The sequence below is a fragment of the Clarias gariepinus genome, chromosome 12, assembly GCF_024256425.1.
Source record: "Clarias gariepinus isolate MV-2021 ecotype Netherlands chromosome 12, CGAR_prim_01v2, whole genome shotgun sequence".
Classification (NCBI taxonomy): Eukaryota; Metazoa; Chordata; class Actinopteri; order Siluriformes; family Clariidae; genus Clarias; species Clarias gariepinus.
Genome location: NC_071111.1, coordinates 32882343 through 32945000, shown reverse-complemented (window position 1 = coordinate 32945000; position 62658 = coordinate 32882343). Strand labels below are relative to the sequence as shown.

Here is a 62658-nt window from a genome sequence, read left to right as displayed (position 1 = left end):
ACATACTGGTGGGTAAACCGAATTTAAAAACTTAATTTGTAAAAATATATTTTACATTTTTAGCCCCTCTTATCAGGGAGGGCGGTGCCCCAGCGCCCCCTATGGGCCGGCCGCCACTGTCCTCCATCTACTGTCCTCCTGGCCCTCTAGGAAACTTTCTGGATAAAATGGATGTGCTTCTTAACTCCTTCTCTTTAACTCTAAACAGTTGACCTTGTTTCTCTTGACCTCGTTTTCTGCCGCCCTTCCCCAGTCACAGATATCACTACTATTACTCTTCATAAATCTGATTATTACCTGGTATCCTTCACCATCACCCCTCCCAAACTGTCTAAAGCTAAACACCATCATTTCTCTTTTACCCTTCCTCTGTGTCTTCATGCACCCTATCATCCCTCCCAGATCCAGAGTCCTTTTCCTCTCTACCACTAGAGACTGCGACTGAAACTTTCCTCTCCTCTCTCCTCATCCATGGATCTCCTCTGCCCTCTGTCCTTTAAAACAATGAAGACTACTTCTTCTGCGCCTTGGCTATTTAATGTATTACACAACAACAGGAGAGAGCTAAGAACTGCAGAGGGAAAATGGAAGAAATCGCAACTTGATGCAGATCTTCTCTTACCGGACTCTTCTCTCCAAATTCTCATGTGACGTGACTTCTGCCAAAAATGCCTTCTACAGGGAAAAGCTGTAAGCCTCTGCACATGATCCTGGCAAACTCCACAACCTCTTCTCCTCACTACTCAACCCACCGGCTCCTCCTGCCCCTTGCTCTCCTACACCAGAACTTCAGGACCTCCCCTTCCCTCCCTCAGCAGAATTCTCCAATCTGTAGAACAGTGTGACAATGGTTTGCTCCTTACCTAGAAGATAAGTTGTATGAGGTGACATGGAGTAGATAACATACCATTGTTACGCAGATGACACAGAACTTATTCTCTCCTCTCCTCCTTTAGACACTCAGATTTCCACCCACATCTCAGCAAGTCTGGCAGACATCTCATCCTCAGCTGAAGCTCAATCTGAGGAAAATCAATCTGCTGTTCATCCCTGGCAATTCATCCCCAGGTCAGGACCTTGTGCTCTATCTGGACAACACTCAGATCACTCCTTCAGCCACCGGCCGCAATGTTGGAGTACCTCTGGATGAACATCCGTCACTTCTTTACAACATTAGAAGAATCTGCCGATTTCTTTCTTCACTGGCTACTCACGTGCTTGTTGAATTGTGCCTGAATTGACTGTTTTATTTTTTGTGATCTATTTTTCCATTTGAAATTAAAGATAATTGTATTTATTTCCTTATTATTAATTATTAATATTAACATATAAAGATGGCATCAGGTAAACAAAGCGAGACAAACCATCTGCTTTAGAAAGGAGTTCTCTTCCAAATACAGACAAAGCTCTTTGTAGACAATGATTACACACATTACACACTTTTTCCAGTCTGTGGGAAAAGTTTAGTTGTTGTCTCTCAGCCACATCTTCAGATATTGAGATGCCCAAATATTTAAAAATAATTTTAATAGGTATATATGCGATTGTGGTTTCATTACAAGTGTGATGGGGCATAATTTCACATTTACCAACATTAAGAGATAATCCAGAGGCTGTAGAGAACTGGTTAATCACAGATAAAGCATATGGTACTTGAGATTTATCCTATAAACAAATAGTTGTCATCTGATAACTGTGAAATTTTAATTTCTCTACCAAAAACCATGATGCCTTTAAAAATAGGATCATTCTGAATATCACGAGAGAGCGTCTCCACCACTGATAGAAAAGGGAGGGGGACACTGGACAGTCCAGTCTGAGTGCTCGTTCTAAACTCAACTTCCAGAGGTACCAGACTGTAGTAAAACACAGGTCATTATAGAATAAGCTGAATATGTTATTAACTGTATCACAGAAACCAACCAATAAAAACTGTGTTTGATTGTGTTAAATGCTTTGAAAAAAATCTAAAAAAAAAAAAAAAAAAACCCAATAATGGAGTCAACATTAAATAAGTGTGCATAGTCCAAAAGATACGAGCTAGAATGAGCCTAATGTTCTTACTGATGTGACGTCCTTTCATAAAGGTCTTCCAATCACAGAATTAAGTACTTTTTTAAATCTATTGGCAAAAACCAAAGCTAGAAATTTATAGTCATATAAAATGTATTTTTATTTTTAATTCAGACTATATTTTATAGTCAACATTTAAAAGGGTGATTGGACGCCAAGAGTAAGAGATCCTTGTCTGGCTTAGGGATTAAACAAATGACACCCAGCTTCATCGATGCAATTATCTCTTTATCATTGATACACTCATTAAACATTAAAAATAAATTTAGAGAGATATAGTGGAATCTAGGTATAAGAATACGCTATATAATCATAATCATTACGGCACTCCGGTCCTCCCAGAATATCCCAGGCCGTGTTATGCAAATTAGTCTTTGGTGCTTCTGTGTATGTTTTAAATCTTTTATTATTTTATTTATCCAGGGGGGTATTCCAGAAAGCTTGGTTAACTTACCATTTGGTAAATAATAACCTCTGGGTTGATTAAGCCCAAACCCGCATACCGTGAGTATGTCAATTCCGAAACCACTAAGAAGAGTAATTTTAATCACCTCCTACTGGTTACCCAGAGTTAGTGCGCGTGCACGGTGCATTCATAAAGACATTTACAACGGATCGTCGATTTCACGAGTCAAAAGTGGGGAAAAAAAAGAGTGGCATACTTCACAGGGGTTTTAATGCACACATATGAGGAATACAAGCCAATAATAATAATAATAAAAAAGCAATACGGCTGCATCGGCAAAAGAAAGAGAGCCAGCTTGGCAAAGATTAAAGGACATTTTTGCGAATTTAACATCGCCTCCCCTTTTATTATAATGCTAAATAATTAAACACCCCTTCCGCATCCTTTTGACTGTTAAATTTACATTTACTTTTCCTGCCATTCATTTCTTTAGGTTTAAATACCAATGTATACTGACTAGGAATTTATGGTTTCTTATTTAATAAGGTGTAATCCTTCTGGAGGCAGAAGCCAAGTGAAAATAAAACACTAAAATGTTTTGCCAAAAGGTAATGTAAAGTTTTTCTAAAGTTACGTAGTAGAAGAGGCGAGTTGCTCGGTCTGTCCGCTGTGCTTCGATAAGCTTTTCTGGCGCCGGGAGAAAAGCCCCCTTTTGAGGTGTCTTCAGGACATGTGTTACTCCACTAGCCCCTCGGTGCGGGCTAGGAGATCTTGTGAAGTAGTGGTCGATTATCTCAACAGTCAGAGTCGTCTGCGGTGCTTTCTTCACACGGCTGGCGTGAATCCACTGTGGCTGTGAATCTGTGAGAACAGCTGTCTGAGTTACTGCAATTACAGTTGTAGGTGTACTGTAGGCAGCGTCCCCCACCTTCCTGGGATTCAAACTTTTCACCAGCACTGTATCACCTGGGATGAAAGAATTAGTAGGCTTGTCTGTAGGCCTGGAAGAGCTATATGGCCGGTCTCATCCCGAATTAGCATATCGCTGCCAGGTGAACACTTACGGGAGGACCAAAAATGTAGATCTTCGGGTGATGAATGGGTTTGCAAGAAGGCTATGTCAATGTCAGATGACAAACTTGGGACGGAGACATGGGACGTCAGAGAGAATACTGTATCCCTACAAACCTGTGGGGACAAAGGTGCTTCTTTAGCGGCCCATTTGGCAACTTCATTAGCTAAACAATTACCCAAAACCTCTTCAGAGTCCTTAGATGCATGACCTTTGACCTTCACTATAGCCAATTGTGAGGGAAGCAAACTAGCCTGTAAAAGATAAGAAACAAGATTAGCATGTGATAATGTCAGCATTGTGAAATGAACCTTCTCCTGGATAATGGCTCCACTGAGAAGAACCCTCCGTCCATCCAGGTAAATTGTTAGTGGAAGGTTGAACAAAAATTCCAAATCCTTAATTATACATCCAATTATTAGGAGTAAGAGACTGTTTGAAACGATCATTACCCATTTGGTAGTAAGTTACAGTTAGTGAACAAACCAAGCTTATCGAAGTTAAGCGGACACTTTAAGCTTTTTTTTTTTTTTTTTTTTTTTTTACTTACAGGTGGTGTGACGTTCAAACAAAAGGTATAGGTATATGTTTAAATTATTGAAGAATACTGTAATGTATAGGTGTATTATAAAAAGTGTGCAATATCTCCGCGTTCCTGATAACACTACCAGGAATATGGATTCTATTTCAAATCTCACGTGCCTCTACACCTTTGGAGATTATCCACACATTTATCAAATACCAATATAGTGAATTAATAAGGCATTCGGCCAATCTACCCTGTTTCTGAGAACACTCTCAGCAAAATGAACCTCAGGTGCGCCGGGCTGAGTCCACACGCCTCTACGTCAGGGAGACAATAAAACTCATGCACCTCCCACGTGTATAACTGCAACTGCACGCCGCTCCCTGTTCCAAAGAACACTCTAAGGAATATGGCTATAACCAATTAATTTATTTATTTTCTAACCACGCGCCTCTACGCCAGGGCCAGCTTATACACCAAGTGCACGCTACAAATGCCTCACTAAATTACTAATATTGTAATGCATAAATTACGTCAACAACTTGAAGTTAGTAACCATAGAACTTTTGATGAGGTAGCTACTCGCGACGACAGCGCTGTGTATGTTTTTAGCTTATTTCTAACAACACCGGTTCAGTTAAACACCTAGTTTTATATATATCTTTCAATTAACCACAATCGCTACAGCCGCTGTAATTTTAATCAATAAGTCAATGCGAGTAATGCCAAAAACAACGCAAGCCAAAAACAAATTAACACGCATAAAGTTTCTCATTCCAAAATATACCCGAAATATACGCCAATTTACTACGTAAATGAACTATTGGAAGGAGACAGAGGGGGAGAGAGACATAAAGAGAGAATGGGAAGAGCAGATCCAAGAGGAGACAGGAAGATAGCAGCAGGAAAGATTTAACACGTTAATATCAGATCTATGAGGAATCGAGCAAGAGAGTAGAAATAACTCCTTTATATATAAAATAATTCTAACAGGTAATATTTGATTACATGATCACTGAACTATTTAATGAACATGATTTAGTATATTCTTTCTGTCATGTAGATAATATAAAGAAGGTTGAAGCCCGTCACCACCCACCTCCCCCCCATCTGAGGAGCGGCTCTGTCCCTTAATAAAGGGCCACCAGTAACACTAACATGGTGAAATGTAAGTTTACCACTATGATTTATTTTTCATTATACGCCTTAATAAATGACTATCTCTGTCACTTAAAGGCTTTTAAACATGCTTTACGTTTTTATGCAGGCTTACTGTATTTAACAGCATATGATGTTTAGGCTACTGTGATCTTAGTTGTATTACTTTGACATGTTTTTTCCTGCATTATAGTTTTTTTCTTTATAATATTGAGAATTCTATAGGTTGTATTTTCTTATAAATACTGATAGAGGGATTGTATTATTGGACCCTGCAGAAAGAACACAGTCTGTCACAGTTGTAAGTGTTTTTTTGTCAGGTACCTTTAGTTGCTTTGAGATATTTATTTTTTCTTTTTGTCAGATAACGTATACTTGCATATTTCCACTGAAGGATGAAGATGATGATGATGAAGAGACCACATCTGCTGTGACAGGAGTGGAAAATGCTGGTAGATCCAGCAGGTATGGTGCTTTTTACATTAGAGTAACAAACTGTCATTGTTCTTTCACAGTACATACCTGGGGATTTACCCTCGGATGAAGGTCTTTTAACCTCAATGCACGATCTAATCAATGTAAGAATTTGTGTGCAGTTGTCCATATTTAAATTTTATTGTCTGACAGAATCTCATTTATTTATTTATTTTTGCCTTCCTTGTTGCCAGCAAATGAGCTGTATAAGGTCCATCTTCAAAAACAAATAAGAAAAAGTGACACGGAGATGGACCTTAAATGTAAAAGAAAAGGCTATCCATTAAAAAAGCAACACTAGAAATTGAATTGAATTACTGGAGCGTCACCTTAAGGTGAGAACTTGTGCGTTTATTAATCTGTTGCATGTTAAAAGTGTTGTGTATATAAAGCAATGTCATTTAGAAAAACACATTTTATTTCATTTTACTTTCATTGTTATTTTAGGAAATAAAGAAATGAACTACACAGCAGACCAGTGCAAACTATTTAGTAAAAGTAATTTTGACAAATCCTGTCACTCAAATGTCTTCCATCTCTGTTGTGTGCAAAAATCTGTAGAGGTTCCTCTGGGCCATCTTCTTCAATATAAGGAGGGCGGCTCTCTCCTCTTATAGTGGCAATGTGGTGAAGCACAGCACAAGCCACTATGATGTTGCATGCGTGTTCGGCTGTGAGCCAGGTTAAAGCGTGTCTGTGGTCCAGGATCAGGTTCAGGGTAGGGGGTCATTAAATAGGGCAGACAAGGGTGTCCTCTGTCCCCCAGGAAATAACCATTGTACTGTCCTGTAATGATTCAAGTGTACAATACTAATATATAAATAATAATAAAAAAAAACATTAAATAGAGCAAAACATACCCTGCTGAAATGTCTGGCATAATGATGACTTGTGGAGAATTCTGGCATCATGCACAGATCCTGGCCATTTTGCATCATCATTAGTAATGATGTGGGTTACTTCACATATATGGGTCAATGACGTGACGCCCCCTTTTTCTGTCCGGGTTAATTTTATTTTGCAGAAAAAACTAAAAAATACATAAAGATTTCTCATCTACTTGTTATACCTTCTTTACTGTACCTACTAAACCACTCTAACTTCTCCAAATTTTTAAGTTTTTCATCATTTTTCTGCTATCCGAAGTGCCAAAACACCATATGGGGCGACCGTCCGGCCTTGACTTTAGTTAGGACAACTGGTTTAAAAACACTTTAAATCAACTTAAATATATCCCTTTTTCTAGTTGGCATAATTTTAAACATGTTTTACACTCATTGACAAAACTATAAAGCATTTGCTCATATATTTTTATCATGATATACAAACGAATGTTGTCCGAATTATGTTGATTCTATCCATTTCATCCGGGGCGACCATCAACAAACCACAATTTTGGGACCTTTATTTTAAAAAACATCTCAAGGATGGGATACTGCATCCGCCAGACACAAGTGAAGACCCCCTGGAAACAACTGTATAGTAAATCAGTCTCTCTCATATAGTAAGAAAAAGCTGTTTTTTAACGGCTGTGATGTCGTAGTCACTTTTGGTCATCATGTGGGGCGACCAGCCCAAAACTGTGAATTATAATTTTTTTCCCACAAATCTATATTTTGATGATAAATTTGATAGTGCTTTGTCACTAGAAGAAGCTAGTTTGGTTTCTGAGGCTAACCGTTAGCCTGTTATACTTGAGTAAACTTGAAAACATCATATGGGGCGACCGAGTATCATGTGGTGCGACCACTGCTAAATGTTTTGTTATATGTCCTATATTTGTAGTTTTCATATTCTATACATCAATTATATACATAGAGTTAATTGTTTAAGTATAATTATTTGTATATTTTATCTTTTTTTTCTAAATTCAGCCATTTTCCATTCCTTTTATAGGGATAAACATTTATTTTAACTGGATAATGAAGGAGACTCTGATATTATAGAATAAACTTGTGAAATAATGGTTTTCATAAAATGAAAGGGCACTAAAGTTTATCTTTCTTCATCAGTTTATCTACTTACTGATATGAGTTCAACTAGTCTTAATGATACATAAAAATGTGAATTCTAAAAATGTTTTATTAACTTAAGTGTAAAAACACTAAAATGACAATTTTTTTTTACTTTTCTTTATAAAGGCATGTGTACACTACATTCCAAATGTTTAGAAAATGGCCAAACATATCCATATTTTTGGTATTTTAAAATTGGCCTATTAAAAAGTCTTATCCGTCAATGACCCATATATTACCTTCAGTTAGTGGAAAAAAGTAATGAGTTTAATGCTGAAATAAAATGATTTAAACTTCCTTTAAAGTAAACTAGGAAGCTGTCATAAGTAGACTGGTCAGGTTCATGTCTTAAAGCAGGGCCCTAGGAGGTACTGTTTATGCTCCACACCTTCACTTCGACCAGTAGCAAGCGCAGGCAAATGGTACGCGTGCGCAGGAACCGGTTGGTTCTTGGTTCTCTTCTGGCGCTTTTCCACTGCGTGGTACGACTCGGCTCGGCACGGCTCGGCACGACACCGCACGGCTCAGTTTGACTCAGTTTGCGTTTCCACTGCAGTTTAGTACCGCTTTAGAGTGGCCGGGATTATTCATGTGTCGTCATAGTTCCGCCGCCTCTACTGCCGTGACATCATCTAAACGCGCCACAACAAACACACAACAATGGAGCATATGGACGGAATGGTGTTCTTCATTCTCGGCATGTGGATGTTTTTAACAGCAAGACGAAGGAGTTTGTTTCAAAAGAGGCTGATGGCAGCCAAAGAAAACACAGCTTAAAAAGACAAGAGAGTTTTGGGAACTTTTACAACAACACGAAGACACCGACAACTTGTTATCTCGGCGACGCACAAGTGTAAGCATCTAAAAAAAAGCTCATCACTAGCTAACTTTTATCACTGTTGCTAAGGATATAATAAACTTAACTGCCAGTGTTACATTTAAATGCAGATTCTGTATATTACAGGTCGTGCTTCAGAGTGGTGGGATGTGATTGTTCCCGGTTTTACAAACACTCAGTGGCTGGAGAACTTTAGAATGTCTGAAGAAACATTCATCCACTTATGCAACAAACTGCGTCCAGCGATGGAGAGACGGGACACAAACTTCCGCGTGTGTGTACCTTTAAAGAAAAGAATAGCCATCGCACTGTGGAAGCTTGCGGTGCTGAGTACAGAAGTGTTGGACATCTTTCTGGTGTAAGCATAACAACTGTGTGTCGGTGTGTTCAGGAGTTCTGTGCAGCAGCAGAAACCCTGTTGGTCCCAGAGCTAACTCGTTATCCAGATCAGGAAAAGTTTAAAGAAATGGCTGCCTACATTGAGAACAGGTGGGGGCTCCCACACTGTATTGGTGCTATTGATGGATCACACATCCACATCATAGCACCAGAGGAATATCACTGTGACTATTTCAATTGTAAAGGCTGGCACTCCATCATCCTTCAAGGTGTTGTGGATGGAAAGAGACTTTTATGGAATATTTTCACAGGACTGCCTGGAAGCCTGCATGATGCTCGGGTTTTGAGACTGTCAACACTGTGGGAGTTGGCAAGCCGTGGAAACCACATACCAGCTAACACCAGAAACATACAGTAGGTGGGGTGACTGCTGGCTACTACATTCTAGGAGACTCTGCCTATCCCCTGCAGAACTGGCTTTTTTAAAACCATTCACTGACACTGGACACCTGACAGCAAAACAGCAGGTCTACAACATGAAAATCTGCAGAGTACGCATAGTTGTTGAAAATGCCTTTGGTCGAGTAAAGGGAAGATGGCGATGCATTACGAAAAGAAATGACTGTGCTGTTAACCTTGTGAAGTCCATGGTGCTGACATGTGCTCTACATAACCTTTGTGAGAGTCATGGTGAGGCCTATGAGAATGCTTGGGATTTACCCCCAGGCAGCTGTGGCAGTGCCACAGGCTGTAGAGGAGGAGGGCAGGGATGTCCGTGCAGGACTGATGCGTTACTTGAGTAGCTAACTATTCACGTAGCATGTTCTGTAAAGGGTATTATCAATAAATTTTTAAAAACCATTTCAAACTTTACAATGTATTTCTTTTTTTTTTTTTTTGGTTTGTATCGTGGCGGCATTAACCATTTGTCTTTATCAGGAGATACTTTACCTGCTCATACAATAATAAATCTTTAATATAGTCTTGGGCTACACGTATTTGATCAGATTTTTATTGAAGCACAACACAATTTTACAGGTAAAAATATGACCAGAAAACACTAAAAATCTACAAGGTGCAAAAAGTAAAAATATAAGTAGTGAAAATATAAACTGTAAACTTTAAACAGTGTGCACATGCACGTAGTGCACAACGGACATACAACAGACAAGTAGAACAAAATAAATTTTAACGTTAACAGAAGAAACTGTTAAGTGTGCAGACATGTAGTGCAAACATTATCAAAAAAAAAAAAAAAAAACACACACAAAAACAAACACCTATGGCATTAGTCAGCAAGAGAGTTCTCTTCCCGTCGGCCGCTCATTGCCTGGACAAGCATCCCCATAACATTGAGGAATGCTTGATTGAAAGCAGCCGTCTGAGAGTGTTCCTCTGCCCTCAAGGCCGCTTCCTGCTCCCTCGCTTGTTTGGCCTCTTCCAGTGCCATCTGCAAGTGGCGCTCCCTCTGGGCACGGTTCAGCTCCTGCTGCTCAATGTCTGCCACCTGCATCTCTCTTAATGCAGCAAGATGTTCCTGATGGTGCAGGCTCCGTTTCCTCTTGCCTGGAACAGAGCGTAGAAAATTGGAGTGAAAATGAGAGAAATTATTTTTGAAATTCATTTGATTTTACTCAATCACATTTACAGTATCTATGGTATTGTATAATATTATTTATGGTATTACACTATTTATGGTAAGCAACAGTAGTTCATGAGACACGGTATATAAGGATATATATCCTATATTGTGATATCCTATTTGTACATATTATGATATATGAAGTATCAAATGAGTATTGTACCCGTTAACACACGCTGCGGTGTCGCCGTGCAGCTGGAGGGTGATGGTGTTGGCGGGCGTGGTGGAGACGCTGCTAGCACCGCTTGGGAAGAGGGGTCGTCGTCCTTGCATGTAGAAAGTACAAGTGAATCGATCGTGGACAAACGCAAAGTTTGTATAATCAGTTGGGAATGCACAAATTACTGCAACACAACAAAAAAAACATGAACATCATGAACAATAGCACTACCACTGATACATGTTAGCTACTAGGAGTTCGTGCTTCATTAAGGCCATGATTTTACAGTCAAATTGCGATATAAAATAAGAATCGACGGTCAATTAAACCAGTAAAGTTACGATTTCAAGCGTTATAAAAAACACAACGTACCATCCTCGATCGTGTTCTCCAACAACAATGGCATGGCCGAGTCCAGGGCACCCTCCCTTCCATTGCTCGTTGGTCTGCCTCCGTAGATTGCATCCATTTGGTCGAACCACTTCCTCGACCGCCTGTTTAAACCACTCCGGCTGTTGTGGTCCTTTATACTTCTGTAGTCGCTCTTCATTTTTTTTAACTTGTCCCTACACTGTTTGTAAGTCCGATGGTAGCTGTGTGTATGGCAAGCCGTTTTAACATTTAATGGCAAGTCTGGATATGTATTACAGATATCCGTAATTCAGTTTTTCCTAGGCAAAATGAAAATTTCTGATATCCACAATAGCATTCCTCCTATCAACAACGACCATTCCAGATATCCACAACGTGGTTCTTCCTAGGACGAATGACGTCACTTTTACCGTTTATGTCTATGGAGCTTTCCTTAACAGATATCTTTAACTCAGTTGTAGATATTCACATTGTGAAATGTGGATATCTACAAGTAAATTATGACTATCCATAATTCCTGTTAGAGATATCTACAATTTAATTCTGACTAGTCACAATTCCAATTCAAGATATCATCAACTCCCCTCAATTAAAGATATTTATAATGTACTTTTTAGATATCTTGAAATCTACTTTAACTAGTCAAAACTGGATTATACATATCTTGAACTGGTATTGTCACTAGTCAGAATAAAATTGTAGATATCTTTAACAGGAATTGTGAATAGACATAATTTAGAATCAGATATCTGTTATCAAATTATAGATATCTTTAAATGAATTTTGATTAGAGATATCTCAAATGAAAGATATCTTTGACTTTCATTCTGCCTAGTCAAATTGTAATTACAGATATCTTGAATATAGAGCTTTGACTAGGCAAAATAACGTTGCAGATATCTGTAATTGTGTCACAAGTTACGGCAAATAGGAGGACGGGACGGGTTTGATATTGGCGGGAGCGGCTTACTGTTTAAATACGACGTAAATTTTTCCCACAACTAAGCTCTTGTTCCCCACAGATTCCTTGATTGTATATGAGTTCTATGGCATGGCATTTTTTAATTATTTTGTCTACAACAGCGGCCGCCATTTCTTCTCCTAACTGTTCAAATAATTTGTCTGCTGGGCAAATATCCAATGGGAAGTCTTTCAGGAGCAACGTCGGACACAACAATGCTGACGTTTACGATATCTTTAACTTTAATTCTGCCTAAGCAAAACTCAGTTATAGATATCTGTTATTGTAATTTAGAATGTCTGACAAGTCGAATATCAGTTTCAGTGACGTCATTGCAGATATCCATAATTCAGTTTTGACTCTTAAAAACTTAATTGCAGATATCCCTAACTTTCATTGTGACTATCCAAACCTGAATTACAAATATCTCTAACTGTCATTTTGAGTTGTCAGAATGCAATTACAACTTGTCTAAAATATGTTGTTGATATCTGTAAGGTTTATTCCAGATAGTAAAATTTTGCCATTAAATGTTAAAACGGCTTGCCATATGTGTGCGGCCAAGAGCTTAGCGACCTCCTGAAAAACTTTTTCATTCCGCGTCGCCCCATCAAGCTCTCGCTGGATCCGCTACCAATGAGAGGAACGTCTGTACTTCCTCAATAGACCATGAAACAGCCATTTTTTTTAGTTAATACAGTACAAAAAGGTGCGTCCGATCCTTCGCTGGCTCTGCTAATAATACTAGCGGTTCTGTTGTGTCTCGTGTCGCAAGTTCAGTGACGCAGTAATGACGATTTTTTTTTCGGCCAATCAGTGACCAGCAGAGTTTACACGTCACGTTTTGGTAACGGTTCGGCGGGCTTGGAACCTCGGCTGAGGTGGTACTAAAAAAAGGACCAGGTACCAGGTACTGTTCCCAGTGGAAAACCCCCCAAAAGTGAGCTGAACTGAACCGTGCCGTGCCGTACTATGCAGTGGAAAAGCGCCATTTTTTTAGCCCCACCCCCCCCTGTACTGTAGCGCGTGAACATGCGGGCGAGGCTTTTCCTAAATAAGCGTTCCCTGGGACGTTTTCACGGAAGTGGGGCTAAAAAACGCATTCTGATGGGTGGGCCGTACTGCGAAACAACACACACACCCCCTTTAAAGCCCCTGTCGGTGTGTGTCAGTGTGGAATTCTCAGGTCTGTGATGAGCGGTGGTGATCCTAATAAAGGTTAGTCTACAGTTTGCATTTATAATATGATCAGCACTACACATGTCACTTTTACCCAGTTAGTGGTACCTGTGTGTGTGTGTGTGTGTGTGTGTGTGTGCTCCCCCAGTCTGTTTGAGTTATACTGTATAATAAGACTGTTTCAGTAATAAACTCCTCTGTGTCTCTCACTGCAGCGCGTTACTCACATGTAGTGTGTGTGTGTGTGTGTGTGTGTCCGCCCCGGCAGGTAGTCCGTTATGCCGTTATATTCCTGCCACAATTCTGAGCGCGAGGTTTGACACTTTGAGAGCAGACAAAGCACTCTACGCGCGTGCAGTGTCTCCACTGCGCGCTCAACAGTTTTGTAACACTGGACAAAGTTGAGTGAGCGTGCAGGCAGAGTCGCTCGTGCGTGGAGAACATGTTGAGCGCGCAGTGGAGAGACTGCACGCGCAGAATCGAGCTGTTGAGCGTGAAGTGGAGACCTCCAAACTCCCCAGATCCCAATCTGATCAACCCACAGGAGATGCACTCGATTCTCTCCAGCCAGCAGCCCACAGCACCCAAGGATCCTCATTCAGGATGAATGAGAGCAGTTGGTCAAACTGGTTATTTATAGATAAAAAAAATTCCCTTTATAATGACTCACAGCGGCGCGTGCAGAGGCAGGTCCAATTAAAGTCACTGCGAGAGTCATGTGACCAATGACGTAACTACAGTGTACACCACAGATACTACAGCTACACCAGAAGGGCAGAATGAGTCAGTTACGTCATTGGTCAGATGACTCTCGCAGTGACTTTAATTGAACCTGCCTCTGCACGCGCCTGAGTGAGAGTGTACAGAGTGAGCGGAGCTGAGTGGAGCTAAGTGGAGCTAAGTGGAGCTGAGCGGAGCTGTGTGGAGCTGTAGGGATTTTGATAAAGGTAAGATAAACACCACTTAGAGTCATGAGTGTGTAGTGTTGTAACTGTGTGTGTGTGTGTGTGTGTGTTCTCCAACAGAACCCAGGCTTCCCCAGTCTGTTATACTGTATAATAAGACTGTAACGGTTGTGTTTCAGTAATAAACTCCTCCGTGCTTCTGACGTGAGCATGTCCAAAGGGGTGGAGAATTTTCAAAAGAGGGCATCAGGTTTGACGTTTTTGGAGCCTGGGTGGTAAGACAATGTGAAATTTAATCTGGAGAAGAATAGTGACCAGTGTGCCTGACCCAATGTTGTAGTTGTCCTAACCCTTCATTTATGAGGACCTGGAACACTGCCAGGGCATTGGTTAAGCGACCTCCAGGAATTCGTAATGGTCGGTGGTGGTGTTAAAGGCCGTTTCAATTCATCACCTTCTCTGATCCTGAGGTCATTTGCTGAACACCTGCGTGAGGTCATGGTATTCGACCAAGACCTTGGAAAGACTAGGGATCTCTTCTTGTGAGGTGATTAGTTTGTTCTTGAGGGAGGCAGAACAGAGACAGGAAGACAGGCAGGTGGGTCTCCATTAGAGAACGCTCTTTTTTTCCCAATCAATCAGGGAATTGTGCATCTTGAGCCATGGGAGACACAGAACAACTGGTGCGTGGTTGCTTTTAATGATTGGGAGCAGTGTTGCCAACTTGGCGACTTTGTCGCTATATTTAGCGACTTTTCAAATCCCTCTAGCGACAATTTTTTTAAAAAGCGACTAGCGACAAATCTGGCGCCTTTTTCTTGTGTTACTGGAGACTTTTGGAGACTCTGATGTGTCTGTACTGACTCTTCTCAACTTGCCACAGCAGCTGCCGCCGCCGGCCCCTCCCCCATCCCAAAGCACTCACAGACAGGCCTGTCCTCTCGCAGGAGTCCCCCCCCAGCTGCAGTTACAGCAGGAGATGCTCACTCCTACGAGTCTCAACTGCAAATGAATTGCCCATGCGCGAATCCGCCGTTAAGTGACCCCGCCCTGGCTTGTAAGGGATGTAAATTAAAAATATCCTGTTCCGATGCATATTAAAAAATGTTCTTTGTCTAAAATAAATTGCTGCATTCAGTGTTGCCAACTTAGCGACTTGTCGGATTCCCTTGACGACTTTTTTTCAAAAATCCAACAACTTTTGGACAAGTTTCCAAATGTCGCCAGTACTGTCCTGTAAGCACGAGGTCTTGCTTTCCCGGTACAGTTACTCATCTCCCTGTGTCTGCTCTGATCAGTGAGCGCTAGCTCCGGCTGAAAGGAGCAGCATATTCCCGTGACTGCACAGCAGCTAACATGGATGTGAATGAGCTGCACATGTGAAAACGGTGTTGCAACGGACCTATCACTTACCTGCTTCTCCTTTGCTTGAAATAAAACTATTTAATTTGACCATTTTCTTTTTTTTCTTTTTTTTTCTTATTTATTTATTTTTTCTTCCGATGCACTTATATTACTCACTGTTACAAAGCTTAAGTTCATAATTATATTGGACACATGAGGAAGGATTAGGGAAACACGCAAAATGCGAATACGACGTAATTACGTCATCAATATGCAAAAATACGCATGACGTCATCTAGCGACATTTGGCGACTTTTCGAGCAGACTTTAGCTACTTTTCTTTGAAAATAGTTGGCAACACTGATTGGGAGGGAGATAGTTTCAGCATGCTTTCCAGAGAGTTGCAGTGGTGGGTGATTCGAGGGAGTTTGCTGCCATCTAGTGCCTGGACTTGAAAAAGTTGCCTGAGTGGGTGAGACGGAATCTTGCGATGGTTGATTGTGGAGGATCCTATTAGGTTTCTGCTCCAGAATCTATGAGGGTGTTTATGACATGAGACCGATTATTATAAGTCAAAGTCACAAGAAACAATGGTTAAAGATCTGGAAGAGGGTTGAGTGTGCTCCCCTCCTGTACTTCCAGAATTACCTGTGAGCCCGGGCTTTTAATGGGCAGGCTTGTACTAGATGACCTGAGGATCCCATAAGGATATTCCCCATTCCCTTGTTCTGCCAGGAAGGAGTGTAATGATGTATTGATGCAATCCATGGGAAAGGATGACGTTTGTAATTGTAGGATGAGAGAGAGCACTGTGATAGAAGCTGAGTGGATCGGTTACTTGACCATTTCTGTGAGAGAGACCAGAGTCTCGGTGACGGTGTGGAGTGTGGTCATAATTAGCTGAATGTCCTGTTGGTGAGATCCTAGAAGAGCACCTTGGCTCTGCAACGTGGCCTCCAGCTGTGCAACCTCTGCTGGATCCATAAATGGCCAGATCATACTGTCTCGATTTGAGCAGGCATGCTGGATCCAAACGCAGAGTGTGTGTTGGAAAATGCGCTGGTCGCTGGAGGTGCAGTGTGAGTTCCGTGGAGAAAAAAGGCGAAAGTGAAATATTAGTGTGTGGGTAATGTTAGGGTAAGCAAAGCATGGGTCGAGATCTGTAAAATAAGTCAGGTAAAGTCACTGGAGAACTGGGCATGAAGGTACACAATAATCTGACAAGGAGTGGTTGTTTGTGAGAGAGGTATATAGAGTGGAGTGATGAATGAGAGGAGGAACAGATGTGCTCGAACCAGTGAATGAGGCAGCAAAACAGAAGCAGTGAACTGCAGTAAGGACTCGCGGGTGATCATGATGTATTGGTTAGCCAGATGGGCATGACCTGGCGGGCCGTGACATAGAGCAGGTATCGACATTACCCATTTCAGTTTTATTTATTAATTTATTTACATGCAGTAATATTCATCTCAGTTATTAACTTAATATCCAGGCTCTGTTATTTACACTTGTATTATAAATAGTCTAAAATATTTATTTCCTTTATTTTGTATAAAACTTTAACATGTCTACATGAGGATGTGGGTAACGGCAAACTGTATAGAAATTTTATTTATCAGAGACATTGTTGGTGAGGTGTAATTCTATAGTAGATGCCAGTCATTCAAACTACACAAGTCTGTGTTCGTATCAGATTTAGTTTAAAGCCTCTTGCTAGAACTGATAAAAGATTTTCCGCATTTAGTATCTGAAATCATCAAGTATTAGCTCTGTGTCTTGTTTACTCTGACTAAAATCAGCCTCGATTTCTGAGATCTTTCATCCTCTAAATGTTATTTTCATGACACCTTAATTAATTTTATCATATTTAACTCTTTAACTGCAGGGAAGGAAAGAGTAACGCTACAAGATACATGGGAAGAGTTTTTGATAAAGAACCACATGTGGGTTTGGTGGCCAGGGGTGCACATACTTTTGGCTGCATAGCGTAACATTCTTCTGTGTTTCCACAGGCATGAAGATCTTCAGCATCCTTGTGTTTCTGGTGCTGGTTTTAAAAGGTGTTTATTTTCTTTATCATTGGTGTTAGTACTAGAACACACACACACACACACACACACACACACACACACACACACACACACAGGCATTCATTGTGTGTTTTTACTCTGTTTTCCTGCAGCAGTTGCTTCTGTGCCAGCTGGTTATACGATGGCCAAGCTGAACCAGTCCGTTACACTCCTCTGTACTGGGAGATGTTCTGGAGTGATGAAATGGATCCAGCCCCGGAATAAAGGCGTGTGTGTGGCTGGGTGTGATCAGACATCCTGCTGGTCAGAGGTGGGCTATGAACTCTCTCATGATCAGTACGTGAGGGGGAACCTGTCTCTCACCATCACTGCAGCTGAGTACAGTAAGAGAACCTGGTACACGTGTCGATGTGACGGCAGAGATGTGTGTGATGTGATTCTCCGCATCGAGCGTAAGTGTCAACTCTTTGTCTCTCCTTTATCCTTAGAAATTATGATGTCACAAAATATTAAAATTACAGTGGGTATAGAAAAGAATCACTCACTTTAAAATAATCACATTCTGTTTATCCAGTTATATTTATTTAGTGCAAATTTTAACATTCAATTGAAAGAAATAACACCAACATCTCAGAAAAAAATAACACCGAGACAGATATGGTGGAAAAAAACTTTCCCTCCCCGATTAAAAAAAAATAATAATAAATAGAATCACTGATTCGGAAAAGGATCACCCCCCTCTTTAAAAGGATGTAACTCATCAGTTGAAGCTGATCACCTTCTCAATCGCACACAAAGCCATTTGACTGTCAGTTGTGATCAGCTCTGGTCATTTTGATTAGCTCAGCATGAAAAGCTGGAGCATTTCAGTCCCTGGTAGTGCGACTGAAGCAAACGGTCATCTATGGGTGTCAAAGCACTGTCAAAAGATCTCTAGGATAAAGTTACGCACTGTCAGGAGATGGATTTGTTTTTTAAGGCTTTATCACCACCTAGAAGCACAGTGACGTCTCTTATTGAGAAGTAGAAGGTATTCGGTACAGCACAGACTCTTCCTGGATCGGGACTACAATATTACAAATTTTACACAAATGTGGCTTGTGTGGGAGGGTTGCAAGAAAAAGTCACTTTTCAACAGAGGTGTCAAATCCAGGTGCCATGAGTAAAAGTCCTCCCCAGTATTTTGTTTCAATCACCTGGAAATCTAGCAAATCCTAGCAAATCTAAGTGATTAAAACTAAATACTGGGAAGGACTTTTACTCATGGCACCTGGATTTAAAACCTCTGCTGTTCAAGAAAGGCTACATGCATGTGTCACGTCTGAGCAGGCGGTCAGGTGAGACTAAAACTTAATTATTTGGACACAATACAAAACCATATGTCTTGATGAAATCCTATACACTCGCCATCCAAATAACACTATTCCTACAGTAAAGCATGGAAGAAGTAATATCCTGTCATGGGGTGTTTTTCTGCAGTCGGCACCGGAGCACTTGTCAGGATAGAAAAAAAAAGATGAGGAAAAATACCGTCAAATTCTTGAAAAAATCTGCCGTCCTCTGCCAGAAAGTTGTCAATGGAAAGAAGGTTAACCTTTCAACCTTCAATTTTTAATGTAATTTAAACAGTTCTACAAGGAAGTGTGGGCAAATATTGCGAAATCTTCTTTTAGCTTCAACTGATTGAGTTTACAAATAGTTTTTAGGAGGGGGTGATCCTTTTCCAAATCAGTGATTCTGTTTTTCTAATTTAAGTGATTATTTTCTAGACCCACTGTATGTGTGTGCTCCTTTTCCCTCAGCTCTTGAGGTCACCAGACATATGAAGCATGGAGAAGCTCTTCATCTGGACCTGCCCATCACAGAGAACGTTGAGGTGACCTTTAAGCAGTCAGCTGATGATGGCTCTATCGGAGTGTGTACAGTCGATGGGCGTAAACTTGAGTGTGACTCAGGATATAAGAGCAGAGCATCGCTGAAGTCGTCTCTGACTCTGAGTGAAGTGAAGGACTCTGACTGCGGTGTGTACACTGTGCAGGACACCGAGAATAAAGAGGTCATCGCTTCCTATACTGTCACAGGTGAGACTGTCTAATCCTAGCTCCTGGTTCCTACATAAAACCTGGTTTTGGGTTGACAGTACACTCGGGGTGGGAGGTACACACTGGTACCTTACTGAGGTCATAACTATAACACATCCTGAACTCTGGAAGTAGAGATGTCTCTGTGCCCTGGTGTATGATCATGCAGTTACCTCTGATGACTTTAACAGATAGACAGAGGTACACAGAGGTCAGGGCTTTGTGTTTGGGCCGTCGAGATCTTCCACACCGAATTCGTCAAACTGTGTCTTTATAGTTCTTACTTTGTGCACTGGGACATAGCCTTGTCCAAGATGCTTGGGTCGGCTGGTAAGTGGACAGGACTTGCAGGCAGTTGCCCGTAGGATGGAAGCTGGAGGCAGGTGGGTGGCCAGTCAGAGGAGAAAGGGACTTGCGGGAGGGTGAGCAGACAAGGGACGGACATGCTGGCAGGAGGACGGACGGGCGGTCGGAAGAGGACAGGAAGTCATGATGCTTTAATGTGGATAAATTGATGCCATAAACGTGCTTTATATTGTGTATATCAGTGTGTGAGGTACTGCAGAGTGATGGTGTTGTGATGTGTTTTAGGGTGTAAAGCAGCAGATCAGGGTGCTGGGGCAGTCCCCGTGTCTCAGACTCACAATCTCAGACGCCGCAGTGTTTCCTCCGGTACGTCTGTGTTCATGAGTTTAGACGTCTACATGGCTGTATGTTCAGTCCTCAGATATGTTCATTAACACGCAGCAGTGATACTCGATTACACACTAAACTACAGAGAGTGGGGTATGAAGGGCAAAAGTGTAGAAAACAGCACCATCTGCTGACAAACAATGAAATGACATAATGTTTGCTGTTAAGATAAAACCCTGATATAAAGTAAATGTGTGTGTGTGTGTGTGTGTTGCAGAGGAGAAACCATGTCCAGAGCAGGAGAGTCGTATGCCAGCGTGGGGGATCGCACTGATGGTGGTGATGTTTCTGGTCATAATTGTGCTGACGGGAGTGATCGTTCGTCTGCAGTCCTCAGGCCCACATTAACACTGTATTTCGAATATGTCATGTATCCCATACTGACTGTGCCATGTTATCTCCCGCGCTAGTGCTCCAGGCTTTGTAGTAATCAATTTAACTCTGTTTTATTTCTATAGCGTAAATTTTATTTTTATTTCTATAGCGCTTTTAACAATGTTCTTTATTGAGCAAGCAGCTTTACAGAAGTAAAATAATCACTGAAATGAGTATGAAAAGTGTAAGGAAATGTGTATGAACTTAACAGATTGTCCCTGATGAGGCCGACCGTGGTGAGGAGGAACTGCCTAAGATTGAAATAGGAAAAAAAAAGGGTCAAGGTCAAAGAAAGGTTTTACGTCTGAGATTAATTCTAAAGAGCTTCCTTCATGTTTGATGTGTATTTTAAAGAAATGTTAATTCCACACATCAGTAAGGAGAAGTACTGGTTAGTGATGGACGCATCCCTGTGTGTGCTGTAGGTGTTGAGCTCTAAGAGTCTCGTTTATAACGACTTCTGATTCATTCATCACTTAGTTTGTACACTTCAGCCTGTTCAGGGTCGCGTATTATTTTAAACACCGCTGGTGCCTCCTACACTGATGATGTGCACTGAAACACCAGGGCCTGTGTTCACTAAGTGTCTCAGAGTAGGAAATCACGGCCAACAATTCTCAGAATGACACCATTTTAGTCCTACTTTTAGGAGTAGGAATAAGAGCTAGTTTAAAATTCTTAAAATAGAAAATCACTCCTACCTCCACCAAAATGTAATAGAGCTCCGAAGGTGTCTTAAGTGGTTAGGAGTAGTGAGGAAGAGACGTTTTAGTAACATTGTGTTTAACCGGCCCTATAATGAACATGTGGTATGCTATCTCCGCAGGTGATGACTGAAACTCTTACAGCACCTGCGCAGATTCGTACATTTCCTAACCACATGTAGGCATCATCCGTGGTACACACATTAAAATAATTATATTAATATATACATTTTAAATACTTTATTGATTTGAGATCCTCCGTTATAAGCAGCACTTCATTAACAGGGCGTGCCCCGTGTTTCACACCCCTTAAGGGGTTCGTGCTGCAGACTGACAGGTGGCACTGATGATTATACAAATTGTCTCTATTCACTTTTTATCTTTAAATGTCGCCATCTAGTGCGACAATGGGAGTAAATTCACACATATGGGTCAGTGTACGGAGATGAAGTGAGGCAGGTGAGCCGTAGCCATTAGACACGCCCACTCAGGTGTACATGCTGGTGTTTAACTTAAGATATTTAATGTTCTTTTGTTGTTTTTTTCTTGTTGTTTTTCACTGTATTTTCATTTTACTGTTATTTAAGATACAGCACAGTAAACAGATTTATATTGTAGTGTTTTTAAAAATACATCAACCTGTATTTTATCGTAAAAATAAATTATTTGTGCTTTTGTAAGCGGTACGGTGTGATGATGTCAGTGATAACTCCATGAAGTTTTAGAATCAGCTGAAATCTGTTAGTCCTGCATTCAGGAAGGACCTTTAACCCCAGTCTGTGCTGTCTCACTGCTCCACTGCTCTTTAACTGGATCATGATGTTACATTTAGATGTGTTCCATTACCCATCTTAAGTTCTCCCATCTTCACTGAACAGACACGCCAACTTTAAAGTTTTATTATATGAATAGATTTACATAATGTTAAATAAGTCATTATAATTGTTTTATTGAATAAGCTAGACCTGGGCCTGTATTTATCTCAGAATCAATCATTTAGGACTAATAATATTCCTAGCTCAGAGTAGGACATAAAAGTTATTTACTGTATGAAGCTTCCTACCCTTTGAGCAGTGGGACTGCGCCGAGGAAAGCGTATGACATCATTGTTTTATGAGAAGGGTACACGGTATAGTGTGTGTTGTAGTTGTGTGAAACTTCATACACTCAGACATGAATTGATCTGCAGCAGGTGTACAGATCTCTATAAAAGCAGACGTTTTGTCAGTTTGCCGGTCTGGAGCATTCAGGTGTGTGTTAACGCAAGGCTGAGGCAACTGGTACTGCACATCTCCTGGGTTTGGTTTTGACCTTGAGGTGAATGTGCTAAGACGTCCACTCCTGGGCAGACTGGCAACTTGAATGATTTCCACCTGCCAATAACATTTCTCAATGAAGGATGGAATTAAAAGGGGGGTAGTGACTACAGACTACAGAGTGTGCAGGGTCATGTTTTATTGTGTGTGTGTGTGTGTGTGTGTGTTCTGCTGACCTCTAGTTGTCAAAATTGTGAAGTGCAGCTCCTGATGGCTCTGATGGCGCGCATGTGTGTGTGTGTGAGGACATGCCATTGTATCCTCTACAGGGACTGTAGGTGTCATTATTTTGTTAACTTCAGTTATCAGATGCTAATAGAGAGAACATTGTAGCTAAACATGTCCTGTACAGCCCAGGTATTGCTTATTTAATAAAACCACCGTAAATACGTATTTAACATCATTAATTACTCTCGATATTATACAACAGTTGGTTCTGACCGAGTAATCCGAGTGCTGATAACAGACCGTAACAGCACTGTGTATCTACAGTTGTGTTCAAAATATTAGCAGTGTGTTGAAAAAAGTGAGTAAAGCTCCATATCCATATAATAACTTTTAATTTAAATCACATAAATGCATTGGACTCCCTGCACATTCTACTCTGAATCACAACATGAAGAAAAATGTGCTAAATGTATTATTAGCTTAAAATAAGTGAAGAAAAACAAATATTAGTCTGTTCAAAATAATAGCAGTGTCATCACTCATCTTTATAAAGTGATGAATTCACCATTTAAACAAAATGTTGAAGTTTAATCTTTCTTGTGCGTCTCTGAACTAATATTTAGTTGTATAACCTGCTGTCTGAGAACTGCTTCACATCTGTGACAATCGTACTACACGCCACAATTCCTCTGCATTTCTTGGTTTTGCCTCAGAAAAAAAGCATTTTTAATGTCAGGCCACAACTTTTCTATTGGATTAGGGTCTGGGGATCGGGCTGGACACTCCATAACGTCAATCTTGTTGGTCTGGAACCAAGATGCTGCTGGCTTACTGGTGTGTTTGGGGTCGTTGTCTTGTTGAAACACTAATTTTAAGGGCATTTCTTCTTCGGCGTAAGGCAACATGACCTCTTAAAGTATTCTGATGGACTCAAATTGATTCATGATCCCTGATGTGATAAATAGACCCAACACCATAGTACGAGAAGCTTCCCCATATCATGATGCTTGTGTCTCCATGCTTCACCGTCTTCACAGTGTACTGTGGCTTAAATTCAGTGTTTGGGGGCCTGACAAACTGTCTGCGGCCTCGAGACCCAAAAAGGACAATCTTGCTTTCATCAGTCCACAAAATATTGTCCCATTTCTCTTTAGGCCAGTCAATGTGTTCTTTGGTGAACTGTAACCTCTTCAGCACGTCTTTTTTCCCACAATGGGACTTCTTGCTGGTAGCTTGGCTTCACATAGCCGTCTCTAATAGTAAGAGCACTCACAGGTAACTTTGGATGTTCTTTAAGGCCAATGTTGTTATTCTTTGATCCGTTTGAATGGTAGTTTTCCATTTTCCTCCACATCTTTGTGGTTTTAATCTCCATTTTAAAGCATTTAATATTATTTAAGGAGAGCAGTCTATCATTTACTGCACTTCTTTGTATGTTTTTTTCCATCTCTAATCAACTTTTGAATCAAAGTACGCTGTTGTTCTGAACAATGTCTGGACGACCCGTTTTACTCTGATTTTCAGAGGGGAATGCACAGGACAACCCTAATCTCCTAATCGAATCCACACTGATATTATTTTGAATATTTGTTTTTCTTCACTTATATTAAGCTAATAATACATTTAGCACACTTTTCTTCATGTTGTGATTTAGAACAGAATGTACAGGGAGTCCAATGCATTAATGTGATTTAAATTAAAAGTTATTATATGGATATGGAGCTTTACTCACTTTTTTCAACACACTGCTATTATTTTGAACACCGCTGTATGAGTGGGCGTGTCCCAGGTGTTGAGTGGGCGTATGAGTGGGCGTGTCCCAGGTGTTGTCCAGTGGTTAATGACACTAACTGTGTGTCTCAGCGTGGGTGAGAGTAGGTCTGTACGGTCCGCAGTACTGAGGAGAGAGCAGCTGTCTGACTAAACCCACATTCACACCCAGTCACAGAAGCACTTTCAGTAAGAACACACGTCTGATAACGTTATGGCGTCTTAAACAACACGCCGTCTCTGCAGGAATGCTGTTGTACTGAATATCAGCACAGCTATGATACCTTCAGTACTTATGGGTGTCTTCAATATGGGATCATTTTTAAAATTGTAAACTATCAAGTGTCACTTGTACTGTCTCTAATGGTGGGGTGTAAAAGGAGTCAGGGTGTGGGAGGGACGAGAGAGTGCAGGAAGACACAGAGGAAGGGGCGAGAGAGAGAGAGAGAGAGTTCTGAGATAATCTAATCTATTCCATCAAATGCTGCAACATGCTTCTTTCCTTACACATCAGGTTCGAGTGTAAAAAATGTTTAAGATTAGCTTCAGTAATTTTATTTATATATTTATCAAATAATGACTATTTTAATTCTCTAGATCTTTAAAAAATAAAACTGTTTCTCTGTTTGGTTACTACAGAAAGAACACACACACACACACACACACACACACACAGCAGTACCATCAGGGTACACACCTAAACACTCACACACTTTGATCTGACTGAGTAAAATTAAAGATGTGAGGAGTGAAAACGGTGAACTTTCTGATCTCAAAGTTACAAACAGAGAGAAACATCATGATCCAGTTAATGAGCAATGGAGCGGGGGATGCTGGGAGATGTCAATGGAGTAGGACGTATTTAGCTTGGGCTCTTGCTGAACCCCTGTTTTATAAAATTAATAAGTGCCTTATTTTACATACCAGCACGAGAAATCTGTTTGAAATCTGTGTGAATGTGTTCCTAAATCCGGAAAATAGTTGATGTACGAACTAATGGCTGAAAAACTGCGTAAATACAAATTCGACACATCATCGGCTGCTAGGCCCAGCGCCGCACCGGCCTCGAGTTCCACCGTTACTAGATCGCGAACGAATCCGCCCCCGCTGGACAGCCCAGAAAAGATGGAGGTGGCAGATTTGAAAGCAGAGATACTTCGCTCCCTCAGAACAGACATTTCGGAGGTGATTAAATCTGAGTTAAAAAATGCGCTTGCGGACGATTTCAACTACCTTAAAAACGAAATGCAGGCAGTTAAGGCCGAAATTATGAACAATACAGCGACGATTCACTCCGAGATAGATCAAATGAAAACCTCGATCAAAGAGGTGGAAAGTGGACAGTTAACATGGTCAGACGAAGTAAATAGTCTACAGACTGTGGTAACAGACTTGAAAGCCGAGGTGACCGCTCTGAAAGGAAAATGCGATGACCTGGAGGGAAGGATGAGACGGTGTAACATTAGGATACTTGGAGTAGCTGAGACGGATGGGTCAAGTTCCACCGTGTCGGTGGCTAGGCTGCTGAAGGAATCGCTGCACTTGGAAAAAGATGTACTTGTGGATCGTTCCCATAGAAGCTTGGTGCCAAGGAGATCGGATGGAAAGCCGCGGGCCATCGTAGCTAAACTTCATTACTATCAGGATGTGGCAGAAGTTCTGAAGCGCGCGCGCACCCGAGCTCCGCTAAGTTACAACGGGGAATCAATCGCCATCTTCCCGGATTATACGGCAAACGTTGCTAAAGCCCGGGCTGCGTTCACGGAGGTCCGGAAATTATTGCACAATCGTCAAGGCGTCCGTTTTGGTATTTTGTTCCCAGCCCGGCTACGTATCTCACATGACGGTAAAGAAAAAGAATTCACAGATGCGGAGGAAGCGAAGAGGTATGTCAAGAAGAACATCATTCCCCCTGAGAAGGACTGAGACTGAACTTTACTGATGTATACGGTACTCCAAGTGCTACGCAGGTACAAGAATGTGAAGGTTTAATTGACCTGAATTGCTATTTGTTTTTGTTCCCTTTGGTTAATAACTTGGTTCACCTATTAAGGAATCGTGATGATCAGCCATGTTTCACTGAAAGATTTTAATGTTCGTGTTGCGTATGGCACTGTTCAAAGTGGAATCTGATTTAATAACAGTGCACGCTGCTTAAAGGGTTTTTGATTGAGGGGTTTGTCGAGAGCCTGGGGGGGGGGTTGTGTTGTTGTTTGTTTTTTTGTTGTTGTTGTTGTTGTTGTTGTTGATCTTATAGCATCCCCAACATGCACAAACACTCGATGTTAGGATTTGTTTTGGAAGGGTATAGGGTTCACCCTGTTCTTGTTGGTGATAAAGGGGTGGGTGGGGTTAGCTCAAGTGCCAGACTTATTTTGACAGATGCCCATTGTATCTTGCGTTCTTTATTACAGTGTAGCATTCCTAATTTTCATGTATCCAATTATATCCCCATAATATGACCGATACTAATAAAGCTAGAAGAATGGAGGGCTGCCGAGTCAATTTTATGACTTGGAATGTTAAATCGCTTAATCACCCAGTGAAACGCAAAAAGGTATTTGCACATTTAAAGCAACATAATGTGGATATTGCCTACCTTCAGGAGACCCATTTGCGCACTATGGATCTTTTTCGACTTAAAAGCAGTTGGTCGGGACAGATATATCACTCTAATTTTAACTCAAAGGCTAGAGGGGCTGCCATACTTATTAATAAAAATATACCATTTACAATGACTAAAACAGAAATTGATCTATTCGGGCGTTATGTTGTTGTTGTGGGACAGCTGTTCACATTTCCAGTTATCTTGGCCAACATTTATGCACCAAACTGGGATAATCCTGCATTTTTTTCAAAATTTTTTTTCCTTTTACCAAATCTGACAACACACCATCTTATTCTTGGTGGCGATACAAATTGTGTACTTTCCCTTGTTTTAGATCGTAGTTCGCCCAAAAGGGTATCACTGTCCAGGTCGGCTTGCTCAATTAAACTCTTTCTTAAAAACTATGAAGTGGCTGACTTATGGCGGTTTCGTAATCCTACCTCAAGAGAATACTCATTTTTTTCCCCAGTTCATAATACCTATTCCCGTATAGACAATTTCTTTCTGGATAATAGACTTCTTCCCCTCGTTACTAACTGTGGTTATGAAAGCATAGTCATTTCAGATCACGGTCCCTTAGCCATGACAATGTGTATTCCTGATACACAGACCAGCTATCGCCCTTGGAGACTCAATCCTCTGCTTCTGTCAGAAAATTATTTTATTAAATTTATTTCTTCTGAGATTGCATCATTCCTCGAGATAAATCAAACGCCAGGGATGTCCTCTTTAACTGTTTGGGAGGCGCTAAAAGCGTACTTAAGAGGCCAGATAATATCATATTGTGCAAATAAAAATAAAATTAACACTATGCGCCTCAAAGAGCTGACAGATGAAATACAGAGGATAGATATGCTTAACAGTCATACGCCCTCTGTGGATATGATGAAAAAGCGTATATTATTACAAACTGAATTTGATCTTCTATCAACGCGGCAGGTAGAATATCTCATTTGTAAATCACGGCATACATGTTATGAGCACGGGGGAAAAGGCTGGGCGATTACTTGCTCATCAGTTGAAGCAAAGAACTGCCAATCAGACAATCTCTGCAATTAATGATGAGCAGGGCTGCAAGAATACTGATAGCTTAAAAATTAATGCATGTTTTGAGAACTACTACCAGTCATTATACACCTCTGAGGCTTATGAGGACCCTCCTTCCTTGGAGGACTTTTCTGGAAAAATTCACATTTCCTCCGTCAATCCAGAGCTGGTTGCTGGGTTGGAAAAAGACCTTACCGTCGAAGAGATTAGTTTAGCCATTAGATCTATGCAAAGTGGCAAATCACCGGGACCGGATGGATTCCCAACAGATTTCTTTAAAAATTTTTCGGATCAGCTCTCTCCTTTATTGCTTTCTGTTTATGAAGAATCGCTCCTACTGAAATCCCTGCCACTAACTACGCGGCAAGCAGTTATCTCTTTAATTCTTAAAAAGGATAGGAATCCCCTAGAGTGCAACTCATACCGACCGATTTCCCTTTTAAATACTGATGCCAAAGTGCTGGCTAAGGTCCTTGCTCGACGTTTGGAAGGGGTTTTACCATCTATTATATCCCCAGACCAAAACGGGGTTTATTCTTTCTCTAATGTCAGGCGACTTTTAAACATTGTTCATAGCCCCTCCCCACCCGGCGTGCTGGAGATAGTTCTTTCACTAGATGCTGAAAAAGCATTTGATCGGGTGGAATGGGACTATCTTTTTGATATTTTGGGGAAATTTGGTTTTGGGCACAGATTTATTGCTTGGATCAGACTCCTTTATACAACTCCGCTAGCTGCTGTCCGGACTAACAATAATATATCTGCTTACTTTGAGCTCCATCGTGGCACGCGACAGGGCTGTCCTCTGTCCCCACTCTTGTTTGCAGTAGCAATGGAACCGTTGGCCCTAGCCCTGAGGCAAAGGGCTGATATCGAGGGCATTCAGCGGGCAGGGCTGGAGCATAAAGTCTCATTATATGCAGATGATATGTTGCTGTATCTATCAAACCCCAGCTCAAGTCTTCCTAAATTGTTGAATTTACTTACCGAATTTAGTGAAATATCTGGATATAAAATTAATGTTCAAAAAAGTGAATTAATGTCTATTGGTGATAAAATAAATTTGTCTTGTTTAGACTCAGTCCCTTTCAAAATTAGTCATAATAAATTGAAATATTTGGGTGTTTGGATTACACGCAGATATAAAGACTTATATATAGCCAATTATTAGCCCCTTTTATCTAATTTGAAATATGATTTTGAACGTTGGGACAATCTGCCTCTTTCACTGGGTGGACGAATTAATACAGTAAAGATGGCCATACTGCCAAAGTTTTTATATATTTTTCAGTGCCTTCCATTTTTTCTAACTAAATCTTTCTTTTCTAAATTGAATAATCAAATATCATCATTCATTTGGAATAAAAAAACCCGCCAAGAATCAAACAAAGTATATTACAGAGACCACGTTCAATGGGAGGGATCGCACTCCCGAATTTCATGTACTACTATTGGGCAGCCAACATAAGACCAATGTTCTACTGGGTAACTGAGGATGACTCATCCCATGCTTGGCCCGCTTTAGAGGCGGCGGCAGTTAGACCTACTTCGTTAATAGCTTTATTGTGTTCTAAACTACCATTTACACAGCCCATATCTAGCCTAACCTCTAACCCAATAGTTATACACTCAGTTAAGATCTGGAACCAAATCAGACGGTCCTTTGCACTTAAAGATCTATTACAGGCTGCTCCAGTTGCAAAGAACTTCATGTTTACCCCATCAATGATGGATGAAGCTTTTGATGTTTGGGCTAAAAAGGGTGTGGTTTCATTATCTGATCTTTATATCGAAGGGAATTTTGCTAGCTTTGAGCAGTTGGTACAGAAATATGACATCCCTAATTCGCATTTTTATAGATATCTGCAGCTTCGGAGCTTTGTAGCGTTGAACTCTAATTGCTTTCCATCATTGCCTCCTGCTTCTCTATTAGACTCAATTTTTGAATATAAATCAATCGGAAAACAAACTGTAAGTAGGATATATGAATTACTTAATAGGCATAATCTAGAGTCACTTAATTTGCTTAAAAATAAATGGGAAACAGATTTGGAGGAACCTATTTCAGAAGAAATTTGGCACAATATAATAAAAGGAATTTTTTCGTCATCCATCTGTCTTAGGCATGCTGTGATACAGTTTAAAATTGTTCATCGCTTGCATTGGTCCAAGACCCGACTCTCTAAAATTATGCCTGATATAGACCCCATATGTGATCGATGCAGACAGTATCTTGCCACCCTGCTGCACATGTTTTGGACGTGCCCGAAGCTTTACACATATTGGGTTAACATCTTTGAGACCTTCTCCAAGACGTTTGGAGAGAGGATAGAACCATCTCCATTTATTGCGTTGTTTGGTGTGGCCCCAGAAAACATAATTATTAACAAAAGGATGAACACTGTGCTGGCCTTCGGATCTCTCCTAGCTAGGAGGCTGATTCTCTTTAAATGGAAGGACTCTGTTCCACCGACACACACCCACTGGATAAGAGAGAGTATGGGTCAACTTAAGCTGGAAAAAATTAGACATACCATTAAAGGGTCTACTGAGAAATTTTATGATATTTGGCAGCCTTTCTTAACTGTCATAGTAGATATGGATGCAGATAAGGCGGTAATGTGACAAAGAAAAAGTAACAGAACGGGGAATCTTCATTAGGATATGCTACCCTAGGCTTATAATACACTGTTTGTTTCCATCCTTTTTTTGGGCTTCTGTATGTATGCATTGTATATATATGTCTGGCGATTGGGGAGTTGGGATGTTTGACCTTAGTTTGGTAATTTTGTATTTCTGTGTTTGTTTCTGTACTTTTATGCTTGGATTTCTATGTATGTGTTATATGCTGCGGAAACTAATAAAAAAACTTTGAACAAAAAAAAAAGAGCAGTGGAGCAGTGAGACAGCACAGACTGGGGTTAAAGGTCAGCGTCTCTTCCTGCTGCGGTGTGTCTCTCAGACCTGTCTCTCTCTCTCTCTCTCTCTCTCTGTGACTTGTGTTTCTCCTGAGGTTTAAACCATAAAGAGGACCAGAGACAGTAATGATAAAGAAGTGAAGGAAGTATAGACATGTGAAGAGTGTATAGAGACGGGAGAATCGTGTGTGTGTGTGTGTGTGTGTGTGTGTGTGTTAAATTCAGGACTAACAGATTTCATCTGATTCTAAAACTTCATGGAGTTATCACTGACATCATCACACTGTACCGCTTACAGAAGCACAAAGGGTTTATATTTACAATTGAAAAATAGAGGTTGATTTATTTATAAAACATTTCAATATAAATCTGATGATTAAAAATGACAGTAAAATGAAAATACAGTAAAAAACAACAAAAGAACACTAAATCTTTTACATTAAACACTTTAGTTAAACACCAGCATGTACACCTGAGTGGGCGTGTCTAATGGCTACGGCTCACCTGCTTCACTTCATCTCCGTACACTGACCCATATGTGTGAATTTACTCCCACTAGATGGCGCTCTTGGTACTCATGACTCATTTGAAAATCTATCACTGTTAAAAGTTTACATTCACACTAAACTATAACTATAACAGTCGCTCACAGTTCACTTTAAGGCACCTGTGGGAGACGAGGACGGGGAGACGGGGAACGCAGATTCACTTCACCCTGGAGGACGTGTCACACAAAGTTTGAGGATGCCGTAGGACGGATCAACACCGTGTGGGATTGGGTGGCGACTGACCCCATGCTGTCGAGATGCAGAAGGTTCAGACGACTGTAACTGTTCAGAGGAACTTGGTGGAGTTGTTTAACAGTGACATTGAGGACGGGCAGTTGGACAGCTTCAGAGATTGCTAGTTTTTTATAATCAAACCTTTACTTCAATAACTAACGGTTCCCATTATGAGCCTTTCTCAATTAATTGGTCTCTGATGAAATACATTTTAAAAAAAGAATAAAAAGAAATGTGACTTGCACAACAAAGTGGCTGATGTACGTTTTCATTCAACAACAGTGTTTTTGCTAATAGCAACTAACATTCTGGGGCGACTTATAGTCCAGAAGAAATGGTAATAATGGAGGACCAGATGTTTCAGTGCACATCATTATTGTAGGAGACACCAGCGGTGTTTAAAATAAAAACACAACCCTGAGCAGTCTGTAGTTTACAGGTAAGTTATTGTAATGAATCAGAAGTCATTATGAATGAGACTTTTAGAGCTCAACACCTCCCGCACACATGGGGACATGTCCATCACATTCTGCTTACTGATGTGTGGAAAGCTCTTGAGAAAAATTAATTTCAGATATATAACCTTGACCCGGTAAGGATTGATTATATCTATTCAGGTCACCTGCTAGTTACAGCCTGGACCACTGGCTCATGAGATATTAGGCTGAAAACATATACTGTACTGACCACATCACAAAAAATATGACATGGTCAGTACAGTTCACTCAGGGGGAGCTCCGAAATACAGTGCTACAAATTCAAATTTAAGTCACGTACACAGTCATACACAGTACAACAGGCAGTGAAATGCTTGTACAACCGCTCTGTCTCTGTTGAGCAAGCCGATGGCGACAGTGGCAAGGAAAAACTCCCTGAGATGGTAATAGGAAGAAACCTTGAGAGGAACCAGACTCAACAGGGAACCCATCCTCATCTGGGTGATAACGGATAGCAGGGATTGATCTGCACTCATACTGTGTGTTAGGAGGCTGGAAGTTCAGTATAACAGGAGATGTAGAGAAGTTCATATGGAGTCCAGTCCAGTTCGGCACCAAGATGAGTCGACAGGTGTAGAGGGGGTTCTGGATCACTGGGAGCAATGTGTGTATCTCCAAACCATCACGAAGCGGAATCCAGCTGGAGGTGGTCCTTCTCTGGATGCCTCAGGATCCACGCAGGGTTGGCCCCTGTCTACTGGAGCTGGCACAATCACCAGATGCCTCGGGATGGTAGAAAAGAAAGAACAGGTGGTAAAGAATTAGCATTGCTTCTGATAGTAGTGATATTAGCAGCACTAGATGATAGTGTGCGTTTAAATGTACTGGAGTATGAGGTTATGGGATGAGTTATGTGTATGCCAGGCTAATGAGATGTGTCTTTTTAAACTGGGAGACTGAACACAGTCAGGAAGGCTATTCCAAAGCTTAGAAATAGCTCTTTTGTGGACTTTGATATTCTGGGAACTACCAGAAATCCAGAGTTTTGTGATCATCCAGAGTTTTGTGATGATGTTGAGGGGAACCAGACTCAACAGGGAACCCATCCTCATCTAGGTGATAACGGATAGCAGGGATCGATCTGCACTCATACTGTGTTAGGGGGCTGGAAGTTCAATATAACAGGAGATGTGTTTAGGTTCATTATTGGAGGAGCTGTCGAGCGACTGCAGTCACAAATCCTCAGAGAACAGCTGTCTACATCAGCCAAGGCCAGGTTAACTTTTTATCACAGAGCAAAATAAACTTCAGCATATGACTTCCAGCATTTGTGGTGTCAGTGATTGTTAGCAAACACTAATGAACTTGCCGTCTCCATTAGAGTGAGGTGGTGTGTGTCTGAAGACTACTTTTTCTGATGAACAATCACTCCCATCAGCACAGCTATGACCAGAAACATCACCACCATCAGTGCGATCCCCCACGCTGGCATTCGACTCTCCTGCTCTGGACATGATTTCCCCTCTGCAACACACACAACATTTTTTTGGTTTGTCACACTTTTGTACACTTTTGCCCTTCATACCCCACTCTCTGTAGTTTAGTGTGTAATTGAGTATCACTGCTGCGTGTTAATAAAAATATCTGAGGACTGAACATACAGCCTTGTAGACGTCTAAACTCATAAACACAGACGTACCGGAGGAAACACTGCGGCGTCTGAGATTGTGAGTCTGAGACACAGGGACTGCCCCAGCACCCTGATCTGCTGCTTTACACCCTAAAACACATTACAACACCATCACTCTGTAGTACCTCACACACTGATATACACAATATAAAGCACGTTTATGGCATCAATTTATCCACATTAAAGCATCATGATGTAAAAACAGCCTCCAAACAAAACCAGAGGGTAACCTTCCTTTTTACAGTTACAGTTCTTACAGTTTCTAACACAGCTCTGTGTTTTACTTTCCTGCAGAAATCAGAAGGAAAATCTCCAGAGGAATGTGGAAATGAATCATGACTTCTGTACACTACTGAGGGTCCTGCAGAATGATGTAGTGATGGAACCTAACCTCCTCCCTGCTTCATCAGCTGTACTGTAAGCTGTGAGGTGTAACTCTGTGTATGAGTGGGCGTGTCCCAGGTGTTGTCCAGTGGTTAATGAGACTAACTGTGTGTCTCAGCGTGGGTGAGAGTAGGTCTGTACGGTCCGCAGTACTGAGGAGAGAGCAGCTGTCTGACTAAACCCACATTCACACCCAGTCACAGAAGCACTTTCAGTAAGAACACACATCTGATAACGTTATGGCATCTTAAACAACACGCCGTCTCTGCACTCATCACTTCTAAGTCGCTCTTAATCGCCTCTGAACTGTTCGTGTCGTTCTGTTCACGGCTAATGCTTAGCTACAGAGCTAACTATCTTTTAACACGAGGCTGAATCCCAAATCCCTCTCAAACCCCTGATCAAGGGCACTACTTGGTGTGTGGAACAAGGGATTGTACACCATGTAGTGCACTAGCTTTCTATTTAATGCTATTTGGGATTCGACCCAGAACCGAGAAGCTAACGGAGCTAACGGAGTTACTGTTGTTGAGGAGAACTCAAGCCCCCATCCTCCTCCAAATGACCCGCCCAACCGCAAGTTCTGTCCTCCCTCGAATGCATACAAGTCTGTCTGCCTATGACTGCCTGCCCTCCCGCCCGCAGGTCCCGTTCTCCTCCGCCCATCCGCAAGTCCTGGCCTGATCTCAAACGCTCTAGATCAGAATGAAAGGACATGAATTCCCACAGAAACACTCCAAAATCTTGTGGACAGCCTTCCAAGATGAGTGGGATGCTGCAAAAGGAGGACCGACTCCATAGTGAAATGTATGTGTATAAAATGTCATTGCAGGTTTATATGCTGGTTATAAAGATAATTCAACATAAATCCTAAAAAACAATCAAACTATGCGTTAATGACATATTATGATAAAAAAAGAGAGAATATTACCTCCTTCACCACCTAGTGACAAGAAAGCAACATTTCACATGCACTACACACACCTCAATTTAATGCACACTAGTTTTATCTTTATGAGTGCTCGTTGTAAGGGAGTGGTAATGCTGGTATCATGATCACAGCACAACTGGAGACAGTAGATAAACAGTGTCCCATTGCTAAGTCAGAGTGAAATCCCAGGGACGCCTCAGGGAAGGTCCTCAGAGGGAACTGCATGATCATACACCAGGGCCCAGAGGCATCTCTACTTCCACAGTTCAGGATGTGTTATAGTTATGACCTCAGTAAGGTACCAGTGTGTACCTCCCACCCCCAGTGTACTGTCAACCCAAAACCAGGTTTTATGTAGGAACCAGGAGCTAGGATTAGACAGTCTCACCTGTGACAGTATAGGAAGCGATGACCTCTTTATTCTCGGTGTCCTGCACAGTGTACACACCGCAGTCAGAGTCCTTCACTTCACTCAGAGTCAGAGACGACTTCAGCGATGCTCTGCTCTTATATCCTGAGTCACACTCAAGTTTACGCCCATCGACTGTACACACTCCGATAGAGCCATCATCAGCTGACTGCTTAAAGGTCACCTCAACGTTCTCTGTGATGGGCAGGTCCAGATGAAGAGCTTCTCCATGCTTCATCTGTCTGGTGACCTCAAGAGCTGAGGGAAAAGGAGCACACACATACAGTGGGTCTAGAAAATAATCACTTAAATTAGAAAAACAGAATCACTGATTTGGAAAAGGATCACCCCCTCCTAAAAAGTATTTGTAAACTCAATCAGTTGAAGCTAAAAGAAGATTTCGCAATATTTGCCCACACTTCCTTGTAGAACTGTTTAAATTACATTAAAAATTGAAGGTTGAAAGGTTAACCTTCTTTCCATTGACAACTTTCTGGCAGAGGACGGCAGATTTTTTCAAGAATTTGACGGTATTTTTCCCGCTGCAAAAAAACCCCCAGGACAGGATATTACTTCTTCCATGCTTTACTGTAGGAATAGTGTCATTTGGATGGCGAGTGTATAGGATTTCCTCCAGACATACGGTTTTGTATTGTGGCCAAATAATTAAGTTTTAGTCTCACCTGACCGCCTGCTCAGACGTGACACATGCATGTAGCCTTTCTTGAACAGCAGAGGTTTTAAATCCAGGTGCCATGAGTAAAAGTCCTCCCCAGTATTTTGTTTTAATCACTTAGATTTGCTAGGATTTGCTAGATTTCCAGGTGATTGAAACAAAATACTGGGGAGGACTTTTACTCATGGCACCTGGATTTAAAACCTCTGTTGAAAAGTGATAAAGCCTTAAAAAAAAAATCCATCTCCTGACAGTGCGTAACTTTATCCTAGAGATCTTTTGACAGTGCTTTGACACCCATAGATGACCGTTTGCTTTAGTTGCACTACCAGGGACTGAAATGCTCCATCTTTTCATGTTGAGCTAATCAAAATGACCAGAGCTACGCCCCCGAGTGGCGCAGCGGTAAAGCGCTCGCCCTATCATCCGGAGATCGGTGGTCGAACCCCGGGTGATGCTGTTTTTCTCTCACAGCCGGAGGCACAGAGAGAGCTGATTGGCCGAGCTCTTTCAGGGGGGAGGAATGAGAGGTACTTGTGCTCCCACATTAATCACGGCTCTACAGCCAATCAGGGGCGTCTGTGAGCTCGCGCATGCGGAAGGAGCGGATAGCGCTTTACTCCGAGTGTGTTACTCCGCCCCTTATGGTGCGTGAGCAAGCAGTTGGAAAAGATGCGGTCGGCTCGCGTCACGTGGTTCGGAGGAAACACGGGATAGCTTTCGTCCTCCCGACTGAGTGGTTGTAGTGGCCTTGATGTGTGTGGGAGCCTCCTAGCGACGGGGAGTAATCAGCCACGACTAGATTGAGGAGAAAATCGGGGGAAAAAGAATTGGACAGGACTAAATTTATTTAAAAAAATGAAAAAATAAAAAAAATGCCCAGAGCTGATCACAATTGACAGTCAAATGGCTTTGTGTACGATTGAGAAGGTGATCAGCTTCACCTGATGAGTTACATCCTTTTAAAGAGGGGGGTGATCCTTTTCCAAATCAGTGATTCTATTTTTTTTTTTTTTGGTTATTGGTGTTATTTCTTTCAATTGGATGTTAAAATTTGCACTAAATAAATATAACTGAATAAAACAAAAACTGTGTCTGTCTTTATTTTAGACTGCAATGCAACAGAATGTGATTATTTTAAAGTGAGTGATTCTTTTCTATATCCACTGTAATTTTAATATTTTGTGACATCATAATTTCTAAGGATAAAGGAGAGACAAAGAGTTGACACTTACGCTCGATGCGGAGAATCACATCACACACATCTCTGCCGTCACATCGACACGTGTACCAGGTTCTCTTACTGTACTCAGCTGCAGTGATGGTGAGAGACAGGTTCCCCCTCACGTACTGATCATAAGAGAGTTCATAGCCCACCTCTGACCAGCAGGATGTCTGATCACACCCAGCCACACACACGCCTTTATTCCGGGGCTGGATCCATTTCATCACTCCAGAACATCTCCCAGTACAGAGGAGTGTAACGGACTGGTTCAGCTTGGCCATCGTATAACCAGCTGGCACAGAAGCAACTGCTGCAGGAAAACAGAGTAAAAACACACAATGAATGCCTGTGTGTGTGTGTGTGTGTGTGTGTGTGTGTGTGTGTGTGTGTGTTCTAGTACTAAAACCAGTGATAAAGAAAATAAACACACCTTTTAAAACCAGCACCAGAAACACAAGGATGCTGAAGATCTTCATGCCTGTGGAAACACAGAAGAATGTTACGCTATGCAGCCAAAAGTATGTGCACCCCTGGCCACCAAACCCACATGTGGTTCTTTCCCAAACTCTTCCTATGTATCTTGTAGCGTTACTCTTTCCTTTCCTGCAGTTAAAGAGTTAAATATGATGAAATTAATTAAGGTGTCATGAAAATAACATTTAGAGGATGAAAGATCTCAGAAATCGAGGCTGATTTTAGTCAGAGTAAACAAGACACAGAGCGAATACTTGATGATTTCAGATACTAAGTGCGGAAAATCTTTTATCAGTTCTAGCCAGAGGCTTTAAACTAAATCTGATCTGAACACAGACTTCTGTCATTTGAATGACTGGCATCTACTATAGAATTACACCTCACCAACAATGTCTCTGATAAATAAAATTTCTATACAGTTTGCCGTTACCCACATCCTCATGTAGACATGTTAAAGTTTTATACAAAATAAAGGAAATAAATATTTTAGACTATTTATAATACAAGTGTAAATAACAGAGCCTGGATATTAAGTTAATAACTGAGATGAATATTACTGCATGTAAATAAATTAATAAATAAAACTGAAATGGGTAATGTCGATACCTGCTCTATGTCACGGCCCGCCAGGTCATGCCCATCTGGCTAACCAATACATCATGATCACCCGCGAGTCCACACTGCAGTTCACTGCTTCTGTTTTGCTGCCTCATTCACTGGTTCGAGCACATCTGTTCCTCCTCTCATTCATCACTCCACTCTATATACCTCTCTCACAAACAACCACTCCTTGACAGATTATTGTGTACCTTCATGCCCAGTTCTCCAGTGACTTTACCTGACTTATTTTACAGATCTCGACCCATGCTTTGCTTACCCTAACATTACCCACACACTAATATTTCACTTTCGCCTTTTTTCTCCACGGAACTCACACTGCACCTCCAGCGACCAGCGCATTTTCCAACACACACTCTGCGTTTGGATCCAGCATGCCTGCTTAGATCGAGACAGTATGATCTGGCCATTTATGAATCCAGCAGAGGTTGCACAGCTGGAGGCCACGTTGCAGAGCCAAGGTGCTCTTCTAGGATCTCACCAACAGGACATTCAGCTAATTATGACCACACTCCACACCGTCACCGAGACTCTGGTCTCTCTCACAGAAATGGTCAAGTAACCGATCCACTCAGCTTCTATCACAGTGCTCTCTCTCATCCTACAATTACAAACGTCATCCTTTTCCATGGATTGCTTCAATACATCATTACACTCCTTCCTGGCAGAGCAAGGGAACGGGGAATATCCTTATGGGATACTTAGGTCATCTAGTACAAGCCTGCCCATTAAAAGCCCGGGCTCACAGGTAATTCTGGAAGTACAGGAGGGGAGCACACTCAATCCTCTTCCAGATCTTTAACTATTGTTTCTGGTGACTTTGACTTATAATAATCTGTCTCATGTCATAAACACCCTCGTAGATTCTGGAGCAGAAACCTAATAGGATCCTCCACAATCAACCATCGCAAGATTCCGTCTCACCCACTCAGGCAACTTTTTCAAGTCCAGGCACTAGATGGCAGCAAACTCCCTCGAATCACCCACCACTGCAACTCTCTGGAAAGCATGCTGAAACTATCTCCCTCCCAATCATTAAAAGCAACCATGCACCAGTTGTTCTGTGTCTCCCATGGCTCAAAATGCACAATTCCCTGATTGATTGGGAAAAAAAAGAGCGTTCTCTAATGGAGACCCACCTGCCTGTCTTCCTGTCTCTGTTCTGCCTCCCTCAAGAACAAACTAATCACCTCACAAGAAGAGATCCCTAGTCTTTCCAAGGTCTTGGTCGAATACCATGACCTCACGCAGGTGTTCAGCAAATGACCTCAGGATCAGAGAAGGTGATGAATTGAAACGGCCTTTAACACCACCACCGACCATTACGAATATCTGGAGGTCGCTTAACCAATGCCCTGGCAGTGTTCCAGGTCCTCATAAATGAGGGGTTAGGACAACTACAACATTGGGAATCGTGAACTTTTAGCAGTTAAGCTTGCCTTAGAGGAATGGAGACACCATAGGAGGTGAACACCCATTTTTCGTATGGACAGACCATAGAAACCTGGAATGTTAAGTCGGCCAAAGACTTAATTCACGTCAGGCACACTGGTCACTATTCTTCTCCAGATTAAATTTCACATTGTCTTACCACCCAGGCTCCAAAAACGTCAAACCTGATGCCCTCTTTTGACAATTCTCCACCCCTTTGGACATGCTCACGTCAGAAACCATCGTACCACCCTAATGTCTCATGGCCGCCACTCAACTGAAAGTGGAGAACAAGGTCTTGCAGTCACTTGAATGTGAGCTGAGTCCTAGGAACATCCCTCCCGGACTGCTGTTTGTCCCCCAATCCATTCTCTGGTACTAGATTGGGGTTAGAGTGCCACCTAGATTACCTTCCTCCAATAATAACACTTGCATATTAACTGTTGTCGACCATTTTTCAAAATCTAATCACTTCATCCAAGCTTACTTCTGCCAAAGAAACCGCTGAAACTTCATAATAAACTACATCTTTCATCTCCACAGCCTCCCTGTAGACAGGGGCCAGGGGTAGCTCAGTGGTTAAGGCATTAGACTACGGTTCGGAAGATCCCAGGTTCAAACCCCACAACCACCAAGTTGCCACTGTTGGGCCCTTGAGCAAGGCCTTAACTCAACTGCTCAGATGTGTAATGAGATAAAAATGTAAGTCACTCTGGATAAGAGTGTCTGCCCAACAACTAAATGTAAATGTAGACAGTCCCAGACAGGAGACCTCAGTTCTCTTCACAAATCTGGGCAGTCTTTTGCAGCCTCATTAGTGCAGCACCTAGCCTTTCATCTGGGTTTCACCCCCAGAGCAATGGTCAGATCCAACACATCAATCAGGAGCTCAAAAAGACCCTCACATGTATGACCTCGAGAGACAAAGCTTCTTGGAGCCACTTGCTCCTTTAATTGGAGTATGCGTATAATTCACTCACCACTTCTGCCATCGGTATGTCGTTGGTACAATGCTGTCTAAGTTACCAACCACCATTATTCCCCACTCAGAAAGAACTGCAGTCTCTTCAGCCCAAGTGTTCATCCGCTACTGCAGAAACTCATGGCGACAGGCCCGTGCTCAGCTGATACTCACTGTGAGCACGTTCCAGCGAGGACGTACTGTATTGTTTAAAGAGTCATGCTCTCCAATTGCAATCTGCCACTCAAGACCATGTCCATTAGGTCCAATTACCATGTTGATCACATCATCATTCCTTTCTCCATCAGACTAGCTCTTTCTGTCTTCATGTGCAGAGTCCATTGCACATTCCATGTGTCACCATCACATACATATATATATATATATAGTCTTCCAAATAGTGTTCGGGACTCAGACACAGTCTCAGTGTTTAAGTCCAGTCTAAAAACCTATTTATTTAGCCAAGCATTTTTATAAATAGATTTGCCATAGGTAAAGGAGCAGATCTGGGGGACTCATGGACGTAGAGTATTATGGTGAACTGGTATGTTTGGATGCTGTCTTCCTCACACTCATTGATCACTCAGGTTTGCTGACGGTGAGGTGATTGTTTGCTTTACATCTCAGTTCCCCCTCATGTTTGTGTTTCATTCTGGCTCTCCCTTTTAGTTATGATGTCATAGTTAGTCCTGCCGGAGTCTCTGCTTGCACTCTACAGTTAATATACATTCACATTATACATTGTGTGACTGTGACCATATCTAACTGCCATCTCTCCTCTTCTTCTGTCCCCCCCCCTCTTTCTCTTTCTCTCTCCTCCTGTCTCCCCCTTTCACTCTTTCTCTCTCTCTCTGTCGAGCTACACATGTCGTTCCTGAGCTGCCAGTAATCCAGACTCCCTCTGCCCTCCGGACCTGTCTGACCCATCCTGGTGCCCCGCTTCTGGCTGAAGATCTCGTCACATGGATGCCCCGTGTGTCTCTCTGGGATACGTCTGGTGTCTGGGGATGATTCTCTCTACCTAGAAAATGGTTCTGGCCTTGACTGGTGATGGCAACTGTTTCTCTTGGGACTCGACAGTTCGATAGTTCATGACTGGAACTTCTTACAAGTCTATCTGGGTCTTCAATAACTACCTGGACTCCATATTAACATCAATTAACATCAGCTATTATAGCTGAACTGCCTCCCACCCTACACACTGTATAAATGCAGATCATTTACTGCTTTCTGTTTCACCCAAATGAGGATGGGTTCCCTGTTGAGTCTGGTTCCTCTCAAGGTTTCTTCCTATTACCATCTCAGGGAGTTTTTCCTTGCCACTGTCGCCCTCGGCTTGTTCATCAGGGACAAACTGACCATTTTGATTCATACAAATTCACATTTCATACAAACCTAAATAATTATTTTGACTGTGTAAAGCTGCTTTGCGGCAATGAAAATTGCTAAAAGCACTATACAAATAAAATTGAATTAAATTGAATATATATATGTGTGTGTTTATCAAACTGTAAAATCGATTTTCATTTTTTAACATCAACATGAACTATAAATTTGGTAAAACACCGCAAGCTTCCGTAGTTCTCTGACGCCCCCTCTGTGACTCACACGTGGGAAATACGAGATACAACATGGCAGCGTGCTCTGATAAAACCAATGAGCTTGTTTCCAACAGAGGCGCGGTTTCTTTGGAAATTGTTTGGGTTCGCAACTTTACACATTGAACACGCCAAAGCCTGCTTTAAAATTTGTTCGAAGATTGTGCCAACTGAAGCAAGCAGAACGACTAAATTACTCGAGCACCTCGAACAGAAACACGTTGATCAGAGTTGGCTCTGCGAGCTAAACAAGACAAGAGTAACGCAAAAACACTGGCTACAAGCCAGGTGAAAACAGCGCCCACTTTCCCCCACTCTATCCCATATGATAAGAGGAGCCTTATTTAAAAGATAGAACTGATGTTTTGGCGTGTTATATCGCTAAAGACATTATGCCCATATACACAGTTAAAAAAATAGGCAGCTGTTTGATTTTATTTAGCATGTAAGTTGCATGTGGTTTAGTCCAAATAAGCAGTTCATGTTCGGTTATATTGTTTTGCTTAAATAACTAAATTAATTAATTAAAAAAAACCTACACCGTCTGTTTTTTTATTTTGTTCATTTTAGGGAAAATAATTATTTTAAAATCAAAAATCGAATTTAGTCTAAAAATATTGGAGATTAAATTTATGGGACATATCTCCCAGCTCTAATTACAGGTATGATTTAACAGAAATAAATGATTATAAAAATTATAAAAAATGTGAAACTTAAAACTCATGGTTATAAAAAGCTGAAAATTAAAATACTTAAAATTTGATTATATGATTTAACATGAAACTTGCATGACAGCTCCCTACACGGCTCACTCCTCACGGGAGAGACATAGAGCACGAAGGAGTTTATTACTGAAACACAACCGTTACAGTCTTATTATACAGTATAACTCAAACAGACTGGGAAAGCCTGGGTTCTGTTGGAGAACACACACACACACACACAGTTACAACACTACACACTCATGACTCTAAGTGGTGTTTATCTTACCTTTATCAAAATCCCTACAGCTCCACTCAGCTCCGCTCAGCTCAGCTCCACACAGCTCCACTCAGCTCCACTTAGCTCCGCTCAGCTCCGCTCAGCTCCACACAGCTCCGCTCAGCTCCACACAGCTCCACTCAGCTCCGCTCAGCTCTGCTCAGCTCTGCTCACTCTGTACACTCTCACTCCTGCTGTCACTTATCACTCCGTGTCACTGAAGCAGTGCAGAGGCAGGTCCAATTAAAGTCACTGCGAGAGTCACGTGACCAATGACGTAACTGACTCATTCTGCCCTTCTGGTGTAGCTGTAGTATCTGTAGTGTAGTCGCTCCGCTGTGAGTCATTATAAAGGGAATTTTTTTTAAATCTATAAATAACGATTCAGGAGAACTAAACCTTCTTGTTTGCGTTTCATAATTCCCTTTAGTTCTAATATTAAATAAAATGATGAAACTGTTGGCTGGGAGCCTCGACACCTACACCAGGCTTCATCTCACCATCACTGGACTGGATAAAAACTGTATAGAGACCAGTTTGACATTGGCAGTGGATCCTTGGGTGCTGTGGGCTGCTGGCTGGGGAAAATCGAGTGCATCTCCTGTGGGTTGATCAGATTGGGATCTGGGGAGTTTGGAGGCCGGGTCAGGGGCCATGGGCTCTCTGCTCTCTGGGTGGTGGGCTAGAGTGCACTGGGTGTTTTGGTGCCTTTGTGTCGCCGCGGGCATGGGTGAGCCTCGGATGCCCCTGACCCTTTCACCAGTTTACTGGGGTATCATTTTTGGGGTCTAACAGCTGATCAGTGTATAGTGACACAGTGATGTTTCAGAATTCAATCGTACCCAGTATAAGGACGATATATGTTGATAATTCTCATATTTTCCAGCCTCCTTTATATATATAACATGTTTAGTATACAGAGTGTCTCTGTATCTCAGTGAACATCACCAGTGTCGCTGTAGTGTGTTAGAGATCCTCTGAACATCGTGGGATTTATTACCTAAAGACCCTGAATGTCTACCGCACTGAACACCTCCACACACTCGGCTTGTAGAGACTCACACTGAGCTGGAGAGGATTCACACAAACATTACACACTACACACTAAACACGGTTCCTCCTGGGGTTCCTTCTGTTAGTTTACACTTGTACAGACAATTAATTAAACAGAAAGTGTGTGTGTGTGTGTGTGTGTGTGTGTGTGTGTGTGTGTGTGTGTGGGAGTGTGTGGTTCAGCAGAGACACACTCCTTGGCAGTGACAGACATGTAGAGTAAATGACATCACACACACACACACACACACACACACACACACACACACAGAGTGTACAGACATGTCCTAACAGTGCAGTGACGCTCATCCTTATGTGATCCTGTTAGAGGAATAAACCACGCGTGCGCATCATGACGTTACCGATACTGAGTGAAAGTGTTTATATAAACCCGTAGGTGAGTGTGTGATTGCGTAAGTGCTTGGAGATTCCTGACAACACGTCACAAACACACTGTAAATCTCAGAACAGGATAAAGACAGTGAAGCTAACAGCAGGATAAATATCATTAGCCTCTATGCTAATACACCCTGTAGCAGTAAAACCGCTTCTCGTTAACACTTGAGCGGGTGTTTTTTACCTCTTTTACTCAATGCATGTGTGTGTGTATGTGTTTAAGAGAAAGACAGATAGATAGAGAGAGAGACCCTGTGTAGGAAATGTTTAAACACCACTGTGGATAACATCCGGCTTCAACACCAGCTAAAACACACGCAGCAGTGATCAATACCCCCACCACTATTGCGCAGGCTTCAGCTCGCTAGTTTTCGTGAAACACACACACACACACACACACACACACACACACACACACACACACACACACACACACACACACCATATAGTAGCTGCCAACTTTTCAAAACAGCTTGGAGTGCGATTTTGAATTTAAGGGCATTGGTTCTGTGCGTACACACACGACGCCTCATTGCACGCGCCCGGCCATTTTTTTCTATATATTTTACATAAATATATATATTTATCTCTTAAGGGCACCAAATCTATCAGTCACTTTTCCCAGCGGTGTCAAGCACATCCTTCTTAACTGGCATCATAGCCAGGTACTAGAGTCTGATTTGACTCATTGTCCTCCAAGCCAGGAGTGGAGCTGACGTAATGTACCAGAAGACCGCTCATGCCTGACCTCTCACAACTGCTAACTGGTATGGTCAAGGCCAGCTGAATTATTTCTTCCATAAAGAGGGACATGTCAGTCTGCGCCAGCCTGTGGGGTCGTGAGGCGCTGGGCGAGATAATGAAAACTGGGCCCACTGGTGTAAATAACCGTCATAGCAATTGCACAAGTTAGGCGAAAGCACATACAATGGCAATATTTAAGCGTCTAAATGTGCATTACGTATAAAATATTCATATATATTCAATATATAAATAATATAAATATAAATGAATAGTACAAGTACTAATACTATAGCAATAAATCATGTATTATGTCTAGCAGAACACGTGTTTGGTTTGTACTTGCTTTTCTTCTTCTGCTTTTCTCCTTTTCCTTTTTTCAGCATCAGAAAGATACTGTTTGGTTGCCATGTTATTCTTAATTAAAAAAAGGAACAATGTGCATCGCATAGATTAATAAATGCACTGTATAAATGAGACAGACGATGATGTAAGAGCCAATGTACACCGGATAAATCAATATTACCATAAAGATTCAAATATTAGGACCTTTATTTTTGACAGCACATTTTCTGTCATGCAACTTTCTAATAAGCAATGAAACATTGATAAAGGGTGAGGGCAGATCTAAAATAGGACACTTTAAGACATTTTTGACTTTCTATCAAATGTGAGCAAGTTGAAGAGGTATGGTGGGATCTTTGTGCACGAATACTATTATCATTACGGCACTCCAGCTCTCTCAGTATATCGCAGGCAGTGGGATGTAAATCAGTATGTGCTGCTTTCGTGTAGGTTTTAATTTTTTTTACGCTTTTGTTTTGTATTTATTATTGTTTTTAGAAATTTCTCATGTATTAATTATACAAAGCTTTCCTTGTGATTTAATATGGTGGGTAATGTTTTTACTCACTGTTGTTGTGAATTGTATCCTGTTTAACAGGTCCATGTGTTAAAGATACGTTTATGTATTCACATGGAGAAGCAAATGCTTTTAATAATGTTCTAGGCAACCGCCTGTATTGCCTGTTGGACAGGCCAGCCTCTCTTATGTGCTTCAGAAGGTTTTGGCATCCATCTATCAGCCCCACAAGTTGACAACAACAACAAATCCATCCATTTGTTTGCCTTTCGCCTCCGTCCAGATGTGGAATCACTGTGTTTCTCCATAAGGAAGTCACTTACTGCATCTTTATATTAAATTAAATAGATTTTTTTTTGTAAAGTGCTTTAACCAATTGTCATTGTTGCAAAGTAGTTTTAAAAAATAAAAGAAAATTACGGAATGTGTGTGAATCAGAATGATCAGATCGTCCCTGATGAACGAGCCGAGTGTGACGGTGCTGAGGGAAAAACTCCCTGAGATGGTAATAGGGAGAAACCTTGAGAGGAACCAGACTCAACAGGGAACCCATCCTCATCTGGGTGATAACGGATAGCAGGGATTGATCTGCACTCATACTGTGTGTTAGGAAGCTGGAAGGACCCCATGCAAAAAGAACTTGGTATGAGCAGTGAAGGGTTAATGTGACTAGAATATGGTAAAATTCCATAAGACCCTAAATACATGATAAAGCGGTATATAAGATGAGTGAGTGAGTACATGAGGGACACAATGTGTTTTTATTGAGCACTGCAGCTAGTTGGTCATGACTGCAGATGTGCAGGACCATTTTATTAACCATGACATGTGGGGCTTTGCTTATGCAACTAACTGGTTCTTTAGTTCTTTAATGTTCTTCTTTTCTGTACCTCTTATTGTTATTGTTTAGTCTGTACCTCTTTAACGTCAGCTTACAATATGAAGTGATGGTAACTAACCACAAAGCAAAACTGATGATTATGGCTTGTACTGTAATAGTGCTTCCTGTGTAGAAAAATAATCTCCTGACCATGGTCACTGTGCAAAAGCAGCTTAACAGAATTTATAATGATCAGTTTATTCCTGATGAGCAAGTTGAGGGCGACGGTGGCAAGAAACAACTCCCTGAGAGTTATGGATAATTTATTGGTTTATGTATAGGATCATAAGTCCAGGGGACACATGCTGATTAAAACATTCAAGTTGGACATGCAGGGCACTACAGCTACACATCTATGACAAAGGTTGGTCCTAAAGGAATCATGTAAATTAAATGTTAAAGTTAAACATCTTATTTTCTGTTAATTTTTAAGGAATCTCTATTTTTTAAATATTAATTTCTTGTATAAGGGATTTTGTTTATTAAAAGGAGTCATAAGCACTTCTAGTTATTGATTTAAGTTGGGTTACAGGCTCCTATAGAAGTACTGGCTAGAAGAAAACTGTTCTTTTTTCAATTTGCTATAAACTCAGGCTCAGATCCTAATACTTACATCCTGATGTGTTAAACAACTCCCAAAAAATGGCACATGTTTTACCCACCCCAATTTTTCAATTCATGTTCATTTGAAACATGTGACTGACGAGTATCGTTATTTTTTGCCCAGGTGTACCCTGTTAGACTAATTGGTTAATTAATTAGTAGTACTAAAAGGCTACTGTTGGTTGTGCCCTGGGTTTCCCTCTGATGATTGCAAAAATCAATGTGAATGCCAGAGAACTGTTTATGTGAGAAAAGTCATGGAAGCTGAAGAATAGGGATATTAGTTTAAAGCCAGTACAAATAAGTCAGGTATAACAATTACAACAATTTGCAATGTCCTGAAGCAGAAAGAAACAACTAGTGTCCTAATAAACAGACATCAATCAGATGAGCCAAAGTAACCATGAGCAGTCATCATAATCATCTAAAAAACCTCCTCAGGGCCGGGATGAAGGTCTCACTATCCACCACCCAGAAGGATTCTGAGAGCAGAAATATAGAGCTAATAATATCACAAGCTGCAAACTTTTCATCAGCTGTAAGAATCAGAAGGTCAGGAATGAATCGAATGATGATGGAGATCATGATGGAGCTGCAGCTAAATTCAGAATCTATAAAAACAATTTACAGAGCAATGCATCCAATCGAACTGGGAGGAGATTCATCAAAACAAGAACCCACAACATCACAGACTGAAAAATGCCAAATGACTTCATTCGGGAAAAGTGAAAGGTTTTAAAAGTCCATCAGCTAAAGTTTTTCATTAAAATTTTGTTTTTTAAAAAAGGGTTTATTCTTCACAATACATTGTCCTTGTGGTGGCCCTATAATCCCAGTGTTAGTATTTCCCTTATTTTCCACATTTTCTACATTTATTTTTATATTTTAAGCTATGGCCACATAGACTTTTGTTTTTATTCACTATATATTTTATTTTGGCAGATTTGTTTCCTAATTTGAGAGCTTTCTGTCTCATGCTGTTGATTGAATTATTATTCTTTTTTTCATGTGACCTGGTGAATCCTGGTGAGAAGATGAGATGGTATACTTGTTGAGAACGATTTGATGGGAAAGCAGCAGGAAGTGAAAGAGCTCAACTGGGGCACCCAGGAGGAGAGTCTACCAAGTCTGATTGCGGTTAAAAGTTATAAGTTGTTAATTTATTTATTTTCTTGTTTATTCGTTCAATTTTGTTTGTAAATACTTAAAAAAAAACCTCTTCATAATAAATGAGTATGTTGTGTTAGGCTAATTATGTAGTTCCCTGTCTATTTAGTAAGGCTAGCCTGTGTCTATATAACCTCACTTGTGTTTTTTTTTTTTTTTCCCTTAGTTGCTGTATGTTGTAGGCTGCACAAACTTGTGAGAGTGAGCTGGCTGTTTTTGATGCCAGTATAGAGGTAGGACAATGTAAACCTCGTAAAGCTTGCAGGTAGAGGTGGGGGAAAGTTTCAGCACATGTTCCCTGTTAAAGCCAACAAGATATTAGTTTTTAAGATTTCTGAAAACATAAGCCAGTTGCAACAGCAGCACCCAGGCCTACAGTAGCAGAACACCCAAGTAAAGTTAAAAGAGGGGTCGGGGAATGATGCATTTAATGCAGAGGACTATAATAAGGCAATGAGACAGTTAATTGTGCTACAAGTGGCCAGAGTTGAATTCTATTCCCTGGGCAGGCCAACTGGGGAAATTAAACTGCAGCATGGATCCAACACTGTTTTCACAGGCCTGCTGTATATAAAGATGTGAGTTGCCCTCAGTGCTAACAAACATCATCTTAGTTTCCCACCTGAGTTCTTTCTAAAGCTTTGGGACTCCAGCGAACCACAGTGAGAGCCATTATCCACAAACCCTAACCCTAACTTTCTCCAAGATGTGCTTCCATGAAGCAGAAAGAGGATTCACCAACCTTAAAAAAAGGTTTACATCAGCCCGCATCATCCCCAAACCTTCTTATCAGTTCGTAGTAGAGGTCGACACCTCCACCATTGGCATTGGAGGCCTCCTTTTTCAGAGATCACAACGGGATAACAAGCTGCATCCTTGCTCATTATCTATCGACTATAGAGAGAATCCACAACAGAGAGCTTCTGGCTATTAAGCTAGCCCTGGAACAGTGGGGACTACCGGTCTCATTGTGTAGTTGTAGCTGCTGAACTGGACATTGAGACAAAAGTAAAGTGGGCCCTAGTTTATGAACCTTGATCCAGTAATGTTCTCTCTAAATGTCTCTTTGTTCCACTTCCAATACACTTGCAGGTCCTAAAATAGGGCCATGGATCAAGATCTGGGTTCCATTCCCAATCCAATGGATAGACAGAGAGAAAGAATTAGGGACTTAAGATCACTCTCTGATGCATGACTATTTGAGACGCCACCAACATTTGTTGAGTATGCTCATAACTTCCAGGCATGTGCATCCATTGTACTGTATGTCTCCATTCCAATGCTGTTTGGGCTACCAGCCACCACTGTTCTCAGCACAGAAGGAAGATGTAGACATCCCATCTGCTCCACACTTTGGACAGTGGACAACAGATGTGGTCACAAGTACTAGAACTCTACTACAGTCCACCACAACTTATAAAAGACAGGCTGATCACCATGGTGCTTAAGCCTCTAAATATTGCGTAGGTCAGAGTCATGCTTCCTATAAGAGACATCCCTTTGAGGACATTCTCACGCAAACCCTCCCCCTGCTTCATTGTTCGCTTTACAATTACCAAGATAATCAACTCATGTGTTGTCCATTTCTTGCTTGTGACTGATCAACCCTACCTTTTTTGTCTTTCAGCTACTCTGCATTGCACACCTTTTGTTACATAACTCGATCTTCCCACCACTCTACTGCCTCCTCTCCTAAGCACCTCCATACCTCCACAGGTATGTCACAGCCTTTCCACTCTTCATCCTCTTCAACGCCCTTCTTACCTCACTTTTACTAATATTTGCTACTTCCTGCTCCACAACAGTCACCTCCTCTACTCTTTGTTCTCTTTCGTTTTCCTCATTCATCAACTCTTTGAAATACTCCTTTCATCTTCCCATTACCCTCCTGGCATCTGTCAGTACATTTCCATCTCTATCTTTAATCACTCTAACCTGCTGCACATCCTTCCCATCTCTATTTCTCTGCCTCGCCAACCTGTACAGATCCACCTCACCCTCCTTACTATTCAATCTAGCATACAAGTCCTCATACGCTCTTTGCTTGGCCTTTGCCACCTCTACCTTCAACTTACGCTGCATCTCCCTGTACTCCTGTCTACTCTCTTCAGTCCTCTCAGAGTCCCACTTCTTCCTAGCTAGCCTCTTTCCCTGTATACACTACTGGACTTCCTCATTCTACCACCAAGTCTCCTTGTCCACTTTTGCCTTACCTGATGATACACCAAGTACCCTCCTACCTGTCTCCCTGATCACATTGGCCAGTCAACTGAAAGCACCTCCTGACCACCCATAGCCTGTCTTAACTCCCCCCTGAAGACAACGTCGACACAAGATGTAGTCCACCTGAGTGCTTCTGCCTCCACTCTTATATGTCACCCTATGTTCTGCCTCTTCTGGAAGAAAGTATTTACTACTGCCATTTCCATCCTCTTTGCAAAGTCCACCACCATCTGTCCTTCTACATTCCTGTCCTGAAGACCAAACCTGCCCATCACATTTTCATCACCTCTCTTCCCTTCCCCATCATGTCCATTGAAGTCTGCACCAATCACCACTCTCTCACCTCTGCGGATGCTCTGCATCACTTCATCTAACTCACTCCAGAATGTCTCCTTCTCTTCTAACTCACATCCTACCTGTGGGGCATAGCCACTAACAACATTTAACATCACCCCTTCAATATCCAGCTTCATACTTATCAACCTGTCTGATACTCTCTCCATCTCTAGAACATTCCTAACAAACTCCTCTTTCAGGATAACTCCCACTCCATTTTTTTCCCTATCCACACCATGGTAAAACATTTGAACCCTGATCCTAAGCTTCTATCCTTGCTACCTTTCCACCTGGTCTCCTGGACGCACAGTATATCCACCTTCCTTCTCTGCATCATATCAACCAACTCTCTTGCCTTCCCTGTCATAGTACCAACATTCAAAGTCCCTACTATCACTCCTAAACTCTTGCCTTTCCTTTTCTCTCTCTGCTTTCGAACATGCCTTCCTCCTCTCCTTTTCGACCAACAGTAGCCCAATTTCCACCGGCACCCTGTAGGTCAACAGACGGTCGCGGTCGTTGTTAACCCGGGCCGCGACCGATTCGGTATGGAAATTATATTTGTAATTCGCATCATTGATTTGGCCAATTTTTTTACGTCGGATGCCCTTCGTGACACAACTGTCTGCATTTATCCAGACTTGGGACTGGCACAAGAAGACACTGGATTGCCCCCCCGTGGTTGCATTTTATCAGTCTCTATCTGGTTATTTTATATTAAAATATCAATTTTAAAAAGCTATTAAAGATGAAACAGTTCAAGTCTTTGTTTCCCCCAAAGTATCAGACGTTTTGTAATTCTATGTTCAGAATATAGACCTGACCAAACATCATTTTAAAGCTGTTGCACTGTGACGTCATTCCTACCACAGCTCCCTCAACAGCTTGTTCGGGCTCCTACAGTATCTCCAAAAGGCCAGTCGTCACCCGTCTGACCCAATCCTCCACAGCGGAGCTCTGATTAAAGAGAACAGGAGAATTTAGTAAAGACAAAGATAAATAAACTTTACAGTATATCAAGTTGAAATAAAAATTTAAGATATTAGTAAACCTACACCACAGAGTGTGTGTAAAATACTGTTTTGGTGAATTATGGAATGTAAATAAACTGTGCTAATGTTAACCATTGAACTTTGTTAGCGTTAACACCGGTCTGTCTGTATTATCGTTTGCATCAAATTAACAGAGAATTTACTTAATGCGCTTTTCATACAAATAAGTTAAGCGATATAACACTCGTATATGAGCATTAGTTCATCTCTGAAGCCAAACTTAGAACTTAGTTAAAAGTTAGTACCAAGTACTGAAGCCCCCCCCCCACACACACCTTCTTAACTGATAAACACTTCAGAGTTTTTATCCAGCTCGTTAAGTAAGCGCTTGCGCTACCGTGCAAACTCACGGCCAAAGTGGGTAAAATATAAACCCGGTTATGAGCGTTTAGCTCGCTAGCTCCTGTACATATATTCTCAGCTTGTGTCCTTCAGGGACTGCATCACATTATATTCCAGTCACAAAAATAACCTGCAGATTAACTCTTACCTAAAGAATAAATAAATGCTGAATTTATTCAGACAACACTCAGTCAGATTCTGAAGGTATTTTCAGAGAGCACAAACACTCTTCCTCGGGCAGTGCAGCTTTTGTACTAGAGACATTAATAGTATTTTCAAAGCTTTAGCGTCTTTTTGATTAAAGGAGGCCAGCTTTGCCCTCAAAGGTCTTCCAATTATCTATAAAGCCTACGTTATTTTCGGAGCACCACCTGGACATCCAGTGGTTAGCGACCATAACCTGCTGTAGGCTATGTCACATTGGGATGGGACAAGAGCAAACTACTTCATCGGACATCGCCTTTGCTAATTTAAACACCTCTGTAAAGTTACTTTTACTAACCTCTGACTGGCAAAGGCGTATATCTTTAGCTCTAGCATGTACCACTATCTTAGAGAACCTTTGCTGTCCTAGAGCCCTAAGATTACCTGCTATGTCTGGTTCTCTGGCTCCCGGGATACGCCTAACCACTGCTGCCCGCGCCCCTAAAGGCCTAGCTAATTTCACATGCTTCAGTATAGAGTCTCCTATAACCACGTCTCTTTTAGGTTTCTCAGCGGGTGCATCGCTGAGGAGAGCAAACCTGTTGGACATGTGACGCGCAGAGGGGGTGTGCTCTGGTGGGCTAGCCTCAGCGTTAGCTTTGGCTGAACGAGTATGCCGCCAAGTCGATAACACACTCGCCCCACTGTGAGGGCTTCAATGCCGGAGTCGGGGGCTGGTTATCTCCACCTGTGGCACCCAGACTTTCCACTATTATAATAACAATTTTATTCTAATTATAATTAGAATAACACTGCTCTCACACTCTCTAACCCTCATTAAAGTCTGGATGCACTCCTCTTGTGCTAATATCTTCTTCGTCAGAGTGCTAACTAACACACACCTATTACAAGTAAAATTATCACTAACGACAGAGGAAGAATGTCTAAACATCCCACACTCTACACACTGAACAAGCTGAATGGTAGACATGATAACGTTCCAGAGGTGGAGTTTAGTTGTTCTTAGCTGAATTCCATTTGTTACTTCTAGACGAAGATGCAGAGTAAGGTGAAGTTAGAGGTGGCAAAGGCCAAACAAAGAGGATATGAGGACTTGTATGCTAGGCTGGACAGTAAGGAGGGAGAGGTGGATCTGTACAGGTCGGCAAGGCAGAGAGATAGAGATCGGAAGGATGTGCAGCAGGTTAGAGGGACTAAAGATAGAGATGTACTGGAAATGTACTGACTGATGCCAGGAGGGTGATGGGAAGATAGAAGGAGTACTTTAAGGAGTTGATGAATAAGGAAAACAAAAGAGTAGAAGAGGTGACTGTTGTGGAACAGGAAGTAGCAAATATTAGTAGAAGTCAGGTGAGAAGGGCATTGAAGAGGATGAAGAGTAGAACGGCTGTTGGTCCTGATGACCTACCTGTGGAGGTATGGAAGTGCTTAGGAGAAGTGGCAGTAGAGTTTCTGACAAGTTTGTTTAACAAGATCCTGGAGAGTAATAGGATTCTACAGGAATGGAGGAGAAGTGTATTGGTGCCAATTTTTAAGGACAAGGGAGATGTGCAAAGCTGTGGCAATTACAGAGGCATAAAGCTAATGAGCCATACAATGAAGCTGTGGGAAAGAGTGGTGGAAGCAAGGTTAAGGGCAGAGGTGAACATTTGTGAGCAGCAATATGGTTTTATTCCTAGAAAGAGTACATCAGATGCAGTATTTGCTTTAAGAATACAGAGAAGGTAATAAAGAGTTGCATTGTGTCTTTGTAGATTTAGAGAAAGCGTATGACAGGGTGCCGAGATAGGAGCTGTTGTGTTCTATTAAGAAGTCTGGAGTGGCAGAGAAGCATGTTAGAGCGGTGCAGGACATGTATGAGAGCGCTAAGACAGTGGTGAGATGTGCTGTAGGTGTGACAGAAGAATTCAAGGTGGAGGTGGGTCTGCATCAAGGATCGGCTCTAAGCCCCTTTTTGTTTGCTCTGGTGTTGGACAGGATGAGGTAAGACAGGAGTCTCCATGGACTATGATGTTTGCAGATGACATTGTGCTTTGTAGCCAGAGCAGGGAACAGGTGGAGGAAAATTTTAAGAGGTGGAGGAATGCTCTGGAAAGCAGAGGAATGAAGGTTAGCCACAGCAAGACGAAATGCATGTGTGTAAATGAGAGAGGTACTTGGCAGGATTTTAAGTACTTGGGGTCAACGGTTCAGAGCAACGGAGAGTGTGGAAAGGAGGTGAAGAGGCGGGTACAGGCAGGTTGAAAAGGGTGGAGAAAAGTGTCAGGTGTGTTGTGCGATAAAAGAGTATCAGCAAGAATGAAAGGAAAGGTGTACAGGACAGTGGTGAGACCAGCGATGCTCTACTGCCTAGAGACAGTGGCACTAAAGAAAAGACAGGAGGCAGAGATGGAGGTAGCAGAGCCGAAGATGTTGAGGTTTTCTTTGGGAGTGACAAGGATGGACAGGATCAAGAATGAATTCATCAGAGGGACAACCCATGTTAGATGTTTTGGAGATAAAGTCAGAGAGGCCAGATTGAGGTGGTTTGGACATGTTCAGAGGAAAGGTTGTGAATATATTGGTAGAAGGATGCTGATGTTGGAACTGCCAGGCAGGAGGTCTAGAGGAAGACCAAAGAGGAGATTTATGGATGCAGTGAGAGAGGACATGAAGTTAGTTGGTGTGAGAGAAGAGGATGCAGAGGATAGGGTTAGATGGAGGCAAATGATTGACTGTGGCAACCCCTGAAAGGGAACAGCCGAAAGACAAAGAAGAAGAAGATGAAGAAACTCGTCTCCAAAAAACGAAAAAAAGGCAAAGCCCAATAGTATGAAAAACATAAAAACTAGTTGCTATTAATATTATTATTGTATAAACGGAAAAGCTTTATAATTTAAATGCTGATACAAATGCGAAACTTTCGCAGCAACGATACAAAAACAGTAAGCAACCCCCTATTTTGCCATATTTTACAAGGACATATGCACAGTGTGCAGTTGGGGAAAATGTGATGTTTCATCCTGAGGTAAAGGTGCATTCTAGCATTTTTAGGTCTTTGATCATTTTTCTTTGAAGTGGGGTCACAATATTTACAGTGTGGTAAAACATGGACTTTTCAATCACCTGATGGCAGACCAATCAACATTTTCTATATTGTACAATATATTTATATATTTATTTGAAATGCCAGTTTGAAATAAAGAGTGTGTTCACAATAATTGTGTGTGTAGGGGGTGGGGCATATTACTTTACTAAATCTAGTATGGTAAACACAAATGCTGCTCTTAGTGAATGCTGTGGATTAGCCGTTCCCAAAGACTGCAACTCAGTTTAAAATCTTCCCCCCTACCAAACCTTTAATCTCAACTCTAGAGTTCAGCACAAGAAATAAGAGAAATAAAGTATAACCCTAACCCTATTATGAGTGATCTTTATTTAAATGTAAATATTTAATTATAAATGTTCTATGGTAATTGTAATCTTTCAATTTCTTGCGTCCCACATGCATTACTTCACACTTTGGGAAAGGCTGCTATGGATTTGCAAAATGAATATCAACGGCTTCAGCAATTATTGATTTATCTACAGAAATGACCAGACTGAAAATAAAATCTGCAAATTCAAGTGAAGTAAAATACAGCCGTGGATTCTCGAAATACTTTTTCACTAACGGAGTGATGCAGACTTTTTCACGTACAGTATTATACTGTAAAATTGCTTAGTGTGTTTCTCTGATCTGGGTTGATGGAGTCCATTGGAGCCAATCTCTATTAATACAGTGCCAGCACACGCTCCAGTAATCAGTTATCATATATAACAATATGGAGGTTACAGGTACTATAAGCTTTATTTTGGCTCTGTCCTGCCTGTCTTGAGCAAATCCCTGAGAGCTATTAATTTTAAGAGGACGTGTGCCAGCAAATAGTGGGCTACAGAATAACAGAGCCATGGGACGTAATATCTGTCACCTGCCAGTCTGTCTGTATATTTCTCTGTTTACAGTGCAGGTGCACATTTCCTCATTGCTTCACTGCATACGATGAAGAAATACAGAAGCCCTTATTTTATTAAATATTAGGTCTTTAAGCTGATCGCCTCCTACCGCCACATGTTCTCCCTTCTAGACACAGCATGATCTAATGTTGCTATCTTTAACAACCCTTGGACGTATACTCACACACACACACACACACACGCACACAGCCGAGGCTGTCCCAAGGACATCTTGCACTTGAAGAGATACACACAGGCACCCACACACACACACACACACACACACTGACAGAAAGGCACGCATTGTGGTTTCAGCAGCATACCAGCAGAGACAGCCCCGTGGCAGAGCGATCAGCTGTAGACCACAGACACGGGGAATGAATCCACTCAGTGGAGTGAGAACAAGGGCTGTGCAGGATTTAAGTCTCCTTCTTTGATATTTATTTTCTTATTCATTCTAATCCATAGTCCTTTGCTTCCTCTCACAACCCCTCCTCCTCCTCCTCATCCTCCTCCTTTTTTGGGGGTTGCTGTTGCTACTGTCAGCAGGAGAATATTTTCATTTCCTTTTCAGAGCGTTCAGAGGAGCTGCTGCTGTGTCTCTCCATTATTAATCTACCCTAAAACCTCACTGGCTGAATTCGGAGAGGTTAGAGCTGAGAAGGACGCCAGATCGGGAGACGGTGAGTGTCTCACTCAGGCTTTTTTTTTTTTTTTAACATACACACAGACATGCACAGTATCACAATATAACCCATTTATGCATATTTATGTGGGATTTTTGATCCATCAGAGAACGCTTTGATGGATGATTAAGCATTATGACTGTAAGCTATGAAATCAGATTTTCTACAAAAAAAATATTTTTGTTTGTTTTAGCCAGACACAAACCTTAACACATCCACACGGACCGCGAATTATGTATGCATGTTCATCTGTGTGTCAGCCTGGGTGTGTGTGGGAGGAAGAAAGAGCATATTAGTGGGAGAAACAGAGAGCATGTGATAATGAAAGTGAGAGAGAGAGAGAGAGAGAGAGAGATGAGTAAGACTGCTGCTTTGTTGCTGAGTATGTGATAGTAATGGTGTATGAGATGGAAGCCCTGAAGGAACACACTCCTGAAATATATACGCATAAATATCTCTACACATTCGGATTCGTGCATCGTCTGTCACAGCATATAGATGTCTGGAATATCCGTGCGTGTCCTGTTCTCTTGGCGAGGGCTTTAAATAATTGATGGCAGTGGCCTTAGTGCTTTTGTTATTAGAATCCCTTCTGTTCACAGACGTGTCTATTTGGGCCTTTTCTGGAAAAGTGTTATTTGTTTTTTCAGAAAGATGAGACACAGGAGACGGAGACAATGGTCTTACAGTATGCTCACTAGAATGCTAGTTGTCAGTAAATGGAGCAGATCCTCACATTGTCATCAACACTGCAACACCTCATGTGACGTTTCCTTACACACATGCTGTCAGAGCGAGCCAACTTCTAGACTTCATAGTCATTTGATCCATCCGGATTAACCCTGATGCTTTATCTATTTGATGGATGGCCCATTTCCAATGAAATGTCCAGTGTGTGTGTGTGTGTGTGTGGGAGGGGGTCTGCACATATGTATCCAAAATACACAGAAGTCAATAAATGCCCATAATGTTAAATTAAAAACTCTGCACCACAATGTGTTTAATGTTTAAGTGAGTAATGTTTAGCTATTAATACATTATTAATGCCTTGTTGAGTTTGCTTTAGCGCTTAAAGAGCAGCAGCTGGCCTGGGTATAGGATGAGACAGATCTTTAGGAGGCCCAGGTCGACCAGGTCATGAGTATGTTGAATAATTGAAATTTATTGAAACATTTAAATTCTCAACTCTTTACCATCAAACCTTCACCAACAACAAATTCTTAATAAAAGTCACTTCTTTAAACGTATCCCAGGTGAAAGGTGGTACACCCTAGACAGGGTGCCAATCCATCACAGCGCGCGCACACACACACACACCTATAGGAGACTGACACACACTACGGGCAGTTTGGGCAATTATCCTAATCTGTATGTCTTTGGACTGTGGGAGGAAACTGGAGCACCCAGAGGAAACCCACCAAACACGGGGAGAACTCACCATGTACAAAGACGACCCGTCTTTGTTTCAAAACTTACTTCAAATTCTCGCTTCAAATACTACACACTATGGTTGTTGGGTAACACCATGCGTGAATGTAGTTATAGGTAGAAGTACATAAATTCGTTGTAGGATGTAGTGAAATAAAAGTAAAAAGTACAGTAGATGTACTCAGTGACACACACACTACCGTTCAAAAGTTTTGGAACACTTTCTAACTCCATGGTCGTTCCTGATTTTTATTTCTTTCTACATTGTAAAGGAATGCTGAAGGCGTCCAAAAATGCATTAATCTCCTTTGAACAGTTAATGGTGAGATGTTTCTGCTACTTCTGCTCTGTAAAGACTTCATAACGCCTCTAATCTCAGGCTGATAACTCTAAATGAACTTCTCGTCTGCGGCAGAGGTAGGTTTTGGTCTCGCCCTCCTGGGACGGCCTTCATGAGAGACAGTTTCATTATGGTGCTGGACGGATTTTGCAAATGCACTTGACAATACTGTTCTTGCAAGAACTATTACAGAAAGGCCGACCTCTGTGTCTTAAAATAACAACTAACTGTTGTTTTTCTTGTTGTTAAATAATTACCTAATCTCATATGTGTTATTTTATAGTTTTGAAATCCCCAGTATTGTTGTAGAATGTAGAAAAAAAAAAACTAAACAAAAACAAAGACATTTACAAGTGACCCCAAACTTTTGAACGGTAGTGTAATTAAGTACATAAATAAATAAATAAATACTTTTAATAATATATTATAATATATAATTATAATATATAACAATAATATAATGTTTAAGTAATAATTCCTATTTTAAGATATCCATTAACCAAAACTAGGATCATTAAACATTTCTAGATGTATCTGACTCAATTTAAAACTTGAAATTGTCAGTCTATTACCAACTTGTTTTTAGGATTTAATTCTTTTAAAATCATTAATTGATTTATTTGGATGATCTGCTACTTCAAATGAATAAAATGATCCTGCATCTTATATTTAATTATAATAAGAAGACAGGTAAATATTTTATCTTTATAAGAAGACCAGAGATTACACTGCAAAAAAAACAAAAACAAAAAAACCTTCACCCCCAAGTGCTCAAATACAACTGGGCGTTGAGCTCGCAATCCGACCTTGCAAATAACTATCATAGAAACAAAAGTACAACAAACAGGATATCTGTTGCCGTCCATAGACGTCCATCCATCCAAATTACTGAAATAAACTATTTACGTATATGCCATTATTATAAAACTATTTCAAGCTAGAAATTAAAGTAAAGATATAGCTATAAATAGTCTTTATAATCATTTACATGCTGTAAACTCTAAGAACTAGTTTGCTTTGTCTAAGGTATCATTGTTGCCATCTATGCCAGGTGTATGAAGCTGTAGTTATGCACATGCAAAAGCAGCTTTAAAGCTAATTAATGCATTATGCTAGTAAATAAGAATTTAATTCTTTACAATTCTTCTACATCAGTCCTGCCTTTACCACTCGGAAGTGAAAATAAAGACTAGACAGTGCAGTAAATGGATATTACAGCAGCAACTTGACACTTGTCTGCAATTCTCTTCCTAAAAAGGTCCAGATTTGTATGCTTAAAAGCATTTAAATAAAATCAGAACTCTTTTGGAGCAATGTACTCTGTACAAATGGAAACAAAAATAGAAACTCTTCTTGCAACAATTCAGTGCATTATGTTAGGAGAAAAATGGCTCCTGCCTATGATCCCAAGACCAACTTATCCTGGGTAAAGTACTGCAGGATATGGGGTGCCGGCTCTGTAGCTGGTGCTGGGACATTACACATCACTGAAGTAAATGTTCAACTGTGCAATCCACTGGAATTTATTGTATAAGAGGAGATCCATCAGCCAAGAAACTGACTCTGGGAAGAGGATGCATGGTTTAAACATGACCAAAACCAAGCTATTTATTTACAACCACAAGCCATCACAGAAAACCTGCCCACATCAGCACAGTGCAATGTCATCTTCATGGTTATTGAGTGAACCAGTTTTAGTCACTACACACATCCCAAGAAATAAAGACTAGACATATAAGGCCTGACACAGCAGTCACTGGCCTGATATTTCAAAATGTTTTGGAGGCCTACACAGAGGTCAGAACCCTGGCACTATGGTGCCCATAAACCTGGCTTGGTCACTCCTGGCAGGCCTGCCTCTGTCCACGATTCGTCCTCTGCAACTGATCCAGAATGCAGCAGCACGACTCGTTTTTAACCTTCCCAAGTTCTCCCACACCACCCCACTCCTCCGCTCCCTGCACTGGCTTCCTGTAGCTGCCCGCATCAAATTCAAAACACTGATGCTTGCCTACAAAGCCAAAAATGGCCCAGCACCCACTTACCTCTCTGCGCTAATTACACCACGCACTGCACCACGTTGCCTCCGATCCTCCAGCACTGCTCGCCTCATCCCACCATCTCTCAGGGATCGAGGGCGGCATTCATCCAGGCTCTTTTCTGTTCTGGCACCTAGATGGTGGAATGAACTTCCTCTAGATGTCCGTACATCAGAGACTTTGACTATCTTTAAACGACGACTCAAGACGCATCTGTTTCTCCAGTACTTGGCCTAACCCCCCTCCCCCCGAGAAAAAAAAAAAAAAAAAAAAAACTCAGTTGTGTTGGACTAATGGTACTTAGTTATTAACCTAGTTAACCCAGTGTAAGTATGTATCCAATGTTGTAAACATTAAAGCACTTTTTGTAAGTCGCTCTGGATAAGAGCGTCTGCCAAATGCCTAAATGTAAATGTAAATGTAAATAAACCAATCTCCCTGAACACCTGCAATTCACCATAAATAAAGTGATAGTTGAAAGGTTGAGCACCTTTACATTTCTTGGTTTCCAGATGACAAAACAAATTCACATGATTAGTATATCTGAACTTAGGTTTGTCATAAAAAAATAGATCTACAATAACTTAATAAGATAAAGT

General features: G+C 41.3%; 2 protein-coding genes across 5 annotated transcripts; one reads left to right on the top strand and one right to left on the bottom strand.

Moving 5' to 3' along the window:
* Positions 1 to 13114: 13114 nt before the first annotated feature.
* On the top strand, positions 13115 to 21864 carry LOC128534376 (uncharacterized). Of its 4 annotated transcripts, none has more exons than XM_053508785.1 (6): positions 13115 to 13254; positions 17477 to 17524; positions 17647 to 17946; positions 19297 to 19575; positions 20167 to 20247; positions 20486 to 21864. In XM_053508785.1, exons 1-6 carry the CDS (start codon positions 13230 to 13232, stop codon positions 20614 to 20616), a joined length of 864 nt encoding a protein of 287 aa, XP_053364760.1. In that variant the 5' UTR covers positions 13115 to 13229; the 3' UTR covers positions 20617 to 21864. The 4 variants fall into 4 exon arrangements, with proteins under 4 accessions (XP_053364760.1, XP_053364763.1, XP_053364762.1 ...); XM_053508787.1 differs by lacking the exon at positions 13115 to 13254 and adding an exon at positions 16600 to 16872 and having other exon boundaries at positions 17650 to 17946; XM_053508786.1 differs by lacking the exon at positions 13115 to 13254 and adding an exon at positions 16600 to 16872.
* Positions 21865 to 33798: 11934 nt separating this feature from the next.
* Positions 33799 to 38856, bottom strand: LOC128534137 (uncharacterized). Its single transcript, XM_053508434.1, has 6 exons — positions 38789 to 38856; positions 38139 to 38186; positions 37719 to 38018; positions 35787 to 36065; positions 34093 to 34173; positions 33799 to 33917 (listed from the first exon to the last, which is right to left on the bottom strand). Exons 2-6 carry the CDS (start codon positions 38182 to 38184, stop codon positions 33799 to 33801), a joined length of 825 nt encoding a protein of 274 aa, XP_053364409.1. The 5' UTR covers positions 38185 to 38186; positions 38789 to 38856.
* Positions 38857 to 62658: the final 23802 nt, after the last annotated feature.

What these genes read in the sequence shown, in the direction of transcription:
- LOC128534137 (XM_053508434.1), bottom strand. Translation starts at nt 38,184, where the DNA reads ATGAAGATCTTCAGCATCCTTGTGTTTCTGGTGCTGGTTTTAAAAG. An exon ending in TCTGGTGCTGGTTTTAAAAG is followed by an intron (nt 38,019 to 38,138) that starts GTGTGTTTATTT and finishes GTTTTCCTGCAG; the next exon opens with CAGTTGCTTCTGTGCCAGCT. An exon ending in TGTGATTCTCCGCATCGAGC is followed by an intron (nt 36,066 to 37,718) that starts GTAAGTGTCAAC and finishes CTTTTCCCTCAG; the next exon opens with CTCTTGAGGTCACCAGACAG.
- LOC128534376 (XM_053508785.1), top strand. Translation starts at nt 13,230, where the DNA reads ATGAGCGGTGGTGATCCTAATAAAG. An exon ending in TGTGATTCTCCGCATCGAGC is followed by an intron (nt 17,947 to 19,296) that starts GTAAGTGTCAAC and finishes CTTTTCCCTCAG; the next exon opens with CTCTTGAGGTCACCAGACAT. An exon ending in CGCTTCCTATACTGTCACAG is followed by an intron (nt 19,576 to 20,166) that starts GTGAGACTGTCT and finishes GATGTGTTTTAG; the next exon opens with GGTGTAAAGCAGCAGATCAG.